The 72089-nt window shown below is 39.0% G+C and overlaps 3 protein-coding genes and 1 long non-coding RNA gene across 4 annotated transcripts in view; 2 read left to right on the top strand and 2 right to left on the bottom strand.

Annotated features, from left to right (window-relative positions):
* Positions 1-21358: 21358 nt before the first annotated feature.
* LOC148877589 (RING-H2 finger protein ATL40-like) lies at positions 21359-22635 on the top strand. The gene has a single exon (XM_088947937.1). It carries the CDS (start codon positions 21597-21599, stop codon positions 22392-22394), a length of 798 nt encoding a protein of 265 aa, XP_088804063.1. The 5' UTR covers positions 21359-21596; the 3' UTR covers positions 22395-22635.
* A 55-nt stretch (positions 22636-22690) lies between these two features.
* On the bottom strand, positions 22691-23968 carry LOC148877590 (uncharacterized). The gene is made up of 2 exons (XR_016100165.1): positions 23782-23968; positions 22691-23691 (listed from the first exon to the last, which is right to left on the bottom strand). It is a non-coding gene; the product is annotated as an uncharacterized LOC148877590 (long non-coding RNA).
* Positions 23969-29034: 5066 nt separating this feature from the next.
* On the top strand, positions 29035-31522 carry LOC148877591 (uncharacterized). Its single transcript, XM_088942192.1, has 5 exons — positions 29035-30248; positions 30328-30444; positions 30556-30722; positions 30812-31025; positions 31100-31522. Exons 1-5 carry the CDS (start codon positions 29625-29627, stop codon positions 31226-31228), a joined length of 1251 nt encoding a protein of 416 aa, XP_088798318.1. The 5' UTR covers positions 29035-29624; the 3' UTR covers positions 31229-31522.
* A 26894-nt stretch (positions 31523-58416) lies between these two features.
* LOC148877592 (sodium/calcium exchanger NCL-like) overlaps positions 58417-72089 on the bottom strand; it is a 20211-nt gene continuing 6538 nt past the window's right edge. The window contains exons 3-7 of the mRNA XM_088942193.1: positions 71339-71520; positions 60297-60442; positions 59905-60181; positions 59505-59807; positions 58417-58898 (exon numbers count right to left, since the gene is read on the bottom strand). Coding sequence (XP_088798319.1) covers positions 58650-58898; positions 59505-59807; positions 59905-60181; positions 60297-60442; positions 71339-71520 — 1157 coding nt within the window. The 3' untranslated portion in view covers positions 58417-58649. The remainder of the gene's footprint in view (positions 58899-59504; positions 59808-59904; positions 60182-60296; positions 60443-71338; positions 71521-72089) is intronic.

Here is a 72089-nt window from a genome sequence, read left to right on the forward strand (position 1 = left end):
CCAAACCACTAACCCACTATCCAAAAAGGAAAATAGTTTGACTTTTAGGTCAACATTAAGTTTTGTATTACATTTCCATCATTAATAAAATTATTTTTATGTATAATACTTATTTTTTGTTCAATATAATGAATGTATAATATTAGAGATGTACACAATATTTTATTTTTTATAAATATATAATATTAGATATGTGCCCAAAATTTTTCTATTTTTCTATTTTTTTATTCTTTGTATTTTTTATTTTTAAAAATTATATTAGTTGACTATGGCATTGTTTCATTTCTAGTTTGATTTTAAATTTAGAATTCCATGATCATCACTAATAAAAGTATTTCTTACATTTAATGTTTATTTTTGTTTAGTATAATAGGTATACAATATTTTAGATAACCCAATTATTTTTTTTGTATTATATATTTTATTTATTTTAATTTTTATTATTTAATTATGACACTATTTATTAACCCATTTGACCATAAATGGTTGAATTATTTTCCTAACACCAAGAGGGAAGAAAATGGTTTTGTTTTCAAATTAATTGTCAAAATATTTATTTTATACTACTAAAATTAATTTTATAGATTTAATTAGTAGAATTTAATGATGAGAAAAAAATATATTTTAAATATAGAATTTAATGAGAGAATATACCTTAGATATGAGATTTAATGAGAAAGTACAAGAAAATAGTTTTATTTCCAATTGATTTTAAATTTTGCATTCCATTTGCATCATTAATAAAACCATTTCTTATTTATCATACCTTAAATATTTTTTATTTTATTTATTTTTAAATTTTAGTATTTAATTGTGACAACATGACTTTTTATTTTAACAATTAATTTTATTTAATATGATGAATATAGAACATTAGAAATGTTCGCAAATGTTTTTAACAAAATTCTCTACTTTTTATTTTTGTGTTCTATCTTTTTTAAATATCTATTATTCAATTATGACATCATGATTTTCTTTGAAAAGTTGAACCATTGACAAACCCACTGTCTAAATAAGAAAATAATTTTGTTTTCAGATCAGTTCTAAATTATATATTTCATCTACACTACATAAATAATTTTTACTTATACCACTTAAGTTTTGTTTGACATAATTGATATATTCTTTTCATTATTTGTACTTTTTATTTTTTAAAGATTCATTATTTAACTATCATGTTATCGATTAATACATTTGACCCAAACCACAAACCTACCACCCAAAAAGAAAAATAGTTTGCTTTTTAGGTTGACATTAAATTTTGTGTTACATACCCGTCATTAATAAAATTATTTGTTATGTATAATACTTACTTTTGTTCAATATAATGAATGTATAATATTAGAGATGTACCCAATATTTTATTTATTTTTTTATAAATATATTACATTATATATGTGTCCAAAATTTTCTTTATTTTTTTATTTTTGTGATTATTTGCATCTTTAATTTTTAAAAATTTTATTATTTGACTATGATATCATTTCATTTTGAGGTTGACTTTAAAATTGGAATTTCGTTTTTATTATTAATAAAAATACATCTTACATTTCATACTTATTTTTATTTAGTATAATGAGTATACAATATTAGAAATATGCTCAATGTCTTTTTTCTTGTATTATATATTTTATTTATTGTAATTTCTTATTATTTAATTATGTCATTATTTATTAACCCATTTGACCCCAAATGGTTGAATTTCTTACCCTCTACTGGGAGGGAGGAAAATGGTTTTGTTTTCAAATTACTTTTCAAAATATTTATTTTTATACTATTAAAATTAATGTTGTGCCTTTAATTAGTAGAATTTAATGATGAAAAAATATATCTTAAATATAGGGTTTAATAAGAGAGTATATCCAATTAGTTTTAAACTTTACATTAAATTTCTATCATTAATAAAAATATTTCTTATTTATCATACTTATTATTGTTTAAGTCGAATATATGATGCTAAAATGTTCCCTATTATTTTTAATTTTTATACTTTTGAATTTTATCTAGTTTTGAATTTATTTATTTAATTTTGGAAACTTGGATTGGCCCATTTGACCCAAAATGGTTTAATTACTTACCACCACCTAAATGAAAATACTATTTTATCTAGGTAGATTTTAAAAGTATAAGTTTTTATGTTATTGGAATTATTAATTTATTTTGTATGGATTTAATTAATAGAACTTAATGATGATAAGAAACAAAAATATTTTAAATATATGATTTAATGAAGGTGAATGTAAGTTATTTCCTTAAATGTTGGATTTAGTGAGAGGTAATTGAATGCATTGAATATCTTAAAATTGACTCATTTCAACTCATTTAATATCAATAATTGGTTACCCTATTTGCTCTCATTTTTATCAATAAATTTAAATATAGAGGGGTAACTTTTCTCCTTAAAATTTCTAGAAATATTCTTCAGGCTATTCATGCTTTTAAAGTAGTACTAGTAATTAAGAACATGCGTTACACATGAGAAATTTTTTTTCATATTAATGACTTGAATTTTAAATATATCATAGTTAAGATAGAAATTGAAAATTAAAAAAGTAACAAAATAATTAAAAATAAACTTAAATATTTATTATTCAATTATGACATCATAAGTTTCTTTGAAAAGTTGGATCACCGACCCACCATCTAAATAAGAAAATAGCTTTGTTTTTGGATTAATTTTAAATTAGGGAAAATTATAGACATAACCGGTTGTACATTTAAAGTTAGGCTACAATTGATCCATAAACCAACAAAACTCTGACAACCAACTCTACATTTCAAATTATAAAAACCCTTGCCATGTCATTGGAGGCTTTTGTGGTTGTTGCCAACATGGGACTCTTAATCCATGTTGGACACAACAAAAATCTTATACTAAAATTGCCCATTAATGTTGGGTGATTGGAAAATAAAAGGATTTTTAGTCTCTCTCTCTCTCTCACACACACATCTTTATCTACTCAACGACTATGTGATTTGAAAATAAATAAAAATGGTTTTTGGTTTCTATATTTATATTCTCTATATTGATTTCTCTCTATCTATCATTCTCCCTCAATCTCTCTCACTCTCTCGGTTAATCTCTCATTCTCCCTCAGTTTTTCTCCCACTCTCTCTCTCTTGGTATGGTTCAAAAATTATTACACCAATTTGATAAAAATTCATGAGAAGCTCTTGGCTATGAAATTTACATCAATTGGAGAACGATAGACATTGAGGAAGAATGAGATATTGGCCGAGAGGGAGAGTGAGGGAGAAGAATGAGAAAGATTGAAGGAGAACAATACAGAGAGAGAGGTTTTGATTTGACTATAGAATCTGAGAGAGTGGAAGAGGCATAAGGAGAGGGAGATCAAGAGATGATTGTAAGAGTGAAAGATAAGGGAGGGAGATTGAGAGATAGAGAAAGTGGGGGAAAAACTGAAAACCTATTTTTGGCATAGATTTTTGTTGTGTCCAACATGGACTAAGAGTCTCATGTTGGAAACAACCACATAAGCCTCTAATGACATGGTAGGGGTTTTTATAATTTAAAATGTAGAGTCGGTTGTCAGAGTATTGTTGGTTTCTAGACCAACTTGAAACCTAATTTTAATTGTACAGCCGACTTTGATTATAATTTTTCATTTAAATTATATATTTCATTTACATTATATAAAATATTTTTTACTTATCACACTTAATTTTTGTTTGTCTATGGTATCATTTGACTCAAACCACTAGCCCACCATCTAAAAATAAAAATTGTTTGGCTTCTAGATTGACATAAAATTTTGTATTACATTTCCATCATTGATAAAATTATTTCTTATGTATAAAACTTATTTTGTTCAATATAATGAATGCACAATATTAGAGATGTACCCAATATTTTATTTTTTATAAATATATATTAGATATGTGCTCCAAATTTTCTCTATCTTTTTTTTTTATTTTATTTTTGTGATTCCTTGCATTTTCTATTATTAAAAATTTTATTATTTGACAATGACATCATTTCATTTCTAGTTAGGTTTGAATTTGGCATTTCATTTTCATCATTAATAGAAATACTTCTTACAATTTATAGTTATTTATTTTAAATTTTTATTATTTAATTATGACATTATTTATTAATCCATTTGACCCCAAATGGTCGAATTGCTTACACACCACTGGGAGGGAAGAAAGTGGTTTTGTTTTCAAATTACTTTTAAAAATATTTATTTTTATACTATTAAAATTGATATTGTGGATTTAATTATAAGAATTTAATGATGAGAATATATCTTAAATAGATGATTTAATGAGAGAGAATAGGAAAATATTTTTATTTCCATTTGGTTTTAAATTTTACATTCCATTTTCATCATTAATAAAAACATTTCATATTTGTCATACTTATTATTGTTTAATATGCATGTTAAAAATGTTCCCATTTTTTTTTTAATTTTTAGTTTTTTAATTTTATCTATTTTTTAATTTTATAATTTCTTGTGGCAATATGGATTAACCCATTTGACCCAAAATGACTTAAATTTTTACCACCACCTAGATGACAACAATATTTTTGCTTGGTAGATTTTAAAAGTATAAGCTTTTATGTTATTGGAATTATTGATTTATTAAGTATGAATTTAATTAATAAAACTTATTGATGAAAAGAAACAAAATTTACATAAATATACTACTCAATGAACATGAATGCAAGTTAATAACTTAAGTGTTGGATTTAATGAGAGAGAATTGAATGCATTGAATCTATTTAAATTACCTCTTTTCAACTCATTTAATATCAAGAACCGATTACCCTATTTGCTCTCATTTTTTATCAATAAATATAAATATAGAGGGATAAATTTTGTCCTTAGAAAATTTTAGAAATATACTTGAAGTCATTCGTGCTTTTTAAAGTAGTATAGATAGATATGGCATAACATAGTTTGATAAAGATTTATTGCTAAAATTAAGATGTCATTTGACCTAATTTTTGAAATTACAATACTATTTTTGGATGAAAAAAGAGAGTAGAGCAATGAAGTTGCAAACTCTAACTCAACTCACTCTAATACCAACTGGTGTAGTTCTAATACAAATTGATGTAGTTCTGGCACCGATTGAAGAAGCTTTGATATCAATTGGTGCAACTTAATTAGGAAAAAAAAAGAAAATCGTATAAATACAAAAAAGAAGGAAAATTGGATAAAATTTTATTAGTATAAGGTGAATTACAAAAAAGAGGCCAACAAAATTGGGGATTCACTCACTCAAAAAAATGAATACTCACCCACTTAGGAGAGCATTCTCTTAACTCTTAAAGAAAACTTTAAGTTTTATAAACCAAAGGAAAGAATTTGATTAGCCATGGTCAGGATTACATAACTTATATAAATAACAAAACTTGTTATTGGAGCATTTAATATAAAACTAACTATTGGGGCATTTAATAAAACTAGCTAGATGCCCAACAACAAACTAGTTATTATGAATTTACTAACCAAAATGGTTGTCCGATGCTTATTAGTAAGTTTAAATTAAGGTCTAGTTGTCTTATTCTAATGATTTGATATTTCTTAGGGTATAATTATAAAGCCTATCACATCACATGGCATGACAGATTTATTAAAAAACAGCCACGGTGAAATGCCTCACCACCCTAATATCACCTTAACCATTATTTTGTGCATAGGCAAGCTCAACCCCAAAGCACAACTGCTATACACAAACTAAAGCATTAAAGAACAATATGAGTGCTTTTCTTGTCATTTTTCAACTTCAAAATAAATAAATAAATAAATAATTTGAACTATCTTTTTGTTTTGAGAAGCAAAAACAATAAGATTTTGCTTTAAAAAAAAAAAATCTGCGTTTCTTCCAACCATCAAAATAATGATTTCTAAAACAAAAATAAAATTTGGAGTATGGATATTATATAATCTACAAAACATGATATCAATCACCATATGGAAACATGTATAAATCAAAATTTAGTTTTGGTAAATCTTTAAACCAGAAATTCAACAACGCATTTTTATTTCAATCTTGGAAATAAAGAAATCACATACAGCCAAGAACATGCTTTCTGTGTTTTATTTTAAGATCCCAATTTATTTTCAAATAGTATAGTTTTGCTTTGTTTTCAAATCAACTGGTAGTTTGGTACTCTTAATAGTGTCTTTATAATGGATCAAACCTGAATGTGAATTGACTCCTCAGCTAATTGTTTTGAAAAGTCTATTTGATTAGTGTATATACCTGAACCTAAAATTGGGTTTCTCTTTCTCCATGTGTAAAGCAACATACGAACACAAACAATAAAGTTTACCTGAAGTCCAACCCTAAGAACTGGTCCCTCAACTAGAGGCTCAGCTCAACTTGATGTGAAAATTGGACTACTTCCTAATAAAACTTGGGCATGGGTTGAAGGCAGGTTGGTTGGATTTTGAGGATTTCTTTTTGTTGCCACTTTTTGCTTACTGGTGTAAATGGATCAAGTTTGAATTGGATCAGACAATATCTGAATTCAAATCTAATTAGAAAATTTGATATTTGAATTTGATTCGATATCCAATGGATATTAAAAATTAATATTTGAATTCGAATTCAATTAAACATTCAAATATTTGATTTGATTAATTAATTATTTTAGGTAATTAATAAATATATAAAATAAATAATTTATTTATATAAAGTATATAAATTATTTATTATATAAAACGTTAAATATTTTCTATATTATATACAAGCATTAAATAATTAGTCAAATTTGGATATTTATCGAATAGAATCAAGTCATATCCAAATTCAACCAATTAGATATCTGAATTATCTGAATTCAATTCGATTATTGTCAAATCTCAAATTTGAAATCGGATTTTCAAATACCATTGACACCCCTACTTTGCCACTCTTTCCTTGTGCATCTGCACTCTGATCCATATTATTATATACATGGGCTTGGGCCTGCCCCAGTTGCGTTCCTAGTAGTGTCTTGGTTCCGAACCTGACCTGAATATAAACTTGATTAAGGCATCCAAGTTTGCTGAGTCCGTTTATTCACAAGTCTTGCGTAAATAGTGGAACAGAAATTTCTATATCAGCAACAATAACTTTCTTGTGGCGAGATTCAAGTTCAATGGCCTTGTCAAAGGTGCAAAAGGCTTTGCAGTTTCCACCCAATCTTAGCTGATATTCTAATTTGAGTAATTGTGTTTGGTTAAGGCTTAGTTTGTTTGCAGTGCAAATGGACATGCATGCAAGGAACGCAAATAGGTTGATTGTAAATTCTTATTTACTTTTGCTTTAGATTTGATCTTGTTTAATTTGTTTGTAAGAAGCAAAATGAAATAGTCTCCATTTTATATGAAAGAGACTGGAGGTAGGAAGAGGATTATTTGTTTAGGACTCAGGTAAGAAGAAAGATGATGTGGTTCAATGGTTCTCATTTCATATGAGAGAGAATTGAAATAGGAGGAAGGTGGTATGAATTTAACATCAGTTTTTGGGATGTAATATTTACACTTCCATCGAGTGTAAATGAGACAATGAGGCACAAATTTTGTATCAGATAGGAGTATAACTCATAGTTACAAATAAACAAATGTAAAAATTGAACTGGCTGCAAAATTTATATCCAATTCATATTTGCAGTGCAAACAAATAAAATCCTTAGGATTCGTTATTATGTTGATCTGACATTCTACGCTCAATTTTTTGGCTTGTAAGTGAAGGCCAAGTCTCAGCCTATCCTTGGTACCAAGCTTGGACGGGCTTGGGTTCAGTTCAATTTTAAGTTTGCAGAAAAATCTATGGTTGTGGGCCTCTCAGTTTATAAGAATGCAAGTAAGGCAGCCTGGGGCCGGGAGTAAGTTCAACCAAGCCCAAACCTAATAATTGGATCTAAGGCCCAAGTCTTGACTGAGCCTTGGGTATGATCTGATTCCATATTGAAATTCAACCAATCTATATTGATTTTTTTTTGGCAGTTCATATTGAAATTGATGTATATGTGTTTTATGTATGCATGTATTCAAATATGTATACATATATGTAGGTATATATTTGTATAATTGAGCGAAGTTTAGGTTATGTGGTCTTAGACTCTTAGCCCCAAAAATTAAAAAGTTAAATAAATAAAAGCTGAAGTTTTGGTCTCAGGTCTAACCCAAAGATAAAAAATCCAATACTATCCAATACTAGCCTCTATAAAATTGCAGGCTGAATCAATAAATCTATGGAATTTTTTTTTTTGACTGTGCTCAGCTCCTGTTGCTCCTTCTTTATCCTGATGAACCTGAGGCGAGTTTAGGGGTCATCCAGTAAGAGCTGATACGTGAACTGAATGGCTTATTTCTTCCCCTTTTAGGCTATGTTTGGTTTGAAAGAAAAAGTATGAAAAGGAAGAGAAAGGTAGGAAAACCTTCACAAGCCTTATATAGATTTTCCTGTCTTTCCCTTTTTTTTCCTACTTTTTCCTTCAAACCAAACAACGTGTAAAATGTCATTCCATAAAAGGACCTCATAACTTATATAATGTCTTATCCACCAATTTTTTAAAATGTTTACTTTTTAGACCATGTTTGCTTTGCTTGAAAATATGAGAGAAATTAGAAGTTATGAAAAATTTCTTAACAAAATTTGTGAAATTCTTTTAACTACTTTTCCCTAACTTTCTATTTTTCTCTTATTTCCTATCAAACTAAATACAACCTTAAACTACGGCTTGTCATTTGCTCACATAATTTCCCACTATTTCAGAGTTTATATAACTCTTCCGCATTCTTCTTTATTAAAAAAAAAAAATCCTTTCAATGTGCTCGGGTCACGGGTGTATTTACCAACACAGTTATTTCAATTTCCACCATTTCAAGAATCCAAATCAACCAAATTCTTCAAAAAAAAAAAAAATCTGATCACCAAACCTCTGGTTCCAAAACTGTTATAGGACTCAACATTTATCTGATTCAGGAATTGAAATTTTGAAACTTCTTAAATGTGAAAAATCTTTGTCCGACCTCCTATGTATTTGCTTAGCGGATGTAAATTGTAATGTGTGGAACTTGAAAACGGAGAGAATTGGTTCATTTAATTTCAATTTCACAAACAACCAAATTTTGGAATCAAGTGCGGGCCCCAGATTTCATGAAATGGCACCCCACAAAACCTTTCAAGGTGGAGACTACACTACAGAAGATGCTTGCTACTCCCAATAACATTTTATTAGAACTATTCAATCACTAAATTAGAAAAAGTGTTAAGGAAATAGAAACTTATTCAGAGATTCTACCTAATAGCTTAAGTTTTTGGATTGAACAATTCTTTAATATTGTATGAGTGGACCTGTGCTTGTTCACACTTCATTTAAATCCAATGGACCCTTGCATGAGAGGGTATATTAGAGAACAAAAATCTATTCAGTTAAGTTGAACGGTTACTTGAGAAGAAGGCATGAAAGGTTCATTAGTTGTGCTGCTACTATGTCTCCTAAGGGAAAGAAGAAAAAGGAAAAAAGTTGGATCCCACTAAGATGGATAAGTTAGATGCTATTAAAATAAATTTTGATGCCTTGTGTGTAAATGGTCACTGTTCTATCCTCTATAGGCTGTGTTGCAAGGGACCATTTGAAAAATATTCTTGACCTAAAAGCCTATAAAATCAGATTTACCACCGTTAACTTAGTTGAAGCTTGGACTGCTTGGAAGGCCCACAATGTAGCAAACAATTTTAGAAACGAGTACATTGTTGTTGGAGGTGATTCAAAACTCGTCATCAACTGCCTCAACGACAAAACCAAACCGCCGTGGAGGTTAAAGCCTATCATTGAAGACTGCTGGGAATGGGATATAGCTTAGAAGGAAAAATTCAACACCAACATCATATTTTCAGAGAAGAAAATATAACTGCTAAGTGGTTAGCAAACAAAGCTCATGAAGTTTCTGTTTTGATTGCAAGACCTTTAACATTAATTTCTTACTTAAATTTTTTGGGACATGCTACCCCTCTATTATTTTCCTGTTTTACCAAAAAAAAAGAAAAGGAATTTTATTTAGTTAGCCTTGTTAAAACTCAAAATGGCGTCCAATTAATACCTGCCACCAAGACGTAACATTGATGGTCTGAAATCTATATAATTCATCTCTCAAAACTCAAAATTAGGGCCAATTAATACCTTACACGGTATACCAATGTTTTGAACCTGGCCAGTAGGTTGAACCACTTTTCTCTTTTGGTTAATAGGTCAACAATTCAACACGTTTGGATTAACGAGCCAAACCTGTGGTATCATCATTGTAAAAACATTTCAAAAATTAAAATAATACAAAAATCTAGTGGCGGGTTGAACAGGGTAGATGGTTCTATCAATTCAATTCACCCATGTTACACCTTATAATTCCAAAAACATTTATGCATGTTTGTTTGCGAGAAGTAAAATAAACGAAAAATGATGTGATTCACTGATTTTCACTCTACATCATAGAGATTGGAAAGCAAGGATGATTATTTGCTTGGGAGGAGTAATTGAGTAAGATAAGAAGTAAAATGATGCATCAATGAGGCTTAACTTGGTGGTGTGCTAACTGGTTTATTTCCGTGTTGATGATGAATCAAATCTCGCAAGCAGTACTTCGGGAAAAGGGGTCAGGGGAAATTATTAATGGTGCGTAAGCACCAAATATAAAAAAAAAAAGAAAGTAAAATGATGTGATCCCCTTTTCACATAAGGTTTTTTTAAAAAGAAAATTAAGATAGGAGGAAGGTGATGCAAATTTTATATCAATTTTTTAGATGCAAAATTGTATCTGTAAATAAGTGTGAATGAGACAAAAAGTGCAAATTTATATGAAATTAGAGTGTAAAATCATGACTATAAACAAATGGACAAAAAACTAGGTGCACATTTGCAGTTTTGCACGCAAACAAGCAGAGCTAGGAAAAGAAAGATAAGCAAAAGCTCGGGGTTTGAGGATATAGGACCCCAGGCATCTGACTTTAGAGTAGGATGATCATGGCCTATCATTCATATCCCATATTGAAGATAAACCAGGCCCAAATTCATCTTATGTCATTATTTTTTCAACAGAGTTTCTTTTACTTTTTCGAATTCAAAATCAAACAACAATATCCATAAAAAAAAAAAAAGTCAGTCATCTTACTATTTTTTAGTCTTTTTTTATAACTACCCTTGGAAATGGGCCCAAGAAGAATAATTATTTAATTTGTAAGAAAATCATATCCAACCAATGCTTTCAAAGGGGATGTTCGGTACTGGGGTAGATCATTCGGTTCGGTAAAATGCTTAGAATCTGACCTGGAGGCCAAATTGTATATGTATGTATAAAAATACATATTTTATGAATAAATATATATAATTATTTTTTAGATGTAATATATGTATATAAATATTGTTTTATATTTAACTTATTTTTAAATTAAATTAAATTTTTTATTTGTAAAAATGCTAATAATTATGATATGAGGCCAAAGAAAGTTTTTTTTTTTTTGCGAAAATAGCGAGACAGGGCACCTATGACTCCTTGGGATACCTAAGTCTCAAAAAGTTACTCAAAATAAAAAAAGACCACTCTAATTGAACATTTAAACGCAATGTTATAGCCTTCGAAAGTTTATACAAAGTGTACAAGTTGTGACCCGGTGACCAGGTTAAATGGATCAATGGTTCGATCACCTGAGTTGGATGATTTTTGACCAATTAATAGGTTTCATGTAAATCGGACCTGGAATCTTGACCGGGTGACAGTTCAAACAGTTAAACTGACTGGGTCAGTGATGGATTTGTGATTGGTTCTATAAAGCAAAATCTTGTGTTTCTAAACATGCCACACCTTGGGATGTTTAATAAACATTGGTATAGTATATGTTGATAATAGTATTTATATTTGCAATTTTAATGCTTTAAAAATTGAAACATACACTACCACAATATATTGGGGCCTGAGGGCTTTACCGTAATTTCATTGCCTAAATTACTTTGAAGAAGCTACCAAAACTAGCTTCACCTAAAAATTGATTTCTCAGCTCAATGTAAGCATTGTTTGGCTTTTCGGGTTTTTCACCAAATATAGCTTCACGGCTTTCTATGAGGCACTACCTTACAATGCGATAAGCCACTATGTAAAAACCAACTCAAACAGGTACTTAGGGTCTGTTTGATCCATAGTCAGAATTGGAATCAAAATCCTTTAGAATCAGAATCAAAATGATCTATTCCCATAATCTGTTTGGTTCACATGAAAAGTAGAATGAGAATTCATTCCCCCAAATGGATGAATGTCATTCCACAAGGAATAAGAATGAAACCGCCCAACCAAACAATTAGAATTAGAAAGGCTCATTCCAATTCCAATTTCAAACCTCTATTTCTATGAACTAAACATGACCTTAATGAATTTCAAAACCTACCATTTGAAGCACACCATGGTAGAGTCCTCTTACCTGAAAAACAAAACATCTTTTGAGGGGCAGTATGAACACACTCTAAAATTGTATAAAAACCATATTTTGGTAATTCAATTGTACGCTGTAATATCTTTCAAATAGTAACAGTCAGTTGAGAATTTTTATCATACTCTGTAATATCTTTCAAACATATTAATTGAACCACAATAACTCCTCTTACAATTAATATTTTATATGCAGATTAGTCTTATAATCTATTAAAACGTGGAGGAACCAACTTTTTTTATTTAGTTTATAACTAATATTCTCTCATATCCATTAACAAATACATTTTTTATGACTTTTAATTAGATTGTATTTTTATGAGTATTGTTCGGGTCATGGCTGAGTTGGTCTTGAGAGACATGTGGCCGATCAATCATTGCTCGGCCACGTCGGTATAGCTCGGCCGAGCTATGCTATTATTGTGGCCCCCCATCTTATCCTTGTAGCCACATCAGCTACACGTCATACGGATGAGCACAACTACGGATAAAGAGGAGTAAGGAAGATGACTCCGCTGGGGAATGAGACTCTATCCTGAATACTTCGGTGGCTAACATCATCCCGACAACCCGGAAGCCCAATCTAACTAGGACATGGATCTTCGACTATACTCGATGCTCAAGGTAAGGGACCCCCCAACTTCTGACACCCATACAACTACTTAGCTCGGACCAGCTCTCTCATTGTAGCTCAGCTCCGCTCTGTTGGCAAGGACTATCTGGTTGCTCTCCTTAGTTCGTGCACCACCTCGGATTGAGTAATATCAGATTGGCGCCGTCTGTGGGAAACACACAAAAAGCCTTTCCCGAAAATCTTTCATTCCTCACCGCACAATCAAGAAAGCGGTCAAGATGCCCAAGAACTAGTCCGAATGATCAACGGGTCGATTCCCATCTTGAGAATCTCGGCATCGCAGCCCTCAGCATCAAGAAATTCCACAGCCTCCACCCGCGATTGATCCTGTACAGTTTCGAGCAATGCAAGAGAGTCGATAAGATATTCGAGATGATGCAGGCACTAGGATGCATGGCATCGCCCAGCTAGGCCGTCCCCCTACATGCCCCAACGCGTACAAAGGACGATCTTCATACCGAGGACCCCAAAATGCGTCAACTGGAAAGGAGGGGAGCACGGTCCAAGCATGAGAAGCAAGAAACAACAAGGTGGTCTGCCTCCACGGCCCACTCCTGCAAGCCTGACAACCACACACACAACTACACTACATAGTTGTGCTACACCGTCACGCTAGACCGTCGCGCTACATCGCCACGCTAGACCACCATGCTACATAGCTACACTACACTGTCGCGCTACACCGCTGCGCTACACTGCCACGCTACATAGCTACACTACACTGCCGCGCTACACCGCTGCGCTACACTGCCACGCTACACAGCCATGCTACACAGCCGACTGATCGACGCATGCACGACACATTGCACATACATCATGTAGGTCGCATAAAAAATGTTGCGCAACGTGGACAGCGCAACACTGAATTAGTTGACCTACCAGCAAGCACAACATGAAGCTCGTCAGTGTATCACCAACTAAGAAAACTGACTCAACCAACCTATAACGGATTGAGCCCTTAACACATAACTAGTAGCTAGCTTAGCAACATATAGCCGAACATCTAATTCGGCTGATCAACGGCTAGAGCCCAAATTGGAGAAGAACGCTCCCCCCTCCAAGGACAAAGGACTATCATCATACTCCGTACTTTAGTGACAAAACATCGTAAAGTCAGCTGAACAACGGCTGACCCACGAAGGGCCCCAAAGGCTCCCAAGACTAGAAACTGAGAGTCCCAAAGATGAGAGCTTGGAATATACTCTGGCACCACTAGCCGGAGACTAAAAATCATGGTCAACCCTAGACCTCGGCCAAGGTAAGGCCGAGGAACAAACTCATATATATGCACACAAGTTTAGAACAAAACAGTTTCATTAAGTTAAGCCATCAGTATAGCAAGTTAAAGCTCAGCATACTGAGCTTTCAAAGAAGAAAAAGACAAAAGAAGACAAAATTCTAAGAGCAACCCGCAGTTGTTCAATCCTCGATAGGGCAATCGACAACAATGCCGACAAAGGGAAGCCGCACTACACTTCGGCCGAGCACTCCACCCTTCGACTTCGGAACTGGGGGAGTGGTGTTCGGATTCCGAAAATTAAGCTACAAATTCCTTAGTCGAAGAATAGAGAGCCCATCCTTGGTGCAGCATCGCTGAGCATCAGGGGAGCTCGGCTCAACGGCTCAACACCTTCCTTAGCACTATGCTACCGAGTATCGAAAAGACCCAGACTTTGAAGCTCGGAACCTTCCTCGGCGCAGCACTATCGAGTCTCAAAGAGACCCAAACTTTGAAGCTCAAAACCTTCCTTGGCATTGCGCTACCGAGCCTCAGAGAGATCCAGACTTCCGAGCTTGGCTCCTTCCTTAGTGTAGTGCTACCGAGCCTCGGAGAGGCGCAGACTCCGAAGCTCTGCACCTTCCTCGGTGTAGCGCTACCCAGCCTCGGAGAGGCGTAGACTCCGAAGCTCTACACCTTCCTCGACACTGTGCTACCGAGCATTGGAGAGACCTAAACTTCGAAGCTCGGCACCTTCCTTAGCACAGCGCTAGTGAGCCTCAGAGAGACCCAAACTTTGAAGCTCAGAACCTTCCTCGGTGCAACGCTAACTGGCTTTGGAGAGGCGTAGACTCTGAAGCTTGGCACCTTCCTCGACACTGCACTACCGAGCCTCGGAGAGACCCAGACTTCGAAGTTCGGAACCTTCCTCGGTGCGACACTACCTGGCTTCAGAGAAGCGTAGACTCCAAAGCTTGGCACCTTCCTCGGTGCAATGCTATCGAGCCTCGGAGAGTCCCTGATTCCGAAGCTCGGCACCTTCCTCGACACTGTGCTACCGAGCATCGGAGAGACCTAGACTTTGAAGCTCGGCACCTTCCTCGGTGTAGCACTACCGAGCCTCGGAGAAACCCAAACTTTGAAGCCCAGAACCTTCCTTGGCGGGGCATTGGAGAGGTGCAAACTTTGAAGCTCGGCACCTTCCTCGGCACTGCTACCAAGCCTCGAAGAGACCTAGACTTTGAAGCTTGGTACCTTCCTCAGTGCAGCACTACCGAGCCTCAGAGAGGCACAGACTATGAAACTTGGTACCTTTTTCAGCACTATGCTACCGGGCATTAGAGAGACACAAACTTCGAAGCTTAGCACCTTCCTCAGCTCAGCTCGACTGAGCCTTGAAGAGACCCAGACTTCAAAGCTCGGAACCTTCCTCGATGCGAAGCTAGCTAGCTTTGGAGAGGCATAGACTTTGAAGCTCAGCACCTTCCTCAGCACTATGCTGTAGAGCCTTGGAGAGACCCAAACTTTGAAGCTCGAAACTTTCCTTGGCAAGGCATCGGAGAGGTGTAGACTCCAAAGCTCGACACCTTCCTCGGCATTGCACTACCGAGCCTCAGAGAGGCCTACACTTCGAAGCTCAGAACCTTCCTCGGCGCAACGCTACCGAACCTCGGAGAGACCTAACTTCGAAGCTCAAAACCTTCCTCGGTGCGACGCTACCGAGCATCGGAGAGGCGTTGACTCCAAAGCTCAGTACCTTCCTTGGCACTACACTACCAAGCCTCAAAGAGACCCATACTTCAAAGGTTGGAACCTTCCTTGGCTCGAAGACTTGGCACCTTCCCCGATGTAGCATCACCGAGCATCATGGAGACCTGAACTTCAACACCTTGACAATCTTCCATGGCACACCGTCGTCGAGCACTGAAGTGGCTAGCCTACCAAGCCCGGCCCAACACCTTGGCATCCTAGTCAGGATGACCAACCACGCTACACTCTGACCGAGCATTCTTCCTCCTCGACTACGGAATTGGGGGAGTGGTGTTTGGATTCCAAAATTAAAAACCTTAAAGTTCCGCAGTTGACGATTGATGACTCCCCGACCACCATCTACATTGCGTGGTTGTACAAATCGTCTCACAATCAAATGCCAAGAAATACGAATACTTTGACTCAAAGTTCCTCGCTTTGGTGCCTCAACACCGAAGCTCGACCTCCCATCAGCATCAAAAAGCCCTTCCTCGACACCCAACCAAGCTAAGCTCCCAACTTCAGAGCTCGGCACACCATGGCCGAGCATCACAGTGGCCTCAACACCGAAGATCGGCCTCCACCAGGAATCGGAAAGCCCCTCCTCGATAGCTGACCGAGCTAAGCAACCATGCAACATTTCAATCGAGGAATGAAGAGCCCTTCCTCGGCTCCACCAAGGAGATGAACCCCGAAGCTCAGCTTGACACCTCAGTGCCCTGCTGAGCTACACATCCGTGCAACACTTCAACCGAGCATCCCCCTCCTCGGCTCCAGAACTGGGGGAGTGGTGTTCGGATTCTGGAGTTAGAATACTCTGAGTTCTGCAGCCGACGATTGAAGAACTTCCCAGCCATAGCCCACATTGTACGAACCTCACATTTTGGCAAACACAGAGGAACATCAAGGGACCAGACGTCAACTTGGAAGTTCCTCAGAGTAACGAAGTGGGAACACTTCATTCCTCGACTTCAGAACTGTGGGAGTGGTATTCGGATCATGGCTGACTTGGTCTTGAAAGACACGTGGCCGCCCAGTCATCGCTTGACCACGTTGGCATAGCTCGGTTGAGCCACGCTATTATTGTGCCCCCCCATCTTATCCTTTCAGCCACGTCAGCTATACATTACATGGGTGAGCACAACTATGGATAAAGAGGAGTAAGGAAGATGACTCCATTGGGGAATGAGACTCTATCCCGAATACCTCGGTGGCTAACCTCATCCTGACAATCCCAGAAGCCCAATCCGATCAGGACACGGATCTTCGGCTATAAAAAGGTACTCCATGCTCAAGGTAAGGGACCCCCCAACTTTTGACACCCATACTACTTCTTAGCTTGGACCAACTCTTTCATTGCTCGGCCTGACCATCTACCACCTCTTATGACTTGAGCATCGGAGTATCTACCCGAGGATAGCTCATCGGGCCTCTGACTTTTCCTTTATAGATCGCAGATCTTATAGCACAGCCTCATCCTTGTAGCTCAGCTCCGCCCTATTAGAAAGGACTATCTGGTTGCTCTCCTCAGTTCGTGCATTACCTCGGATTGAGCATCATCAAGTATAAATTTAGTGTATATACAAAAGTTTGTGTTTAATATAACATTATATGCTCAATATTGGGAATTAGGATTACCATTTTATTTTAAGAAAAGATAATGAAAGACCATTCTAGTTGATTTTATTTAAACGCACATTACAAGCCATCTTTCTTCTTTTCATTTCCCAAATTCCCATCCAATTTATCAGCATCTCATTTCAACATTTTCTTAATTGGTTTCTGCTGCCATCAGGACGCTATTCTTATATATATATATATATATATATATATATATATATATATATATATATATATATATATATATATTGCGTTTTTATTAGTTTGGATTCAATATTAGTGTCTTGGCAGATCAAAAAAAATATTATTTTTTCTTTCAACAATATATATAGGTTATATAATAGAAATAATTAAAACTTTTTTTTAATATTAGCATTATACATAAAAGCCATTACTCAATGTTGGTCCCAGCCATCTAGGGCAGTCTTGATCCTAACCTTTGACATTTGTTATACAAAATGTTCATTCTCAGACTTAAACCTGATTTCTCGAGTTGAGAGTTATTATTATTATTATTTTTATTTGTAGAAATTGAGAGTATTATGTCTGTACAAAAAAAAATCTGTGACATAATTTTTCTATCAATTATTTATAAGTAATAATTTCTAATAATTAGAAATCCATTATTAGAAATTATTACTTATAAATAATTTCTAATAATTACGGGCATAGTTACTTGAGGTACAATCAGTGCTGGGATCCCACCCGCGGAGAGCGGTATGGTGAATTGACTTATGCAGACAGATAGGAACTGAGGTTGCCCCCCGGAGACGTTCACTTCGTTGTTTCGTTCAACGTTGCTGGAGGAAGCCATGGATTTGATTATGAGCTTTGAGATTTTTGAAATTGAGACAAAGGCTTTTAGTAGCGATTTCCCATAGACGACACCAAAATGATGTAGTGCAATCTGGCTGCTCCCTGTAGGCGATGATCTGGCTACCAGCAACGACGGAAACTGAGGAACCTGTAAGAGAGGAATCAGAGAACCCGGGGTGGCTTACTCGGCGAGGTCACTTTGATGGTTAAGTTAACACTTAATAGTGAGCTTGAAGATGATAGTAGATTGTGAGAGAGCTAGAGAGCAGAGATTACACATACCTTCGCCCTTGGGGGGTGAGGTGTTTATATTTGGAGTCCTCGTGGGTTTGGTAGAGCAATTCTTGGATCCCCGCTGCGATGTAATCCATTTTCGTATTAGGTGGGGATAACGCCACCAACCGGTAAGGTTGCCCATTTCCATCTGAATCGGGGAGTGGGTGAGCTAATATAGCCGTTACAAGGTAAGATCCTATAAGACACGGAGTACGGTGACGAGATCTCTGGAGTTTCCATGCGATGGTTGGTCAGCATTGCCTGAGCTCGTGCTCTTTAGATCTGACCTGATATGAATGCCGAAGTGCCTTGGGACCAAGGTGGTCCTGATGTAACCTTGCACCGAGGTAGACTTGTCCTGAGGTGGTCTGGTTATCCAAGCTCGATCAGTTGCGAACTTGACGTGTCAGACTGAGTTGTCAGCCTGCTAGTTTAGGTCGTATCCACATGTCCCCCTATTACTAGGTTGGGCCAAATTACCCTTCATCAAGCATTATACATAAAAGCCATTACTCAATGTTGGTCCCAGCCATCTAGGGCAGTCTTGATCCTAACCTTTGCCCTTTGTTATACAAAGTGTTCATTCTCAGACTTAAACCTGATTTCTCCAATTGAGAGTTATTATTATTATTATTTTTATTTGTAGAAATTGGGAGTATTATGTCTGAAAAAAAATCTGTGACATAATTTTCCTATGAATTATTTATAAGTAATAATTTCTAATAATTAGTAAAATGTCCTTTCACATATTTATCAGTTATTAGATGGTTCGATAATTTTTCTTTCGGCCCCACAACAATAACAACAACAACAATAATAATAACAACAACAACAAAAGGAACTTCAAAGAAGGCAGAAACCAACCTTGTGCTATATTTGCTTTATAATTAATATCATTTAATATTAATTAATTAACATTTGTTTCTGGTGACATATATATGTATGAGCTAATTTGTGTTGGCAAGAATCCTAATCCTCAAAATATCGAGGAAACCAATTTTAGACTTAAAGTCTAGGCCTTAGTTCACATGCCTGAATGTTATACAACAATAAAAATAGAAAAAAATATTTCCTGGAATGCATTTTAGTTTTTTATTTGTCTATCCTTACTCTCCAGTTTTTGTTAAAATGGGCCTCGATTTTTGCAAAAACTAAATGGGATTTTTTTTTATTTAACAAGGTTTTAAGTTTCAAAAAAAAAAAAAAAACATTTTCTTATGTATGTAAAACCAACCCTTAAAATGTATAGGAACAATCTATTTAGGGGGCTGTGTGGAACCAATCATAATATTCCACGTTGGTAATAAATTCAAGCGCCATGGGTCCCATATATATTTTATTACTTGCGTGAAACATTAAATTAGTGTATAATAGCAGGTTAACTACCAACCACATCAAACCAAATTTAAATTGATTTAGTGTTGCTAAACCCAGACCTAATATGTCCACCCTACTTATAACATTACGAATATTTACCTTATCATCATTATTCAAAATTTAATTATAAAAACAACATAAAAGTTTAGTATAACAACTACAACTACTATAAACTAGACCCCTGTTTAGTATGATTCTCTTTATATTGTTTCTTTATGTAAATCTGTTATTACAAGCATATAGACCAAACCAAACCTTTGCTTTTGAATTATTTGACAATATTTAACTCCCCTGAGAGAGACTGTTACCCAAACTACACCTTTAAAATAATAAAATACTAAGCCCACTTGCTGACATAGAAACTGAGACTCTCACCCTCTGCTCCTATACACCCCCACTCTCAATCTCACATCAGTATAGATTGTACATCAGATTGGAATCCACATAACAGAGATACACTAGGTATTAGTGTATTACACTAATCCCATTGCCACCAAATCAATGGTTAGTGAGGAGGATTCATATGGAATCTGGTTCTTAAGTAAAAGGAAAACAAGTCCAAGTCCAAGTTCCAAGTTCCAAACCCCAGTAGTCTCTAACCGTCCATGGTTTCAAACCAATGTTTCCGCAATCAATCAAGTGGTGGTGTATTATTGTCTTCATGATTCATCCATCCTGTAATAGAAATTACAAGTATTTTCTTCAACTAATGTTGATGACTAATGAGGTATGGTTCTGTCATTGTTACTTTCAGACTTGCAACAAAGTCTCCATTTTTGACTTTGTTGATCAAGAAAGAGAGGATCCTCTACACCCACAATCTTCCAACTCATTTCACCATTTCCCGTTTCTGGGTTTCGATCAGACTTTTTCAACAAACCAACCCATAAATTAATACAATTCCAGGATTTCTAATTCTCTGTCCTCTCTCTCTCTCTCTCTCTCGTCTCAAAGTCTCAAGTCTCATGTGCCTTACGTGACGGTAGGAATACGCGGGTGGTAGGTTTGCACCTTTCCTGCTGGACCCCGCTCCTTACCATACCATGTGAAATGAAATGACTACAATGCCCATGCCGGTAAACTTTTTATAAATTATTTTGGTATTTTTTAGATGGTATTATGGTCTTTGCAACCCCAATGTTTCTAGTCAACGGAGATCAATAGCTTGAGCAACGAAAACACAAGGTGGAAAAGAAAAAAAAGAAACTTAAAGCCCAAACAAAGCCTAAGTGGAAAACCACGCCGCATCTAGTCAACCTCTTGGAAAAGAGATGGAGGTTCCAGACTGTAATTAATATCTTCCCGTCTTTGAAAGTGAAGACTTCAGAATTCAGAACCACGCCCAGCATTTGTCATGAACATACGCAATTTTCTTCCACTAATATCAACAACCCAAATGAACTGAGACTGAGGAACCAAAGAAGAGATCCTCTACCTTCTCTGTCTTTCTCCATTGGTAGCCACCATGGCTTCTTCCCCCAGTGTTCCCAGCGATCCTGGGTTCCGCCCTTTTCTCAATTTCAGCTATCCTGATACGTATTTCCCCCCAAGTTTTGATCCCAACAAATATCCGTCTTATAACAACGGACTGGGTGTGAATGGAAAGATTTTGCTCACGGCCATCATCTCCTTGTTTGTTGTTGTCATTCTTGTTGTCCTTCTCCACATCTATGCCAGGTGCGTGCTTCGACGCCAAGCAGCACGCCAGGCCACACTCCGTCGTCTTCGCATGGGAGCCGTAGCTTGGCAGGTGCAGAATGAGCAACCCAAGAGGGGGCTCGACGCTTCAGTCTTTGCCTCCTTGCCCATATTCGTCTACAAGCAGCAAACAGAGCAGGACCAGCTAGGTGGCGCTACCACGACAGAGTGCGCAGTGTGTTTGAGTAGCTTAGAAGAAGAAGAGAGAGTCAGGCTTCTACCCAACTGTAAGCACTTGTTCCATGTTCAATGCATTGATATGTGGCTAGACTCTCACACTACGTGCCCAGTTTGCCGAACAGAGGCCGAACCTCAACCAAAGCCTGAGCCCGGTGAATCAAGTACCATGATGGTTCAGTCTTCGGCCCCGATAGTCGACTCATTGCATCCCGCAACGACATGTTCAGAGGGTACTTCAGATGGGGCTGCTCAGTCTTCTTCCAAAGTGGGTGGATCGAGCTCCCGGATGAGCTCATTCCGGAGGATGCTCAGTAGGGAGAGATCAGGGAGGAGAATTCAACCTTGTGAGCAAGCAGATGCTATGGAAGATGTAGAGAGGCAGTGATTTTGATTTTTGGGTACAATTCTTTCTTTTCTCTTTTGGGTTTTGATATAGTTCTAAAGTCTGATATATACAGAGATGTCACACGCGTGACAGACACTTGTCATTGATAGCTTTCTTAGATTGTATAGATAGTTGAACAGTTCTTTCACGGGAACAAAAGAATTTGAGATTTTGCTCACAGTTTTTGTTCCATGTGCTCTGGTTTTCGAGGCAATACAAAGAGTTAAGTCTGAGTTGAGGATATGTACTAAAATTAAGTTGGCACTCAGAATCAAAACACCACCAAAGACCAGAAGTTGAAACCGATTCAGAAACCCAGTTGGTAAGTTTGCCTATATTTCTCACCTTTGGAGTTTGGACATTCATATTTGGTAGAAAAAACATTCATCAAAAAGAAGAAAACTCAAAACACCCAGAAACAAGCCGGAACAGAGGCAAAACAGAGCAGAACTATTAGCTTCTGCATCCGATTCTTGATTGGTGAAGTCATTTCTTCAATTGTAAAAGGTTCGCTAGCTAACTAGCTTCTTCTTGTCTGGAAGCAGCAGACTGTATTGTCGTGTAGTTCATTTACTTGGGAAGTCGGTCGGGAACTCGGGATCGATCTCAGGTGACGTTTATCGGTCGATTGCAAACGTATACATTCTCGTTTCAGGTTTCCACGCTGTTACATATGTCAGCATCACATGGGCCAGCTAGTTTTAAAGTTGAGAAAAAGAAAAAATCAACTTGAGACTGAATCAAAATAATGTTTCTTGAATAAGAAGATGAATTAAGGGCATTTTGTCCTATGAAGTATGAAGCGCCATGAATGGCACCTACCTGTTTAAAACAATAATAACTTGATAAGAATACTATATTCTTTTACTATGGATTAATCAAACGAAATATTGCTTGTATTGGGTGTGTTATGTGCAAAAACGTCTCCAGTTTTTCTAATGAAGGATCGGAGCTGCAAATGAGTAGCCAATTCAATGGATCAATCTTCACAGTTTGGACTTTGCTGCACGCAAGTCAGCCGTGGAGAGCTTGTTGTGTACAACAGATATAAAGCCGAATCTGGACAGTGCTGAAAACAAGATTGCATGTCAGTTGCTGGTACATCAAATCACAAATGAATACGTCAGTTGCAGTACATCGATCTGTGGTCTGTGTTCGTCCAGATATCTGACCCTGTTTATTTGTTTGTGATGTCGTATACCAGCATGTCTTACGCTTCTTGTTTCAGAACTAGAGTGAAGGTGGGATTGGCCACTTGTCTGCCTTCCGTGAGACCTCACAGAGTGAATGCACTGCTCTGAAAGCAAAGTAATGGTTCGGTTTCACACTGATGAACAGGGAAAAGAAAACAAACCAGAAAACAAGCTAAGGCCTAAGAGAGGCTTACACTGTTAGCTACAAGCTACAACTCTACAATCTACAGAGTCCAACACAAATTTCAGTGTTCCGATCCTGGAGATCAGCAGCCAAAAACGGGGAAATGAATGTATATTGTTTGGTGGTCAATGCAATGGGTGTAAAGTGTAAACACATATCTCAAGGCTGGGCTCAACCCATTTTATATGGAATTGAGCCACATAACCTTTCACAAAAAAAAAAAAAAGAGCCACATAACCCGATCCACCCCACCTTGTATACCTCAGCACCCATGAGGTGAGATGCTGAAGTTTTCGCTTCCCATGTGAAAGCTTACTTTTTCACACACACATACACACAATATATATATATATATATATATATATATATATATATATATATATTAGTATGACCCAATTTGTATTGACATCTTTGAGTGTAATGTTTGCTTTCATTTTTTTTTCATTTCATAAATATATGATATGAAAAAAAAAACTTAATAAGCAATCGACTGGTATCATAAATGTCGTAACCAATTAGGTGGTATTCATTGAAATTCAAGGAGACTAGGGGGATTTGATTGGTATCATACCTTTCTGCCATCATAGATTTACCCAAAAATTTTTTTCTCCTTTTAAGTGCAAAAATGGTTGAAAAAACAAGTTTATTTTTATTTTCACCACAAAAATGTATTCTTACCAAACACCTGCAAAATTGGTTGGAGTGCAAATTTGCTTAGATTCTGCAACAAATGAAGCCTGGAGTTAAAATGCAATGCACAAATCAAGTTCACTATTTAAAATTTTGTATGGATATTTTAGAAGATGGCAAGAGTGCAATTGAAGTGAAAAAAAAATAGTGATAATTGCACATGAGAAAATAATGGGAAGGAAATGTATGTTGTTATCAGTTTTGTTGTTGTTTTTCACTATTATATGCTAGAATTTCAAAATTAGCTTCATCTATAGAGATGATCATGAGCCGGGCCAGGCCGGGCTTACTTAGCACCTATGTTAAGGGTTGCCGGGCCTTAAATATAATATATAAACCCTGATCCAGGTATGTACAGGATTGGGCCAGGGTGGGTTTTGGGCCCAAAACCCAAATAAGAAAAATTGCATAGGCCTAAGTTCGGCTGGGCTTGGCTTAGCTTTAGGCCTTTGACACACACTCACACACAAAAGAAAAGGATTTGGGCTTCAATGCATGGTTAATGAATGTAATCCCAAGTCTCACATTGTCTATGGAGTTAAATGGAAACCTTCGTCTTCGTGAAAGAATGCAAACGCATGATTGAATAGCTTGTATAAAATAAATATAAACGAGTAGGAGTGCAAATCTTTGGTAAACATAAATGTATGCCTTCATCTATTTAGGAGTACAGATTTGCTTTGATTTTGCATTTGTCCTTTTTCTAAATACAATATTTTTGCATACATTTGGTAATTACCTCCCCCCACATATGGACACATGGAAAAACAATGGTGAGAGTACGTCTCCATTTCTACATCATTTCCTTGACTGAACTCTCTTGCTTCAATTGATGTTGGTTAACTACTAAGATTGAAAGACAAACAAGGTTGGACGGTCTACATAGATTTTTTTTAGTAACCAAGGCAACAAACCAACTTCTTTTACTGTGTAGGATCTTTGAATTTAAGGTCAGTTCTCACTCTTCTCAATAGGCGTAGTTAGGGCAACTTTGTTTCTGTCATGACGACTGTAAGATATAAAGTCGTGAACCACATGTAGGACATCTGAAGGACCAAACCAGAGGGGATGGCAGTAATTTTGCCAGGGTCATGGAAGGGATTTCCCCCTCATACTTGGGTTGGTCACATGCTATCAATCTCTTTTGGGCTCCTAATAAAAATAGCTTTTGCTGTATAAATTGGTGTCTGCCACTGAATAGCCATGTCACATCTAGATCAAGCCACCAGCCTTCCCACCAAAAATGGCAATGGGGCAATGGAGACCAACCTTGCATCCCTAAATAGAAATAACTGTGCCCACAGCATGGTTATTCAGTGCCCTACAGCCCCTGCCAAGTTGAGAAAGTTCTCTTTAGAACTTCCCTTCAAAAGGGTACCTTTTAATGGAACCATATCTATTTGCATAGGGCAATCTCATTCCACAAATGGGTTTCTAGGGTGGCAACAAAGAGGGAGAGATGATAAAACTATGATAAATCTAATTGATGTGGCTTGGCATTCATCACAATCTTTCCAACCTCCCCTCCTCCACAAACTGCAGGGGGCTCTTGCAGGATTTGTGTATCAATTCACCATTTTAAGAAGGTTTAACATGTAGACTACCTCCAATGCAATAATAGAAGAGATGCGTATTCATCTCTATCCAAGTATCCCAAACATACCTAATTGGGAAGAGACTACCTTTTCAATTGAGGATTCCTTAATTTCTTGGCTCCTAAGACTCATTTTCTCTTGCCAAAGAATATCCCCATCAATGAGATATGACATTGTTCTAGAGAGAACATTTAATGCTAACCAGGGTTTAGCTACAATCACAGTTCAGTTAGTGCCTTTGTGGTGCCAAAAAGATTAGGGTTTAAGTGTACAACAAAAGTTGGGTCCGATTAATCCAGCCCGGATTCACTAAGGGCTTGAACCTTGAGAGTCGTCTCTACCCTAAGAAAAAGATGGGCAGTTTGTGTTAAATAAAGGAGATAGCTGGTTAACCAGGTCAAATAAAACCCTGGTCCAGGTTCAAAGCGGGTCAGAATTTGCAGTCGCTTCCTACCCTTGTTTCCTTGTGGGACCAAAATCAATCTGTGCACAGGACATCCAACCGACAGGATCGCACGGCTGAAATTGGACACAGCCAAGAAGACTCAAATACTTGTCCAGTACTGATCAAAAGATGGTAAGTTTCCTTCCTTCTTTGGATACCCATGTCCCAAGTATATATATATATAAGAGAGAGAGAGAGAGAGACGATACAAGGGAAGGATTCAAACAACCCAGAGGATCTTATGAGCTAGAACAGGGAGAGGCCGAGAGGGGGCTTATATCTTGTAGATCTACTCATCTACCAAACTTTGGCATCTGATGTCTGAGTCATGAGGGATGACAAAAGGGGTTTCACGTGGAAGCTCTACCATCCTTCTCATGGCTGCCGTGGCATGATATAGTAAAGAAAATGGCTGGGTCTTCTGAGTCCTGAAGACAAAATTTGCTTTCTTTCTCACGCTGTTAGACATAGTTTGTTGGGTCTTCGGTGGGCCTGACCCAAAAGGCAAATCGATTTGGATCACATAAGAAAGATTGTCTTTCTTGCACCCCTAAGGATATGCTTGCTGCGTACGCCTATGGAATCCCTTGGAACTTACTAAACTCTCACAAAACTCCTTCTTGGGCCCCACTTTGGGGAGAATACAAATTTGTCACCAAAGCTCAAAAGCAAATTGTTCTTTACTTAGGACTAGTGCCCCATGGGCCATGGCTGTATTCCTTTTAAGAATTTTTAGAAAAATCAAATGACATTGGAATTTGGACCTAAGTTGATGACCTTATTGATATCATCACTGGTAAGGGTGCAACTTGGGCTTTCTTCTACGTATCAAGATAGTTGGGTTGAGTCTTTAGGAAATCTACACTAAGCTTGACCAGCTGAGGTTGGAGCAGGTGAATTGGCTAACCTGCCCCACCCAGTCATTTTGGCAATAGATCACATACTTGTCATCAAATGCACATTCTTTATTGCGGTGAAAAAAAATCAAATATTCTTTTGCTATTTTCAGGTAAACCATGACCTATTATCTGAAGAAAGGTGACAAGAAAAGCTGGATTACAGGTTACAGAAATAACCTTTCCCCCTTTTTTTTAGGTTACATTGAGATCTATGATACATGATTCAGGGCATAGCCCTTCCCCAGAAGTCTGCTAATGCAAAGTTTAGGAGAATCAATTATAATACTATTAAATGGGATTTTATTCAGATGACAAATTGCAACATTAAATTTTAGGAGGAGAATCAATTACAACACTCTTTGTGAGATGGGCAAAATTTTCCTACATACTTCATTGAATTAAATTTCTATTTTCTATTATGCCTGAATTCAATAATACCACCATTATTTCAGCATCTTTATGAGAAAAATGTGGTTAAGTTTTTTCAAAATGACCTTTTTAAGCTTAAAAACATGGGGGGGGGGTGTTTTCAGTTGAAAATTCTAGTTCAGATTTTGAAATTTATTTTTCCTGTCTTAAACAATTCATTTTTATTAACATTTCACAAGATTTACTTACCGTAAAAACTTTAACAATGTTCAGATATTAATTGTGACGTATCATTTTATCATTGGTTCACATTCCTTGCTACACGGTTCAGTTGATGCAATGCATGATGGATTTTGCCATAAAATAAAAAATAAAATTGTGATATATATAATATATATAACATGGCAACTGATTTTCTTGCCAACTTGGGTCATAGTTTAGGCAATTGGCACTGGGAGAGGCTCCCTTGTGGACCTGCAAATTGAATTGGTCCTACCCTGAAAGATGCCAAAAATGGAGGATAGTTTCTCTTAGAAAACAACTAGCCAAACAGTGCCCCAATAGTATGGTGGGTCATGGGACAGGTGGCAAGTTATACGGTCTACTATTATAGTATCACTTTCATGCCATTGCCATATGCTTCCAACATAATTCCATGAATTTATATTACTTCATAAACATGATTAGTATTAGAAAGTAGAAACATTGCCCACAAGATAGTCTGTTATTAACTAAAACTAAATCCATGACTTTTTAGAGGGTTTTTGTCATTGTGGTCATTATCTGTCACTATGTTGAAAAAATTATCCACGTCAGCATCTTAGCATAAATGGCAGAAATAATATTTGTTGACATCAACCTTTCCATAAATTCTGAAACTTGGTGAAATGGCACCTGACATGACAGGTTGAAAAATGAAAAAGCAAACCACATTTCATAGACTTTGATTGCAATAGAATGTTTAATTAAGTTGCTGATTAATGCTCAAACACCAATGACAGTTATAACACCAAGGTGGTGTTTGGTAATAGAAATTGATTTGCCGAATCTGATTTTTCATCTTATCATCACAATCGGCTGATTTGGCAAGAAAATTGAGGTGGGCTGTTCTCGTAATACTGGGACAATCATGATATGCCACGGTAGTTCATGGGCCCACTGCCACTCTGACGTGGCAATCATATTCATCCGGTTCCCGTAGAGTCGGTTGAGAGTGGGTGTGGGAGAGAGGTGTTTAAACTTTAAACTTTAAACTTGAGGCCATGGAAACGTTACCAGCAAAGCAAGATTTTTGAAATGAAATCTAGGCAAAGGAAAAAAATTCCAAATTTCCAGCATTAAGAGCCGGTCCAGGAGAGGAAGGGAGAGCGGAGCGAGGAGGTGGGCGACAAAAGAGGAGGAAAAGATTTTATAAAGTGCTTGGATTTGCGTGGTTTGAAGGGGCAATTTTTCGGGCTGATTTCTCTCTCAGACAAGCAAATCAGGAGATTAAGATCCGGAGCTCTCCATACTCTCTCTCTCTTTCTCTCTGAAACTTCTTGGATGGGTTTCTTTCCTAAAACTAGCCGATTTTGACTCCAGAAGCTGCAGGATTTTCGGTCTCAAGATGGGTTTTTCTGTTTCTCGATATCTCTGTTTTCACATTTGGGTTCTCTTCCGCCTTCCTTGCTGAAAGTTTTTTTGCTTCTCAAATTTACGTCTTCAAATTAGAATTTTGGGTTCCGTCTGAATTTTCATTTGGTTGGTTGTTTCATCTTCTCTTCTGTACTCTGTTTTTGGGTCTCTTTCGTTGTCCTTTCTGTTTTTCAAATTTCTTTCTGGGTTTCGTTTCTGCGTTAGATGGAAGGTAACAAGAATGGTACAGGAGGAGCAGTTTCAGAGCAATAGCAACAGTGCTGCTGCTGGAAGTCGATCTTCAAAGAAGCTGAAACAGAAAAAGATCCCACAGAGGGGGCTTGGTGTTGCCCAGCTGGAGAAGATCCGATTGGAAGAGCAGCAGAAGAAGGACGCCGCAGCAGTGGCAGTCGTGCCATCCTCGCCGTGCGTCGTCGTCCCTCTCCCTCCAGGCCCTCCTCTCAATCCCTATCAGTCACAATCCTCCATTCCCTTCCAGTCATCTCCAGCCGATCTCTCTTCATCCAGTTCTCTGTTTAGGCAAACTCCTCCAATTCCAATCTCGTCCCTCGATCTCTTTGTTCCACCTCCACCCCTTCCAACGACGACACCACTTTATGGTCTCCCCGGTAACCATCCAGGCTGTGCTGACCGGGGAGTTGCCGCTACAATGGATGACTCGGCCGCCACGGTTGCAGATGGTTATTTTCCGACGATGTGGAATTCCCATGAATTCACTGAAGGTTCCAAATTGGACCCGGGTTTCACATTTCGCAGCCATTTACAGAACGAAACTAATAACATTTGGCCTCACCCGATTATCGTGCAGAGGAAACAACCACAACAACAGCATTCTTCGTCAATGGTGAGCAAGTAGTCTATAATATGGTTGTTTCCTTGTTTTCTATCTTCAGACAGGGATTCTCAGTCTGTGGTATTTGCAGGTGAATGTCGCCTCGGTGACTTCATCATCCTCTGAACTAAATCTTCAGATGGAGCCCCCTTCAAACCAAAGCTATTATAACAACTATACACTACCTCTTCTGCCCGAGGAAGAGAAGGTATGTGGCGATTACCTTTTATAAATCATAAACAAAAGAAAAAGATCTTTTTGTTTTTTTGTTTTTCCATTTTTTTTCTCTGATAGTGAGTTTGGTTAGAATGTAGTATAGATGGTTGGCATGAAGCGGCCATGGCCATTCTCTCTCGACAACCCACCTGTTCCTGCGTTCCAGTGCAAATATCCTCCGATCAACCTTCCAATTTGCAGGCCAGATGATTCTTCTTCATGTCGGAATGGTGGCATGTTCAACTATGAACCTGGAAGTGCAATAATCAGGTTGGTCTAGTTTTGTTATTTTGTCTCTTATGTTTTGTCTCGTCACATTTCAATAGTTTGTTTGAGATTGTTTTGGCTCCATTTGACAGAGAAGGTCCTTCAGGCTCGATGGCACCTCATCTTGACTGGAGGAGAGGCCTATCGGAGCTGAATCAGAAGAAGGGTGTTAAGGAGAATGGTGCTCTTGATGGTGATTTTCTCACCTTGGGCCCTCCTGCAACTGGTTCATCATCTAAATCCAAGCAACCATTGGCGTTTCCCGTCTCCCAACAGTTCCCTGAATTCGATTTCCCCCCAATTCAAGTAAGGCTAATCAACAGGGAGTAAGTCGTTAATCCACTCTGCATTAATGATCTAATGGTTGCTTTTGTTAATAGGGAAGCATAGACCACCAGCCATTCTACAGCTTCTTGCCTCCAAAGGGGCAGATTGGCCAAGGGGCGGCCATTACAAACGACCGGAGAGGCGAAGCAGGGGACGCTGTCGATCTCAACCTAAAGCTCTAAGTAGGAAAGTGGCTATGGATGAGAAACTGTATTGTCTCTCTTTCTGCTGCTTGGCTCTGCAGATAGCAATTTTGAAACACAGACCATGGAGGAGGATCCTTTGGCCAATCCGGTCTGTGAAACACAATAGAGGGTTGCTTGTTCTATAGGTTTTTCCATACAACCCATGTCAGCATGATGAGAGAAATATACACAGTAAGAGAGAAAGAGAGACAGAGAGAGATGTTGGTTGTGTGTTTGTGGGAGAAAGAGATGTGGATCTGTTTGTTGAATTGAATTTTGTTTGTTGTGCAATTTCTTTAGTGGTTTGTTTGATCTAGTTGAATGATGGAGCAAAGTAGATTGGTAACAAACCCCTGCATGGGAAAGATTGATCTGGGTTTGCCTTTCTCTTGTTACGTTGGGCGGCCAAGGGCCCATCTCTGACTCTCTGTAATGGTTACTGACAAGAGCAAGAACCCACAAGGGCGGTGCCCCTGTCACAACCCACAATTGGCAACCGTGACAGAGATGTAGCAAACCCATTTTATCTAGATTTAGGCTATGTGGGGGCTTTGAAATTGATTTTTTTTTAAATCTGGTTCATCTAGAGTTTTGATAGACCTGCTGATCAGTCTGACTAATGGCTTTTGCCTCTTTGAGGGGGTGGAGTTTAGGTGGGATAGATAGGAGGAATCAATAACAATTGGGTTTGAGCCTTGAGGGGGTCGGAAGCTCTTCTCTTCCCTTCTAAAGCTCATGGAGATAGATTCAAAATCTTTAGAAGCATGGGACTGTTTGTTCCTAACCATTTGTAATTTGTTGGATGAAATCTTTGAGGATCAATTAATAACCCAAATAGTGGAACAACAGTCAGGGAAGTTTGTTTTGATGGTTAGGATTTCAGGCGCGAGATTTACTCATTTGAGGTAGGAAAAACAGAAGAGTAAGCCAAGCCTAGCATCACGCAGATAATCCGGCCACCCACCTCACCATGCATTCCGCATTTAGGTTTATGAGTGTTGGATTCGTCGAGAGAACTGTGGTATGGTTAAGAACCAATAATCGAGTTTATTATTCAAATTTAGAGGAAATTTTTGGAGGCATTAGTAGCAACAAGTCACACGTAGCTTGAATCAAAGAGCAATTGATAATATATTATGCACAACCATGTCCATTCTCATCATTGGATCTTAATTAGTTCAGATTTCAAAACTAAGAACAGGTAAAATCAATACTGACCCTAAAATAAATTTATAACTGGGACTCGAAATGGAGACCCAAAAGGTCAAAACTGATATATCAAAAGTTGTAATTTTACAGAGGCTTTATGAACTATTTTGAGATACAGAACAAGAATCGGTTGGGTCAGATACTGAGATCTGATTCGAATCTGAATTTGATCCGGTAAGAGCCGCATTCGGATACACCCCAACTCAATCTGATCCGTTAGTTATGAAATATTTTATATATATATATATATATTATATTCTATATTCTATATTATAATATATTATTTATGTTATATCATCATGTTTTTTACTACAATTCTAATAAAATCAGATATCCGATAAGATATTTGAATTTGAATCACTCTTGAAAATCCAGCAGATTCTTATTGGATTCGGATTGGTTGGATTTCTTATCGGATCGGATAAAATATACCCTTTATTGAATCTGATCCGATCTGTTTGCAAACAGAAAACCTACCTTATCAAATAAATAAATAAATAAAATACAAAGAAAAAAGTGACAAACAGAAAACCCACTTCCAAGTTGCATAATATGCAGATTGACCTGAATCATGGGGAGAGTTAAGGTAAATTGTTGAAACCTCTCCTGTAGATTGGTAATTACAATTGCCTCCCTGAACTTTATGATACAATTGTAAGTAGACCCCCTATGTTAGAATCCTCTAACAAAAGGCCTAAAAATGTCCAAAATACCCATGTGGTTACTATTGAGGTTGGTTTCTACAGAACAAAAAAAAAAAAAAAAAAAACAAAACAAAATAAGCTTCATATATAAACAACAACAACAACAAAAAAAGAGAGTTTAAAGTTGCAACATTTCCTTTGAGTGATTGATATGAAAGAAAAATTTGGAAAATAAATCAATTTCAGAAGAGCTAGAAGGGTTTGGACTAGTGATTCATATGAAGAGAAATTGGAAGAAAAAACATTTTGGTCAAAAGTAACAGTATGGGTATTTTGGACTTTTTGATGCCTTTGTTTAGAAGATTCTAACAAAGGGGTTCTACTTGCAATAATATCAAAAAATTCAAGGGATGTGATTGAAATTACCAAGCTTCAGAGGAGATTTCAGCATCAGCAAGAAATTTTAGGGAGGTTTAAGCAATTTACCCGGAGATTTATTGTCAAGTTACAAAGCTAAAAGGTCTGTCAATTATAAAGACCTAATAAGCCTGATTCATAAAAAGGACGTGGACTTCTGTTTTTTGAAGTCCAAACAGAAACAATTCATTTATCTCGGTTCCAAAATATTAGAGAAGTTACAACGGGAATGATCGCTTCTGGACACAAAGACCAAGTACACGGTCTATTACAAAATAAAGCCATTTTCGCTAATCGGTAGTTGTGTTGTGTCCACCAACAGAAGTTGAACTACGTTTGAAGCATTACCTTCAATTATTACTTGGTGAAGATTCAGATAAACAACAAACTCTAGGCCATGTAAAAAAGCCTGTGCCTCTGCTAGTGTTGTTCACATGTAGGGTAGGGGTATTGCCCCTTGAAAACAAATGGGCTCCCAAAGCACAATTCCAACCCCAACAGAGTTCGGCCCATTAGCGCTATCTACATTAATTTACTTTGATATAGCTGTGAAGAGGTGAAGCCCATCTGTTTAAAGCATCACCAGAAATCTCGTATACAACTGATGCAACATGCATCCTCTTTATTGATTGATCCATAACATTGATATAAGCTTGTACCCTCATTAGAACTGAACCAGGATCGAATGGTTGCTGTTCAAACACCTTTTTGTTTCGATACCACCATGTAACCCACATCATAACAACACGGTTGAAGAAATAAGAGAGAACTAGACTGATGTGAATGGTTCAACAATAACTTGATCGAACCTTGATCTATTTATAGATGACTAGATAAAGATTGAGTACAATACAATTGTTAGAGTTTGTGTACAATACTCAAGATTAAGAGATTAGTTTAAGTTACACCAAAACTCTATCAAATAGAGTCTATCAGGATAAGGAATGATTAGATCATGATAAAGTTCATCGCATGTAGGGGTCATGCGATGGACTTTATCATGAAATTAAGAGATTAGTTTAAGTTACATCAAAACTCTATCAAATAGAGTCTATCAGGATAAGGAATGATTAGATCATGATAAAGTTCATCGCATGTAGGGGTCATGTGATGGACTTTATCATGAAGTCTATCGTAGGTCTCTGATAACCAGTAATGGAACTCTGTCACGCCCTCTCAAGTGAAATGTCTAGCATGGACATGAAGCTTGGATCTGAGTTGATGGAGCTGAGTGCCACTGACAGGTTTGGTGAAGATATCTATCGCCTGATCCTGTGAAGAGATAAAACGCAACTCTAGAGACTTATTTAGTACCATGTCTCGAAGAAAGTGATAGTCAACTTCAACATGTCGTGTTAGAGCACGGAAAACTGGATTGGATGCAAGATGTGTTGCTCCAATATTATTACACCAATTAATTGGATAGTGAAGGAGTGGAACACGGAGATCTCTTAGCAGAGATTGTAATCATAGAACTTCAATGGCAGTGTTCGCACAAGATCTGAGTTCAGACTATGTACTGGAACGGGAGACCATGTTATGTTTCTTGGAACTCCATGCCACCAAATTGTTTTCCAAATAGATAGCAAAACCTCTGGTGGAGCGTCTATCATTCGGACATCCCACCCAGTCGGTGTTAGAGAAGGCTTGAAGGGACAAGGGAGCGAAGCAGGAGTAGAAGAACCCATGATCAATCATACCCTTGAGGTACCGTAGTATTCATTTTTCAACTGCCCAATGATCTGAGGTTGGAGAGTGGAGAAATTGGCAGACCTTGTTTACGCTATAAGCAATATTTGATCTTGTGATTGTCAAGTACTATAAGGCTCCAACGATACTGCGGTACTCAATGGGATCGGACAAAGAAGATCCGTCGAACTTGGTCAATTTGCAAGATCCGACCATAGGTGTGGATAGTGGTTTAGCTAGATCCATATGACTCTACTTGAGAAGATTTGTAGTGTACTGTCGTTGAGAGAGAACTAGGCCAAAGGAATGTGGAGTGAACTCCATGCCTAAGAAGTACCGTGCTAGACTCAGATCCTTGAGAGAGAATGCGATAGGTAGAGAAGAGATAGCCCATGAGACGGCAGCAGAAGTGGACCCAGTTAGGAGAATGTCATCAACATAAATCAGCATATAGATGGAAGTAATGCCTTTATGAAAGACAACAAGTGATGAATCCGACTTAGAAATATGAAAACTCATACTCAAAAGGTGAGAGGTCAGCCGAGAATACCAAGCCCTATGAGCATGTCAAAGACTATATAGAGCCTTTTGCAGCTTACACACACGTGTAGGAAATCCTGGGTCTTTGAACCCTTTGGGTTCCATTGAGAAAGGCATTGTCAAAGTCGAGCTTATGGATTGGCCATTTACAGGACACGACAATGGCAATAACAGTTTGGATGGTTGTTGGTTTAACAACCGGGATGAATCTATCAATAAAATCTACTCCTGGAATTTGAGAAAAACTCTGAGTAATAAGTCAAGCCTTGAACTGTTATATAGACCCGTCAGCACGCGCCTTCACTTTGTAAACCCACTTTGTGCTGATGAAATTCATACCATCTTTATAAGGAATGAAAGACCAGGTGTGGTTCTGTGGGAAAGCATTGAATTCCTTAGTCATCGCTTCTTGCCATCGAACATTAGTAGAAGCCTTGGAGTAAGAAGTAGGAGTGGCATCATGTAGCTAGGATAGTAGTGCAGTAGGTAAGGGATATTTAGCTGTAGTATGAGCTCGAGGTGGAAGAGTACCATTCATTGATCTAGGAGTCATATGATGTCAAAGAGGGCTAGATGACGGTGGCATGGGTTGAGTTGTGTTCAACAAATATGTAATAAGTCAAGTGCCACGAGGAGGTAATGAGGTAGCAGACTGGGCAGTGTCTGAGTTGTCATTAATAGAAATAGCTTGATTAGAAGGAGTGTGATGATCCGGCGGCGGGGGAGATGTCTCACTAGTGGTGGGAGCCACTATATGATGATCGGATCTAACTATATGTCAGTAGGGAGGGAGATGAGTCAACAGATAGCCTGGGAAAGAGGCTCTCATAAAAAATGACATGACAACATATGTATTGTTGTCCAGATTCAGGATGCAAGCAACGATAACCTTTGTGGATGGAACTGTATCCTATGAAAATACATCAAAGAGATCTAAAGTTGAACTTATGCTTATTATAAGGGTGCAAAAAAGGATAGCATGTGCATCCAAAAGTCTTCAACATGTTGTAATATGGCGCAGTATTGAAGAGCTTCTCAAACGGGTTGGCATGACCAAGAGATGGACTTGGTATATGATTCAACAGGTAGATGGGTGTCTCAGCCACATCATACCAATAAGTGAAGGGGAGAGATGAGGTTCCTAGTAGAGACAAGGTAGATTTGATGGTGTTGCGATGTTTTCTTTCAACTATGTAATTTTTCTCATGAGTGTGAGGGCAAGGTCGATGATGGGTAGTGCCATGACTGTCCAAAAAGACAGAAAGTTTCCTATATTCTCCACCCCAATAAGATTGGAAACATTTTATTTTGGCATCAAACAACAATTCAAACGGCGCTTAAAAGTAAGAAAAATATCAAATGCATCAGACTTATTTTTCATAGGAAAAATCCAAGTAAAACGACTGAAGTCATCAAGAAAGATGACATGGTATTTAAATCCTTTATTTGAAGTAATTGGGGCTAGTCCCCAAACATCTAAGTACACCAACTCCAAGGGACGCTTACTGATCAAAGAACTAGAAGAGAAATGCAATCTATGACTCTTACCCATTTGATATGTAGAACAAACTCTACTAGGCGACTGATTAGAGTATGGTAAACCATATGTAGACAAAACTTGCCTCACAACTCGCAAAGTAGGATATCCAAGCCGCTTATGCCATTCCTGAATGGAAGCTCGAACTCCAACCATTGCTTAAGGAGACTTATTGTTGTTATGAACACTACTTGGAAAAAGATATAATTCGTCTCTACTGGGTCCTAACATAATTGTTCTCCCCATATAGTCTTTTAAGAGAAAGCAATCTTGGTGAAACTAAAAAAATAATTCATTGTCCTTCGTGAATTTTCTATCTGACAAAAATTTTTGCATAAGTGAGGAACATGAAACCAAGGTTCAAAGTATCGATATTGGCCGATATGCCGGTAGGGCGTATTGGCTAGTATCGACCCTTTTTTTAAAGTTCTAATTTTTTTTCAATTTTTGGTTCAGAGGGGCCGGTTTAAGTCCCGGCTACCCTCTGAACTAGGCCTTGACTCGATACAACCCCTATAGAGCGTATAGAGAAGGGCCCGATGCGATACATATTGGTCGATACGGGTCGATACTTAACGATTTTTTAATCCTTGCATGAAACAAGTCATTTAGCTTGAAGTACCAGTGTTTTAGGCAGCCAGATCGTACTCGTCATTGTGAAAATTGAGATGATAGTGTCTCCTTCATTTTTGTACTCCCTGAACGAGTTTATTGCACAATTGACACACAATGCTGAAACCACCACGTCCTTAACTGTCATTGTTGTGTCCACAACCCCTTCCTCATCCCCGGGTGTTGGACTGAGAGGGGTACTGTCGGTGTCCTTAGGAAGGAGCTGAATTCTTCCCTTTGAAATTAGCAATATTAGCAGTTGAAGAGGGGTCATTGGAGGGAGGGGGGTGTTCCTCTAGCCATGCCTCATGACTTAGAAGAATTCCAAGAACATCATCAATATCAAGTTCATAAATATCGGGACTGTTGGTGATCATTGTCACCACAAATTCAAATTCCAAACCAAGACCGGTAAAAACACAAATAGTTATATCCATATTTGAAATTGGGTCAGCTACAACAACAAGATTATTAGCAATTGTCTGAGCTTTATGAACATAATCAGATATACTAAGATTTCCCTTCTTCAAACTTTGCAATTGTTTCCGTAATTAGAAAAACCGGGATTTAGCATGAGTAGATATGACTTATGTAAGTCATTCTATACCTAGGAGGAGGATTATAACCCTACAATTCGAGCCATTTCCCCTTTAGTTAATGAAGAAATTAGCTAGCTGAGGACGAGCCAGTCAAGTTGGATCCATGATTCATACGCCGGATTGTAGACAAGTTAACCATTGAGGGGATCCAAAATTTCTTTGGGTGGAGCCGTTCGTGAGTCATCTACAAGTCCCATGAGTTTATGGGTATGCAGAATAGGCAGGAGCTGTGCTTTCCATAGCAGAAAGTTTTCGCTATTCAGCTTCACTGGCAGAAAGTGAGTGGTGTTGGGAAGATGGCTGACTGAACTAGAATCCACAGTAGTGGTGGATTGTTGAACCGAATTCTGAGTTTGGGCGTTGGAGTTGGAGAGGAATGCCATACCAAGTTGAAGAAATAAGAGAGAACTAGACTGATGTGAATGGTTCGACAATAACTTGATTGAACCTTGATCTATTTGTAGATGACCAGATAAAGATTGAGTACAATACAATTGCTAGAGTTTGAGTTTGTGTGCAATACTCAAGATTAAGAGATTAGTTTAAGTTACACCAAAACTCTATCGAATAGAGTAAAGTTCATCGCATATAGGGGTCATGCGGTGGACTTTATCATTAAGTCTATCGCAGGTCTCTGATAACCGGTAATAGAACTCTATCGAACATCAATTAATAGAGCTTGTCCCTCTTCGTGATCTTGATCAAAATGCCACCACTCATTCAACCACTATGCAATGGATTTATTTGATGCTGAATTCAGTCGCAAACATAGGTTGGATCCAAACCATACTGGCCTGATCACAGGGCAATAGAGCAGGATATGTTCAATGAATTCTTCGTCACTACCACCGAGAGGACAATATTTTTCTTCCAACACTTGATGCTTTTCTAAGCTAACCTTAGTGGGGAGAGCGTCATTTACAGCTCTCCAAATGAATATCTTCACACAAGGGGGAATGAGTTTATACCTCAACCAATGTTTCCAGTGGATTTCACCCTTTATGACACCCACTCAAGATGATCCCAGATTTCCAGCTTCAATCACCTTGAGACAAGAAGTAGTAAAATTCCCACTAGGGGTAGGCAGTTGTCCAAACAAAAGTATCTGAAGAATGAGTGCTTGGTTTGGGAAGTCAAATTTCAAGAATTTGCTTAATTGTTTCTTCATCAAACATTGCTGCTCTTAGCTCTTCTCTTCTCCATGTCATCGAAGGATGATGAATAAAATTTTCCACTTGACCAAGGTCAGTTCTCAGCTCCTCACTTAACCACTCACCATTACTTGAAGGGACCCATGGATCACACCCCGCATCCAAATCCCACCCATCACCTATTATCCATTTGCAAGCCTTCCGTAGGATATCACAACAATCAAGCATGCTTATCTAGGTTGAAGATTTAAGTCCTTTCCATGTAGCACTCTAGAAAGTCCCAATTTGTAGATATTTTGCTTTCTCTCTCTCTCTCATTTTCCTCACAAAAATCATGGCAAAGAGAGTTAATATCATTAGCTATCGGCTTTGGCACCAAATAAGTCTGTAAGTGGTATGTTGACACCGCTTCAAGTGTAGATTTAACAAGCACTGTAAGACCAGCTTGCGATAGTGTGAGATTTCCACCCTTTCAACTTGTTTATAATCTTATCCACCAAATATTTCTAGTTAGCTATCAAGGATTTTGAACAGAAAATTAGGCCTCCCAAATAAAATCTATGTTTCCCTAGCGTAGAAACTCACAACATAGTTTGAATTTGTTCATGAATTCTTTTGTGAGTGTTGGGACTGAAATAAATAGTTGATTTTTGAAAATTAATTTCTTTTCTTGACCACTTGCAGAAGGTATGTAATTGATCTTTTAAGCACTAAACTTCAAGCATGGTGCATTTTCCAAACATCAACACATCATCAGCAAAGAGCAAGTGATTAATTCTCATCCCAGTCCTACCAAATTTGATACCATGAATTTCCTTATTTCTAGTTTGGACACTAGTAAACGAGATAGAATTTCTACACGCAAGAAAAACAGTATGGTGACAGAAGGCAGCCTCGTTTGTGTCCCCTAGTAGGTTTAAAGAAATTTCTAATACAACCCTTAAACATTACAGCAATACTGGTGGTGGAAATGCAATTATAGATCAAATTGAAAAACTGATATGAGAAACCAAATGCATGCAAAACTTTGAGGACAAACTCCCACTCCAGCCTGTCATTGGCTTTACTGAGATCTAATTTAACAAGAAATAGCTGGTTTTCCTTTTCTCCTTCTTCGTGGTATGGATTACCTCTTTGCATATAACTATATTGTTTGTTATTTGTCAGGTGAAAGCCGTTCAAAAAGGTGATATAAGTTGAGGTAGCAAATCTTTCATTCTTCAGGTTATGATATTAGCAATGATTTTGTAAGAAACATTGCTAAGACCAATGGACCTAAAATCTTTTGCCTCCTCAACTTTATCAGTCTTTGGAATTAAGCAAAGAATAGTTGGGTTATCTATTTAATATTTCTTGGGTGCCTAAAGCAATTTTGAATCATTGCCACCACATTCCCACATATAGTCAACCAACATTTCTGGTACGCAGGCGTGAATTCCATAAGGCCCAGGGGCCTTATGTGCTCCAATAGCAAAGACAATTTCATCTGGCATACGGCAAAGTGCTTCATCTTGTACATCAGTTATTTGTGGGCTAAAATCAAGAAAATTGCTGATATCAGGATTGGTGGAGAGGAACTGATTTTGAAAGTAATTAGTAAGTGTGCTCATAATGCAATTCGGGAAGAAGACCACCTACCATTTGCATCTTTCAGCCAGTGGATTGTGTACTTTCTACAACGATTAGAGGCAACCGCATGAAAGTATCTAGTGTTCCAGTCTCCATTTGCAATCCAATCAACCTTTGCTCTTTGCTTCTAGTAACATTCCTCTCTTTCCATCCACACTTCCAGTTGTTTTCACAACTCTTACTCTTTATCAAAGTTTCTGTCCTCACTATCATGCAATTTATATTTGGGTTAACTCTTTTTCAAGACGTTGGATATTTGAGGCTATTTACCCACAACACTCATTACCCCAAGATTGCATTTTCTTCTTCACCTTATCCCACCTATGTGAAAGGGAGCCTTCACAATGATTCCACTAATTGGTAAATTCCTCAGTAAAGCCTTTTTCTCTTATTTAACATTCTTCAAACTTCCCTTGCTTACAGCCTCTGAAAGGTTTCAATAGTTTTAGAAGGAGAGGCGCATGATCACTTGCAGTCATGGGGAGATGGATCACCATTACAAGAGGGAAAATCCCATTTCAGTCAGCTGTAATAAGCACATAGTCTAACCATTGAAGTACCATATTTCCATAAGATCTTTGGTTCGACCAAGTAAATGCAAGCCCCGACCATCCCAAGTCAATATGACCGACTTTGTCCAAAACTGCATGGAAGTCAGCTAGTTGGCGATCATTTGGCTTTCAACCACCAGATTTCTCGAGTGGGTCCATGATAGTGTTAAGGTTGCCAAGAAGACACCATGGGCGGTTGGTGAATTCAGCAAAAGTGTATAGGTCCTAAGCAAAAGTGTACAACAATTTGATGAGGATTATCAAACAGAACATCTAGTTGGACCCGTTTGACCCAACCAAACCAAAGACCACCCGAAATCCCATTAGACTCAACAATATGGACATTGTAATCAACACTACAAAAATGAAGTGACTTTCTACTTTTCGCTACAGCCCATTTTGTTTCAGAAATAAAGAAAAAAAGTAGATTATGCTTAGAAAGAGCTTCCTAAAATGACGAACTATCGGGGGCTCCCTCCCTCTTGACATTTACAAATTAGATGACTCATGACACCTATGGTGGGGTTTGAAGGCCCACCACCTTAGCCTTAGAGCAATTAGTCACTAGCAGTCTAGCACTTCAATATTTGTCTGCCCACTGGACTCTCCTCGAGCAAGTTTTGGCTCATTGATTTTGTCTCACTCACACAATGCCTCTCAACCAACTTCTTCTTTCGTGGAGGCCTACATTCATCACTAATCCTTCTTTTCCGAGCATTCAACTCTCTACTAGATGCACATGTGATTGGAATTTCAGTCACCTTCCATGTTTTCTCCCATATCACCACTTACTACTTTTAAAACATCATGTTCCTCAAGTTTTGGAGTAACAACCGGAACAGATTGCTCAAGGGTATTAGAAAGACCATTTTGCCCCTCCTCTTGCACCAAATTTGCATTGTTACTAATCTGTAATGCATCACTCTCACCAGCAACCTCTTCTTTATCATCAGACTGATAGTCCTACCTTTGTGATATGGATCCCCGATAGTGTGACCCAAAATTCAGATCCGCATCACCACGTGTCTGCTACTGGCAGCACCTGGCGGTTACGCCCAATCGATGGCTATGTTTAAGCCATTTAGTGGCCAATCATTATTAATGATTGCCTTTTTGCCTTTCCACCTTTTTTCAATTATGCTATAATGGTCTCCTGACCGACTCTTATATACTAGGTAGTTGCCTTTAATGAAGCATGAACTATTACCCTTTTTTTAGTAAATCACCTTTGTAGAGTTCTTCTCGAAGGACCCTAGCCCCCTATGAGTGGTATCCACCATAGCTCGGGGGAATCCTAGTCTTCCCCTCCGGTAATGGGAGGAGGTACGCACCATCTTGGTATCAAAGTAGGTCAATTTGGTAGCGCCTAGGATGTCTGATATGGAGGAATGAATGAATAACATGGAGTGACGCCATGAAGAGGTGTCAAGGCAGCTCATAGTGATATTGGAGCATCTAGATCAGCTGGGCAGCCCACCCCGTGCGGTAGGCAAAACAAGGCATCCAGAATCCCCGGCTATAGTCGGACAGATCTCTCGAGCAAGTGAAGGATCAGCAGCGACTGCTTCAGCTCCTACACATTTTCTCAAGGCAGCTAAGCTCGACCCACCACACTTTAGTGGAGGTAACTTGGACGGCTGGCTAGTCCTCATTTGTCAATATTTCGAGCTCCATAGTGTCCCTAATGACCAGTGGGTTTCCGTCGCCAGCCTGTCCTTTGAAGGGAAGGTGGTCGACTGGTATTGTTGGTATAAATATTATCAACCCCACTCTACCTGGCCCTAACTGGTTTCCGCCATGGATGCTAGGTTCAATGCTCACAAGGCTTGAAAGTAGCAGGAAGGCTCTCTAAGCTCACTCAAACCACCTCCGTGCAAGAATATATGGAGTTTCAATAGCTATCAAGTCTAGGGACTCACTAAAGAGTACCTCATTGGGTTTTTCGTGGCTGGATTGAAGTTAGAAGTAAGAGTAGGAGTAGAGAAGTTCGAGCCCACTACTATGCCTCAGGCCTTTCGCCAAGCCTAGCTCATGGGCAAATGGGAGATGAACAGGCCCCGACCACCCCCTCCTCTATCGACTACCGGTATTCCCACTGGAAGCCAAGAGGCTAACACCAGCCGTTGCTCGTGAAAGGAGAGAGAAGGGATTGTGCTATTACTATGATGAGAAATATACACCGCAACACCGATGCAAGAATCCAAAGTTATTCTGGATGGACGGTTCGGTTGAGGAAGATGACGTCGATCCCGACCAGGAAGGAGAAGAGCAGCTTGAAGAGACCCACCCAGAGCAGCCGACCGAGATATCCCTACATGCTATTATCAGCTCTGATTCTCCTTAGATCATGAGAATATAAGCTACCCTACAACAACACCCTCTGGTCATACTGATCGATAGTGGATCTACCCACAACATTGATCCAATGATGTTACAGAAGGTGGGAATATCCACTACATCAAAGATTCGATTTGAAGTCATGGTGGCGAATGGGGATCGACTCAAATAGGTAAATACTAGAGCTTCCAGTTGAGAGTACAAGGTACTATTCTCACTACAAATTTCTATTTGTTACCCTTGCAAGGGTATGATGTTGTGTTAGGAGCTTAATGGCTCCGCACAATAGGGCCTATGACTTGGGATTTCTCCCGAATGACCCTGCAATTCTCAGATGAAATTGTGTCACATTTACTCTGGGCCATGAGAACAGAGGACTGGAAGCCCATTAGGCCACAAAGAGCATCACAAGTCCTCAGGAAAGGGGGACATATTTACATTCTGTGTATGTTATCCTTGTTAGAAGAAACTCATCCTGCAGTTACAGAACCCTCAATGAGAGCCAGGGCGTCACAACCTTAGTCCGTTCCACTCTGGGGTACCCACCCGGGCACCTTGCGCTCCACTCCTCGGAAAAACACTTTCAGTCTGGTTTTCGTGTCCCTAAGTTACAGGAAAGATAAAAATACAATTCTTTCTCACAAATTTTATAATCAACCTTCCTATAGGGAGGGCAGCAAAGAACAAACATTATTAACTGATTACTACTGGCCGCTCATCATCCTGGCATAGATGGTTCCCACTACATGAGTGCCATCTAGGACGGCATCGTAAATTGATGACTGAAAATGTGCGTGCAACTCCTTGTTTGGTCCTCCCTTTGGGCTTCCACCTCCATGACCCTATAATCACTCTATTCCCTTAACTGCCGTCTCCTAACTCATAAGTCTAAGGTCGTACAGATACCCCTTCTACCAAAAAAATGAGATAGAAGGAATAGTTAGAGAAATGTTGCAACAAGGGCTAATTAGACCCAGCACCAGCCTCTTTCTCTTCCCCTGTGTTGGTGGTAAAGAAAAAGGATGGGGGATGGTGGATGTGTATTGATTATCGGGGTCTAAATTAGGCCACCATCAAAAAACAAATGCCACATTCTGATTATTGATGAATTATTAGATGAGCTGGCAGGATCCATAGTCTTCTCCAAGATGGACCTCCATTCTGGCTACCACAAAATTAGAGTAAGGGAGGAAGACATAGCTAAGGCAACCTTTCAAAGTCATGATGGCATCTATGGATTTGTGGTGACGCCATTTGGGCTCACTAACGCCCCATCCACCTTCTAACCCCTAATGAATGAGCTCTTCACGCCTCACTTACTAAAGTTTGCGTCAGTCTTCTTTGATGATATACTCATCTTCAACAGAAACTTGGAAGAGCATCATAACCATCCTACAGGTCATCTGAGACAACCAGCTACATGTCAAGCTCAGTAAGTGTTTTCTTTTTGTTGTCATGGAAATTAGCTATATAGGGCATATAGTGTCCTCTAAGGGAGTTAGAGTCGATCCTTCTAAAATCAAGGGAGTGCTTCAATGGCCAAGACCCAAGACAGTTAAGGCATTAAGGAGCTTCCATGGATTGACTAGTTACTATAGGAAGTTCATTAAAGATTATGGTCGGATTGCTGGTACTCTAACCTCCTTACTCAAAAAGGAGGCATGGGGATAGAGTTCAAGAGGCAGAAGAGGCATTCCTTAGACTCAAGGAAGCATTGGTGAATAACCCTATTCTCACCCTACCAGATTTTGAGAAGACCTTTACTATAGAATGTGATGCTTGTGACTCTGGGATAGGGGTTGTGCTTTCACAGGGCTATCAGCCCATTGCATTCCTCATCAAAGCCATAAAGGGGCAGAACCAAGCCCTCTCCACGTATGAAAAGGAATTGTTAACTTTGGTCCTAGCTGTTAGAAAATGGAAACTGTACTTGCTTGGTCGAAGATTCAAGGTCTAAACCGACCATCAAAGTTTGAGATACCTCCTGCAGCAGAAGATTTCAACTCCAACACAATAGAGGATGATGAAAGAAGGGTAGGATCCATCTAATGGACGCCAAGAAAGGTGCGGAATGGGTGGGCGAATTTCAAAAATTTTCCTACCATCTCCCAACTGGGAATCATATTCCCTAAATTTAGAATACAATATTCAAGGATTCTACTTGAACCATAATCAAACCAGATCTGAACCAAAAGAAAACATGAAAGATTATACCTGATCCGGAGAAACAATATCTCCCAAAGTTGGTGTTCACGCCCAAAGAAGTTGCCAAGATCTGCTCCTGCTGAAGATGACACAGTTATTGATGGAACGGAACCAGCAGGGTGCGTCCTACACACTGGATCTTTCACAAGAACCCACTGGAAACTCTGAACACTGAATCCTTTTTAGTCTTTTCTACAAGACTGATGTCAAGAACTGATTTCTTGACTTCTTTCTCCTACAAAGATCGAATCTTGCAAGAGGGGTTGGCGGCGGCTAGAGGAGAACTCCTGGGGCGAAGATGGCTGAACAAATTTTCTTCTCTCTAGAGTTCTTGAGATCAAATCTCTGTAGCAGAAGACTTTCTTCCTTTTGGATGGGTCACCCTAGTTTGAAATCTGGTATATTCGAACCTTATTTTCTCCTCCTTTCTTCTTGATTAAGAAATCCTCCTAATTAGGAGTTATCCCAATCCAAATCAATATTTGGATAGGGGATAATCTTAATCCTATATGCATATTATGTTAGTTTACTCCTGATCTTATCAGGAGGTTACCAGATTCAAATCTGATTTGAATTTGGTCTCCCAGAGTGGATAAGGTCAAAGGCCCAATCCTTTCACTAACATTAATCTCAGATTCGCCCCACAGATGGGTGATCATATCAGCCTAGCTCGTAATGGGATTTTGGCCCATTAAGTTTTCAGTGTTTAATTAGTTTCTAATTTGCTGCCCTATTGGGTTTCTTTGTATGGCATGGGACCCAAGCATTGATCTACACACCAGCCACATGGGCTCGGCCCAGCCTTTATTACAAGGCCCAGCCGAATTCATTGAAAAATTCAGTGACCCCCTTGAGCCCATCACATGGACCCTAAATGGTCTTACACTTAACCTCTCAGCTCATAATGATCAAGCACTGCCCGATAAGAGAAGACATCTCCCTCGGCTGTAAGGAACAGTGCCACACTCTCTACTCATATGGATCCCGAGAATTAAAACCTTTTGCAAATCTTTTGAGACCGTACATATACATTTATATATTTTAATTTTGCAAAATAAAATTCCAACGATTGAAATCAACTACCGGCAGTTTGGTTTCCATCAGAGAGAGTGCATTCCTGATCATTACCATTGTCCAACAAAGGGGCTGATCCTGTCACTATGATCACTCACTCAGATGAATTCTCAGACTGCCCCAACATGTCCAAGTTTACCCCCACTAAGGATCTCACTCATTAACATATCAAGGACAGTCCGATCCGACACCTAGTGAAGTGTCATAATTGAGTCCAGGGGTCAGGTGTAACTTTTCAGTTTTGCCCATCTGTCTCCAAGGTCTAGGGCAATACTGGAAATCTGGTCCAATTCAAGGATTCAAGCAATCCCATACTGCATGTGCCTTGGGTCTTACCCTGATGGCCGAGACAAGCCATCCCAACACTTGGTGGTACATCAGTATCAGCCTTGGCAGGATAAATCTCCCCAGACTTATCCAATGGCTGTGAACATTTAAAACTAACACGAGTCTCTATAAGTGTCTAGTTTTAGGGTCTTACACAGAAATATACCAAACAAATGAATCAAACATGTACTTTGTTTATTTACACTAAATGTCAAAAGTACATCAAATTGGATTGAAGCTAAGAGCATACAAAACTGTCTAACAGCTCCCACTTGCACTTAGGTCCAATCCGGTACAAGCCGGAGTCCCATACTTTCCACGGGTTCCTCAAACACTTTCTGTGTCAGTGGCTTAGTCAATGGGTCTGCCACATTGTCCGCTGATGTTACTTTCTGAATTAGGGTGTCCCCTCTACCAACGATCTCCCGCAGTACACGGTACTTCCTCTCGATGTGCTTTGACTTCGAGTGAGCCCGAGGCTCTTTAGCTTGGGCGATCGCTCCATTGTTGTCACACAACAACGGGATGGGTGATGTGCTAGATGGAATCACTCCCAATTCGTGTATGAATTTCTTCATCCACACGGCTTCCTTGACAGCTTCACTTGCGGCAATGTACTCGGCCTCAGTTGTGGAGTCTGCAGTGGATCCCTGTTTGCTACTTTTCCAGCAAACAACACACGATCCTATCGTGAAAACATACCCAGATGTAGACTTTCTATCATTTGGATCCGAATGGAAATCAGCATAGGTATACCCTAGAACTTGTAGTGAACTACCATCGAATACCAAACAAAACTCTTTTGTCCTTCGAAGGTATTTAAGTATGTTCTTCACAGCAGTCCAATGCTCCTGCCCTGGGTTGGCCTGGAATCTACTTACCACACTCACTGCCTGAGCTATGTCCGGGCAAGTGCACAGCATGGCATACATGATTCTCCTTACGGCTGAGGCATAGGGAACGTCTCTCATGCCCTCAATCTCCTTAGAAGTCTTGGGAGACAGTTTCTTGGAGAGAATGACTCCATGCCTGAAAGGAACATTTCCTTTCTTGGAGTTCTCCATGCTATATCTTTTGACAATTTTGTCAATGTAAGTAGCCTGGGATAATCTAATTATCTGCTTCGATCTATCTCTATAGAGTCGAAGACCCAGTATATATGAAGCTTCTCCAAAATCTTTCATGGAGAACTGTTGTGATAGCCATACCTTGACCGAAGTCAACATTCCTACATCATTCCTAATGAGTAGGATATCGTCCACGTACAACACCAAAAGGGTGATCTTATCCCCACTGGATTTCCTGTAAACACAGGGCTCATCTGGATTCTGCACAAAGTCAAATGTTTTGACAGTAGAGTCGAAATGGATGTTCCAACTCCTAAAAGCCTGCTTAAGTCCATATATGGATCTATTAAGTTTACATACCATGTGTTCCTGACCAGCAGCAATGAAGTCTTGCGGCTGCTGCATGTAGATATCTTCATTAAGATCTCCATTCAGGAACGCGGTTTTGACATCCATCTGCCAAGTCTCGTAGTCATGGTATGTTGCTACAGCTCGCAGGATCCTAATGGATTTGAGCATGGCCATGGGTGAAAAGGTTTCCTCATAATCGATACCTTCTTTCTGAGTGTACCATTTCGCTACCAAACGAGCTTTGTAGGTCTCAATCCTGCCATCGGGGCCCTTCTTCCTCTTGTAGATCCATTTGCAACCAATTGCTTTTACCCCGGAGGGCAGATCTACTAGAGTCCAGACTCCATTGGTCTCCATCGAGTCCATCTCAGCTCTCATGGCCTCCACCCACTTTTGAGAATCTATGTCTAATATAGCTTCCGCGTAAGTTACGGGATCCTCTTCACTAGTCAAGGCTTCCACCAGATAACTATCCTGGTCATAACCATATCGGACTGGTGGCCTAGATACCCGAGTGGACCTTCTAGGTTGGTCACTACCTGGAGCTTGTGGGACATCTCCCACTGCACCTGAGCTCTCCTCATCAAGAACTATTTTTGACGATTTGTGTCAAGGATGTAATCGGTTTCTAAGAATTGGGCGTTTTGACTGCAGAACACTTTCTGCTCACTTGGGTCATAGAATAGATAACCCACTGAATCTTTTGGGTAGCCTATAAATAGGCAACAACTGGTTTTGGATTCCAACTTGTCCGCACTTGTTCTTTTAACATGTGCAGGACAACCCCAAACCTTCAAGTGTCTTACACATGGCTTCCTTCTAATCCATAGTTCATATGGAGTCTTCGGAACTGATTTGGTTGGAACCCGATTCAGTACGTAGATAGCAGTCTCTAATGCATATCCCCAAAAGAATGTGGGTAATTTTGAGTGAACGAGAAGTGACCGGACCATGTCCAACAAGGTCCTATTCCTCCTCTTTGAAACACCATTGAGTTGATGTGTGGCAGGAGGAGCTAATTGTGACACTATCCCGTTGACCTTTAAGCAGTCCCTGAATTTGTCAGAGAGATACTCGCCACCTCGATCTGATCGAATGGCTTTGATTACTCTCACTAACTGTTTCTCGACTTCTTGTCTGAATTCTTTGAACTTTTCAAATGACTCAGACTTGTCTCATTAGGTACACGTAACCATATCGTGAAAAATCATCTGTAAAGTTGATTTCGTGTCCTAATACTCAGGGGACCACATACATTAGTATGTATTAGGTCAAGTGTGCCTACAGATCTTTCAGGCTTACCGTCAAATGGCTGCTTAGTCATCTTGCCTTGAAGGCAAGGCTCACAAGTGGGAAGATTTTCTATAATTAGAAAATTCAAAGGACCATCCTTTACCAGCCTTGTGATTCGGTCAACACCGATGTGGCCAATCGGTAATGCTAGAGGCACATGGGATTTACTGTATCCCGATTTCTTTTCTTGGGATTTTCGACCAACGTAGTTTCGGTTAAGTTAGTTTCTAGAGAATGATGTAGAACATAGAGACCGTTCTCCAGTTCTCCGCATGCGATGAATTTGTTATTCCATTTAACAGTAATCATATTACTAAAATAAACAGTATATCCATCAGCAAACAGTTTAGAAACAGAAATCAAATTTCTTCTCAAGTTCTGTACATAAAGACAATTTTTAAGTACAAGCACTCCTTCTCTAAAAACTAATTCTACGATTCCTATTGCCGTAGCTGCAACACTTGCAGTTGTTCCCAAAAACAGTGTCGCTTCGCCTTCACTCAATCTTCTACTAACTTTGAACTCCTGCAGTGATTTACACGCATGAGTTGAAGCCTCAGAGTCAACACACCAAGACACAAAAGTAACTAACATATTAGTTTCTATGACACAAGTTTCGACGTTTCCTTTCTTAGATTCCAGGTAGGTAGGACAGTTCCTCTTCCAGTGGCCGGTCTGCTTGCAGAAGTGACAGACATCAGATGCCTTGTTCTTCTTCTACTTCTTGGGTTTGGCAGCTTTCTTCTGTGGCTTCTTTGCCTTTCTTTTTTCTTGCCCGATTTGTTAGCTTCAGCAAGCATAAGCACAGGCTCATCCTTCTTTAGTAGATCCTCGGCCCTCTGCAACATATTGTTGAGTTCTTGGATGCTGACATTTAGCTTATTCATGTTATAGTTCATTGTGAACGCATTGAAGGAAGAGGGCAAAGAATTCAAGATGGCATCCACTTGTATGCCAAGATCTAACCTGGATCCAAAGGCTTCGAGTTCGTTAATGTAGCCCATCATCCAAAGACAATGGTCATGAACTTTCTGCCCTTTGGACATCTACACGGTCATGAACAGTTTCAGGACCTTCTGTCGATTAGAATGGTTATGCTCTTTATACATTGTCTTTAGACTGTCTAATATGTCCTTGACTAGTTCGATCTGATCGAACTGCCTCTGTATTGAGTTGTCTAGTGAGGCAATGACAAAGTAGCGAGCTATCGAGTTCTTATCCTCCCAATCTTGGTAGTCCCTCCTACGGGCCTCAGAAGCCCTATCACCCGGATGCTCCGGGGTAGGATTTTATTTTTACCACCTTATCTAACTTTTCTGAAGTTAGGACCAGCATAAGATTTCTGTACCAGTTGGCATAATTTGGGCCCTTAAGCTTGTTACCATCTAGAAGCTTTGCGAATTGACTGTTTGCCATTTCTGATAAAACAACAAATCATTAGTCCACAACTTTAGTTTGATTCAAGTCACCTACATAGATATGGTTTTTAATCTATGTTCCATTCTCATTTATTCATCTATGAGATTTCCCTCCTATCTCAGTGACGGAGACGACGAAAGGTCTGGAAATGTGGGAAATCACATAGGGTGCGTGAATCCAACTGTTTCAGCTGCAAAACTCAACCACCTTTCTGTGACGGATCATATCCACTCATCAGATGAGTTTCCCTTTGGCCTCTATCAGACAAGGTTCAGAGCCGTTTTTAGGTAAACATTTCTGTCCAGTGAGTGCACACCCATCATATTCAGGTTATGCCAAGGTACCGTGAGAGAGTTCCCATTTTCTGGTGAAGCCCCTCCCACATCAGTCTATGACGCCCCTATCATCTTATGAAACACTCTAACAGATCCAACGCCCTAGTTCTAATTTAGGTCAAACCAAAGTGGCTCCCACTGACTTTCATAAAGTCAGATTTCTGGTGGGCCTTAATCGGCTAGGGGTTCCGTACACATCCCTTTTCAGGGTTGTGGGGCCCACCAAGAATGGAAGGGTCATCCAATGAACTTAAGGGACACCATGGCAATGATGTGCATTCAGCCATGGTGTGTGCAAGAGCCACTAACGAATCATCATGGGCCAAGTGCTTATGGCCCATAGTCGCAGCACATCAAACATCCAATCATCACATGAAAAAGGAGGAATTGATCCAATCAATCAACTGTTGTAAAGCCCATTGAACGGCCCATATGAAATCCATAACATTAACAATTAATGTCTGCTAGGCGTATGGGCTGAATCGCAGTTAGCAATTCAGCCCATACAACTTTTCTCACAAGTGTGGGCTTTTGCATTTTTAACCCTTTAAAACTGGGCTTTACAGGTGGGCCGAATTAATCCATGTAATTGAACATCAGATTTGGAACGAAAGTGTGAGAAAAGTGGACTGAAAAACAGTCCCTTTCGAACCTCCAGATTCGGCCCAAACAGTTTTGGTCCAATCTGGTCCAAAAATGGTCCGAAACTAATTTTCAATTCAAGAATTAATTCATGAAAGATCTGAAATTAATAATTTTGATTTTAGACAAGCAAAAATCAACTATGGACTGTTCGCACCACCTGCAAAATAGAGGTTAATCACTAGGGTTGCAGTTTCACAAACTGCAAATCGCAGAGAACGATTTCTCCATCTGCAAATCTCCAGCGCCGCCTTCTTCTTCCTTATTCTTTAATCAAGAAAATGAAATAAAAAACAGAAATCCTATTTCTATTAATTAATTACATTCTTGATCAAATCCTATACATTCAGTCTAGAAAAAAAATTATTTATAGACCGAATTGAATAGAAAAGGAAAAAGGGTGCGCAGATCATCTGCGCCAAAACTGCACTGCGATCTCCAGGTTCGAACAGTCCATTAAATCAAAATAAATAAAGAACAATTCTAAATAAATTTTGAATTTAACAGAAATTAATTTCAGATCAATCGCCCTTAGCAAGAAACAATTTCTTGAAATAAAGAAAACAATCTGCGCAAATCTTGGCAGAACATCTTCTGTCCATCTACGCAGGTTCAGATCTGATTTTCTTTTGGTTCAAGATTCGAACATGTGGCTCTGATACCACTGAAAGAATGGTAAGATCCATCTAATGGACGCCAAGAAAGGTGCAGAATGGGTGGGCGAATTTCAAAAATTTTCCTACCTTCTCCCAACTGGGAATCATATTCCCTAAATTTAGAATACAATATTCAATGATTCTACTTAAACCATAATCAAACCAGATCTGAACCAAAAGGAAACATGAAGGATTATACCTGATCTGGAGAAACAATATCTCCCAAAGTTGGTGTTCACACCCAAAAAAGTTGCCAAGATCCACTCCTGCTGAAGATGACACAGCTGTTGATGGAACGGAACCAGCAGGGTGCGTCGTACACACTGGATCATTCGCAATAACCCACTGGAAACTTTGAACACTGAGTCCTTTTCAGTCTTTTCTACAAGACTGATGTCAAGAACTGATTTCTTGACTTTTTTCTCTTACAAAGATCGAATCTTGCAAGAGGGGTTGGCGGCGGCTGGAGGAGAACTCCTGGGACGAAGATGGCTGAACAGCTTTTCTTCTCTCAGGAGTTCTTGAGATCAAATCTCTGTTGCTTAAGACTTTCTTCCTTTTGGATGGGTCACCCTAGTTCGAAATCTGGTATATTCGAACCTTATTTTCTCCTCCTTTCTTCTTGATTAAGAAATCCTCCTAATTAGGAGTTATCCCAATCCAAAACAATATTTGGATAGGGGATAATCTTAATCCTATCTGCAGATTATGTTAGTTTACTCCTGATCTTATCAGGAGGTTAATAGATTTAAATCTGATTTGAATTTGGTATCCCAGAGTGGATAAGGTCAAAGGCCCAATCCTTTCACTAACATTAATCTCAGATTCGCCCCACAGATGGGTGATTATATCAGCCCAGCTCGTAATGGGCTTTTGGCCCATTAAGTTTTCAGTGTTTAATTAGTTTCTAATTTGCTGCCCTGTTGGGTTTCTTTGTATGGCGTGAGACCCAAGCATTGATCTACACACCAGCCACATGGGTTCGGCCCAGCCTTTATTACAAGGCCCAGTCGAATTCATTGAAAAACTCAGTGACCCCCTTGAGCCCATCACATGGACCCTATGGCTCAATACTTACATTAAGTGGTCCTTGGGCCAAGCCATCTTATAAAAACCCAGGGACTGTGGGCAGGTGCAAGATTAGTCCATCAGGTATTATCCTAAATGGTCTTACACTTAACCTCTCAGCCCATAATGATCAAGCACTGCTCGACAAAAGAAGATCTCTCCCTCGACTGCAAGGAACAGTGTCGCACTCTCTACTCACATGGATCCCGGGAATTAAAATCTTTTGCAAATCTTTTGAAACCGTACAGATACATTTATATATATTAATTTTGCAAAACAAAATTCCAACGATTGAAATCAACTGTCGGTAGTTTGGTTTCTATTAGAGAGAGTGCATTCCCGATCATTACCATTGTCCGACAAAGGGGCTGATCCTGTCACTATGATCACTCACTCAAATGAATTCTCAGACTGCCCCAACATGTCCAAGTTTTGACCCCCACTAAGGATCTCACTCATTAACATATCAAAGACAATCCGATCCGACACCTAGTGAAGTATCATAATCGAGTCCAGGGGTCAGGTGTAACTTTCCAGTTTTGCCCATCTATCTCCAAGGTCTAGGGCAATATTAAAAATCTAGTCTGGTTCAAGGATTCAAGCAATCCCATACTGCATGTGCATTGGGTCTTAACCTGATGGCCGAGACAAGCCATCCCAACACTTGGTGGTACATCAGTATCAGCCTTGGTAGGATAAATCTCCCCAGACTTATCCAATGGCTGTGAACATTTAAAACTAATACGAGTCTCTATAAGTGTCTTACACAAAAATATACCAAACAATATGAATCAAACATGTATTTTGTTTATTTACACTAAATGTCAAAAGTACATCAAATTGGATTGGAGATAAGGGCAAATTGATGGGTTACGACTATGAGATATCCTACCGTAAGGGACGAGAAAACATGGTAGCAGATGCTCTCTCTCAACTGGAGGAAGAGGAGTTCGTGGTCATGTTAGCACCTGCATCTTCCTGGACATAAGGCAAATGTTTGCTTTTAAGGATGGATTGCGTTAGAGGAAGGGGAGAATTGTTTTGGGGAAGGTTTTTTTGAAGAATTACTTCAGCCCAACAACTGGGCATTCTGGATATCACAACACCCTTTGTCACCTCCAAACGGCCTACTACTGGAGAGGGTATTGCGAGGAGATCCAAAATCGGTACGAGAATGCGACATATATCAGTAGAACAAATATGAAAATGTGTGGCTTCCCGACCTCCTACAACCGCTACCCATACCTAATACTTGTGGTGGTCGATCGTCTCTAAGAATATGGGCACTTCCTAGCCCTGTCACACCCCTTCACCGAAGTAGCCTAAGTTTTTATTGATAATATATTTAATCTCTACGGGCTTGCTTCCAACATCGTCAGCAATAGAGACGTCGTATTCACCAGTCAATTCTAGAAAGATCTCTTCAAAATTCAAGGGACCTCACTAGATATGTTCTCTTCCTACCACCCACAAATTGACGGTCAGACTGAAGTCAAGGCTACCTCCGTTGTTTCGTTAGCACCAGCCCACACTCTTGGTCCCGATGGCTTCCCGTTGCCGAGTGGTGGTACAATATATCCTACCAGTCGGCCATCAAGATGGCCCTATTCTAGGCCATCTATAGAATTCCATCGCCAACCTTGCTTCACTATGTACCTAGGACCGCCAGAGCCAAGGCTGTAGTGGCTGACCTCGAAGAAAGAGACCATGCTTTATTCCTCCTCAAACAACATCTGGCGGAGGCTCAGAACAGGATGAAACGTCAAGCAGGCCATCACGATTTGAGCGGTCCTTTGAGATAGGGGACCTTGTGTATCTACGGAAGGAGGTATGCACCACTTTACTTTTCACCATGCCGAGAATAACGACGCTCCTTTGTTGTTGGGTTTTGAGCAGTTACCCCTCCCCTTAGTTCCTCACTATAATTCACTTTCAACAGTTCCTAAAGTTTTTCTCTTAAAATGTGGTAACTTTCTCTCATCAATCTTTTCCAGAATATCAAAGCGAACTTTGCATCCCTCAAATTCATGTCCAAGTAAGCTACGTAAAGAACAGATTCGGTGAAGTCTTTCTAGTCACTTCTACCATCAGATATTCAATAGGTAGATTGGAAAGTTGCACCCATATTCCCACTGTATCCATAAAGATAATACGATGGAGCTTTATTGGCTTCACATTCGCCATTAAAATGAAATCCCAATTTAAACTCCAGAGGCTTGCATCAAAAACTCTATCTGGATCAAACTTTGAATAGAACTTCACCATAAAGGAGTTACCTCCATGGTCAACTATATCAGATCCACTTCTTAACTGCCAGGCTTTGCATAGGTAGTCTTTCAGTCCTATTAAGCGAAACAATTTATCGCATCTTGATTATAATTAGACCTGTTCATGGGCCGGTAACTTGACAGGCCAGCTTGGCCCGGCCTGATATCTTTTGGGCTTGGACAAAATTTCAAGCCCATGGGCTCGGGCTCGGGCTCGGGCTTTAATTACCAGTCCGACTAGTTTTTGAGCCGGGCTCGAGCTTTCTCAAATAAGTCCAGCCTGATACTATTACATATAATAGAAATATACATTATTTATATATAATAACTATATATAATATGTTTTATTTATAAAGTTATTATCAATATTAATTTACTATTCAGGAAATATGAATTAATTTATTAAATTATTAATAAACTAATATAATATTAGTTTATTAAATTACACAAAAAATAGGACATTTTATGTGCAGATTGGACTTCGAACCTTATACAAGAGCTGGGCTCAGGCTCAAGGTATAGGCCCGAAGGTCGGGCTGGGCTCAATCTTGGGCTTAGACATTTTCTGTTGATAAAGAGGCAAAGCTCATCTCGGCCCATGAAGAGGTCTAATTATCATTCACTTGTCATACTCCTCCCCACTCCTTACATCCTCTTTTTTGGCCACTAGTTTCATTGAAGATTTGTTATGGAGCATAGTCACAAAGCTTTGGTAGATCATCCTCTGGTTGCACTATCCAATCCATTTGGAAATGAAGGAATAGCACCGATTGGGATCGGTGGGATAGAAAAACTTCAGTAGGGTAGCACAAAAGAGAGAACTCCCGAAGGAGAGAAATGTTTAGGCCACTTCTTCAAATGGCTTTTTGAGAAAGCTTTTTATTTTATTTTATTTTATGTTTGGCTGGTCGTAAGCTTATTTGTTAAAAATAGCTTCTCGCGGACATGAAAAGCTAAGTTGAATTTTTTTCCCGCTTTCTCAAACAAGCTTGTTTGAGGCAAAAAAAAAAAAAAAACATCTTGAACCTTTTTACCAAATGATTTTTGATTTATTGAGCTCCCCCAAAGAGAAGCACTCCCAAATGTGGCTTAGGGTTGGGTTTGCAAGACTCTGCAGGGTCTGGGGAGGGCTAGCCCAGCCCAACCAACCTGGAAGAACCAGAGTAGGCTGCCCTGCTTTTTTTATTATTATTATTATTTATTTATTTATTTATTTATTTATTTTTTTTTTGGGGGGGGGTGGATTGAGGCACAAAAGCACTGGTGTCTTGTGTGATGAATGCAGGGGTTGATTCCAGGTCTATATGAACAATTACCTATCACTTATCAAAGGATGAGCTACCTAAGACCTTACCATCTCTTGTTAGCCGACACCTTTAGTCAAGACCTGGTCTATTGATTGAGATTTAAAAAACACACCCTTAAGCCTGGTTTCCCTACTTCTGCCTTCCTTTCCCTACCTTCTCTTTCAAACCAAACACGGCCTAATATTTTCCCTAAACCCACGTACTGGTTCAGATCACCAACTTGTTCCATTAGATGTAAATAGATTGCAGGAAGCAAACATGCAACAGAATATTTAAGGATTTATATAAAATGTCAATCTTGGTAAACATTTCCACAAGGTGCGAAAGACTTGCTAAAAGAAATACACACTAGGCCATGAACCAAAAGAAAATACACACTAGGAATCTGCAGAAAAAGTGGAGGGGGTGGGGGTGGGGGTGGGGGTAGAAGCCTAGAAGGACGATTTGATTAGGAATCTCTACCGTCAGTTTGCCTCTTGTTATTTGACAAGTCTATGACCACCCAAATACATAGTCAAGAACATAAACCAGAACCAAGGAAAATGGGTAGAGCACAAACGCCACCGAACAGGTCCATAATGGGAAGGTCGTGCGGAAGCTAGCAAAGAGACCCATTACTATACAAACTATAAGAATGACGAGCACTTCAGCAGAGAAGTCCCATGTCAAGTGCCTCACATAAACAAGTGCTAGGAAGACCGACAGACAAAGGATGTTGTTCATGGTTGCTGCCCCATAGATCTGCAGAAAATAACACACAGATTATAATCTTTTACATAATAGTGGGTCTTTCAGTTTTGCAGTTCCTAAAATCATTATTACATATACAGGATGTTGACAATAAACAGTTCTTGTCGTTTCATATGTTCAATTAAAAGTCGGGATTATTTTTGTTTTGCACAGTTCTGTGAAATAGGAGAAATTTATTCCATTGAGAATGTATGAATATCATAAATTATGTCTGCAAAAACATTCTAAGCTGCTGCTGCTGCTCATGATGCTGATGATAATGATAGAAGACTGGTGTAGATATCCATTTCATTTATATAACCAGTCCTAGTAGTACTAGATCTGGAATCCAATGCTATTCCCACATGTCCTGGAACAAGCTCCAGATTGTGAAGAAAAGCAGAAGCATTTTTCAAGAATCCAGCCAAAAGAGAGGGGCTAATGTGTATGCACTGAATGCATCCAACTGACCATAATATAATTTTTTTTTTTTGATAAGAAGTATCAATTCATTCAATATAAAAGTACAACCAGAGGCTGTACAAAGGAGATGGTTGTTTCACATTTCATATATACATGCTATATTTGTTCAAAGCTATTTTAAAGGAGGAAACATACCTCAGAAAATGTTAAAGAAGCAGTTTTCTTCTTCTTTCGGCTGGCAAAAATAAGTGCCGACACTGCCTCACTAGAGTTGGTAGCCAAAGGCAATGCAATAAATGAGATGAAGAAGGAAGGAATACTTGTAGCACTGGAGAAATTTTGAACAGCATCTACAAGGGGATCTGCAAATGCAGCTGCTATAGCAGTTCCCAGAAGCAACATCAACACTGCTTTAATAGAAGTCCACTTGGGATTTTCAACACCCTCTATGACATCATCACTGGCATCTCCAAGCCGAATATGTTCTTGCCTGGCTTGCTGTATGCATTTCAGAAATGTTAGAACACTTAAGCTAAGATTAGAGAAACACCTACAATAATATTTAAAAAGAAAATAAATAGGAAAGAAAAATTACCTTATGAAAACCATCTATATAACGTAAAGTATGAGAACCAGAAAAAGGAACATAATCTGTTGAACGCTTGGCTTCATACAACCATTTTTTTATTCCTTCGACGAACTCTTCCTCGTTAAGCAAATTATCATTAGATTGATCAAAATCTTTCATTAATTTTTCAGCAGCATCATCCCGATTTAAATCTATCTCTTCAAGTTCAATTCCAATAATCAGTGCTCTTAACTCAGGAATTGAAAGGTATCCATCCTTATCTGCATCAATTTGCTTAAATAACCTGTGATTGTATTGACAAGACAGTGATCAAGTAGGCACTAGAGGATATAACAATCCCTACTTATTGAGTGCATAAAAAAAGGGAATATGAATTTTGAGAGGTTTAACAAACTAACCTTTTTATAATATCTTCATTAGGTTCACCATCATCTTTGAGGAGCTTCCCTAATGAATGCTTTTTCAGATATTTCAAAATTCCAGAGATTACATGCTTATGCTTTGCATATTCAAGTCTTCTCTGCTGAATCCAAGGTTGAAAGACCTAAGCAAGATTATATGAAAGATAACTCAGTTAAAATAGGAAAGAGTTATAGTTAATATCATAATTCCAACCTGCAAGATGATAAGAGGATTGGAGTCCATCTAATAAACACTAAAGATACTTCAATGGCAGGGACATAAAATAATTATTCAATAAATTTTAAAAAGTACAAGTAAAGCAACTTCACTAAATTATGAAATAAAGGACAAATCAGTGTTAGTAGGCACTATTGATTTTCATGTCAGCAGTTACCATATCAGAATCATAGTAAATAAATGCATTATCATTATTATACAACATGCATATTTTGGTAATTATGGATTTATTTACAGAAACCTTGTGCCACGACAGCATTGATGAGTAAGAAGAAATTAGCTGTCATATTATCAAATATATTGCCTAGTAAATTTAAAAGCCTCCAGGTGAGAAGATGATTCCTGTAACTTGGTATGCCATGCTATTATCAAACAAAATTTATTAAAACTAATGTGGAAACCATTTGATACTGGTGCATTGTCGCTATTTATCTCTTTTATTGCTTTCAAAACTTCAATAAATTCATGCTTCAATTCTTCTACCTGCCAGTCTGCAAAATGTATGCTGTTAGTGTCTAGTATGTAGGAGTAACTCTGTCTTTGTGCTTGTGGTTGGTTGCTGCAGTTTCTAAGCCCTCCCCCTCACTTCTGATGTCAAAATTCAGCAACAACAAAGAGAACAACTTGATGTGACTTGGTTTTTAGTGGGGCTGAAATCTGAATATGAACCAGTGCGGGCTCAGATACTAGGAGGGTCAGCTCTCCCTTCTTTAAAAGAGGTGTTTGCTCGACTCAGGAGGATTTCCATTGGATCTACCGAGAACCCTAATATTTCCGATAGATCAGCTGTAGCAGTATCCAGAGGCTGTGGTGTTAGAGGAGGAGCTCAGGGAGCTCAGTGTGGCCGTAGTGGTAGTGGTGGACCGGCATATGGTCGGAGTGGTGGTAGTGGACCTACATATAACCGTGGTGGTGGTCGTACCGAAGGTCGAGATTCATGGGGAGCCCGTGGCAGAGGACGTAGTTCGGGTCCAAGGAGGTGTACACATTGTGTTATGGATAGACATACCATCAATTATTGCTATGACTTGCATGGTCCACCTTCAACTTGGACCAATCATGCCGTGACCAATGACAGTAGCTTCAAACAGGAGAGCCATCAAGTACCTCCTACATCCACAGATGTTGCTGGGAAGGAGATGATGAGTATTACCCGTGATGAGTATGAGAGGTTAGTACAGGCCACATCTCAACAGAACACGACCACTCTCGCACACTCAGGTATGGCTTGTCTAGCATCCACACCCCATCCCTGGATTATTGATTATGGAGTCTCCGATCACATGACTGGAACTACAGGTGTGTTTTCTTCCCTCTCTCATTGCCCAACATCACAATCTACTACCCTTGCTAATGGTTCCACATCCTTCATTTGTGGTGTTGGTAATGTTGACCTGGACCCTGTATCCCTATCCTCAGTTTTGTATGTCCCTAAATTTCCTTTTAATCTTATGTCTATTAGTAAGTTGACCAAGTCTCTTAATTGCTCCATTACCTTTTACCCCTCTTCGTGTGTTTTTCAAGATCTCAAGGCGGGGATGAAAATTATTGGAGGGCATGAAGCTGGTGGATTGTATTATCTTGATGGTGGTGGAAGTACATCAACAGCTCTCCAGTCGTCCCTCTTTCCTCTCTAGTGGCACTGTCGATTTGGTCATCCTTCACTGAAAGTTTTGAAATCTTTGGTTCCTTCATTGAGTCATCTTTCTGTTTTGGATTGTGAGTCGTGTCAGTTGGGGAAACATCATCGTGTTCCCTTTAGTCCTAGAGTTGATAATCGTGTATTGAGTCATTTTTCTTTGGTTCATTTAGATGTTTGGGGTCCTTATAAAGTGATGTCATACAATGGATATAAATATTGTCATTTTTGTTGATGATTATTCAAGGATGATGTGGCTCTATTTAATGAAAGAAAGAAGTGAATTGTTTACCATTTTCCAAAAGTTTTATGCTGAGATTCGCAACCAATTTGGTGTTCACATTAAAATTTTTTGTTCCGATAATGGTCGTCAATATCTCTCTTCATCATTTCAAGACTACCTTGACCAACATGGCACTATCCATCAGACTTCATGTACCTACACCCCATAACAAAACGGGGTGGCTGAGAGAAAGAATCGTCACCTCTTGGAAACAGCTTGGTCCCTCATGCATCACATGAATGTTCCCAAATCCTTTTGGAGTGATGCAGTGCTTACTTCCTGCTTCTTGGTTAATTGGATGCCCACGTCTATCCTTGATTGTCATTCCCCATTCACCACATTGTTTCCTACCTTGTCTCTGTTTCCTCTCTCTCCTCGAGTTTTTTGATGTGTTTGTTTTGTTCATAATCTGGGGCCAGGAATGGACAAGTTAGATGCACGGTCTATTAAGTGCATCTTCCTTGGCTATTCCCGGACTTAGAAAGGTTATAAGTGTTATCACTCTAGCTCTCGACGTTCCTTTGTATGTGTTGATGTTACTTTCATTGAGTCTACTCCATTCTTCTTGGGGTCCGGTGATGTTTCTTCCTCCTCATCACCTCCTCCCCTTCCTCTTCCAGTTTTAGACTCTATTCCCCTTGTTCCTGTAGTGACCAAGTCTTTACCTCCGGTGCCACTACCTGTTGAGCGACCACCGATCCATCACGTGTATACACATGTATACACATCGCCCACATGTACCAGCACCTCCTCCAGCTTCATCATTGTTGATAGATCCAGCAGCTGTTACCACACTAGCCCCGACCCCAGTATCTGATCTTGATCTTCCCATTGCCTTGTGGAAAGGTAAGCACAGTTGTACCCTTCATCCTATTTCTAATTATGTTTCATTGACTCACCTTTCCACTTCCCATCGCCAGTTTATCTCTTTGTTATCATCTGTTGTTATACCTAAGGATGTCTAGGAAGCCCTTGCCTCTCCAAGATGGTGTTGTGCGATGGAAGAAGAACTTTCAGCTCTGGCTCACAATCATACATGGGAACTCACCACTCTTCCTCCCGGTAAGCAAGTTGTTGGCTATAAGTGGCTTTATACGGTTAAGTACTTACCTGATGGTAGTGTAGAGCGGTTGAAAGCTAGATTGGTTGCGAAAGGGTATTCCCAAACCTATGGTATTGATTACGTAGAGACTTTCTCCCCGATTGCTAAGATTGGTTCAGCCCGTGTTGTGATTTCTCTTGCTGCAATGTATGATTGGCCCCTCTATCAGCTTGATATCAAGATTGCCTTCTTGCATGGTGATCTGCTCGAGGAGGTCTATATGGAACAACCACCAAGGTTTCTTGCTCAGGGGGAGGATGGTAAGGTGTTGGCTACTGAAGGCTATTTATGGACTTAAACAGTCTCCTCGAGCATGGTTTGGCAGATTTAGTGAGGTAGTAAAGAAGTTTTGTATGAAACAGCGCCAAGTTGACCATTCCGTCTTCAGTCATGACTCTCTGGTAGGGAAGATCCTATTAGTGGTGTATGTAGATGATATTGTTATCTACAGGAACATTTTCAGACAAAGGACCTTGGTAAATTGAAGTATATTTTGGGGAGAGAAGTAGCAAGGTCCAAGCATGGTATTAACTTGTGCCAGAGGAAATATGCTCTTGATTTGCTTGAAGAAACAAGTTTGTTAGGTGCTAAACCAGCTGAAACTCCTATGGAAACAAACACTAAGTTGAGTAGTGATATGGGTGAAGTGGTTGAAGACCTTGGTAGATACCGGCAGCTGGTAAGTAAACTGAACTACCTAACCATCACTCAGCCAGACATTTCATTCGTAGTTAGTGTGGTAAGTCAGTTCATGTAGAAACCTCTGGTTCCACATTGGGATGCGGTTATAAGGATTGTGAGGTATTTAAAGGGGGCTCCTAGTCGCAATTTGATATATAGAAGTGGTGGAAAACTTGAGATAGAAGGATATACTAATGCTAATTGGGCCAATTTTGTATCTGATAGGAGATCTACCACAGACTATTGCACTTTTCTTGGGGGTAATCTGGTGACATGGAAAAGCAAGAAGTAGACAGTTGTGGCAAGAAGCAGTGCAGGGGCAGAATATAGAGCTACGGCACATACTACTTGTGAATTAGTGTGGCTAAGGAACCTTCTACAGGAGATGGGATACACTGTTGATACTCCAATGAAGATCTACTGTGACAATCAAGCTGCAGTTCACATTTCCTCTGATCCGATGTTTCACGAGAGAACCAAACACATAGAGGTTGACTTTCACTTTGTTAGAGAGAAGGTGATGAGTGGAGTGATAGACACTACATATGTCAACACAGGGAACCAGTGGGCAGATTTGTTTACTAAAGGGTTAAGTCGGGGGAGAGTGGACTACATATGTAACAAGCTGGGATTATATGATATATACTCTCCAGCTTGAGGGGGAGTGTTAGTGTCGAGTATGTAGGGGTAATTCTATCTTTGTGCTTTTGTTTAGGTGTTGATGTGTAAGTTTATGTTAGATTTAATGTCCCTAACTTAAGTAGGGGTATATGTGACTTTTCCACATTATTTTAGTAATATAAAATACATTTGGCCGCATGGGAGAGTGAACCTTTTCTCTCATTCGAAACAGAATCTTTTCTCCTTTTTTTTTCTCTTCTGCTCTTCTCCTCTCTCCTCTCTCCCTTCCTGAACTGTTATCAGTCTAACAGGCAGACCGAACAATAACATACACCATTCAGTTTTCGTATGTTGACCTATTTTTCCCTGAAAAGAGCTAATATAGCATTCATGATTCCTTTATCTTACACCAACTCTCCATTTATCCTCAACCATTTAATTGTGTGGAGACCATTTGATACTGGTGCATTGTCACCATTTATCTCCTTTATTGCTTTCAAAACTTCAATAAATGGTTGCTTCAATTCTTCTACCTGCCGGTCAGAAAAATGTAAGCCACTCAGTTTTTGTATGTTGACCTATTGTTCCCTGAAAAGAGCTAATATAGCATTCATGATTCCTTCATCTTACACCAACTTTCCATTTACCCTCAGCCATTTAATTGTGTTTTCCAAATTTCTTACATTGGCAATTTTATGGAATTACTTTATGTTGTTATCTTCTTTGAGCCAGTAACATTGCCCTTTGCCTCCACTTGATCTCTTCTAGATATGTCATCCTCTCACCCTATTGTAACTTGGCTTTGATGAAACACTTGTATTCCTGTTCATCATTATTAGAGGCCCAGACATTTCAATCAAGCCTATCAATGAAACACTTGTATCCCTGTGTTTGTCAACAGCTCTTGGGATGCCCCTACTCCACTGATTTTAATTTTCTATAGCCTATTCATGACTGAACATTACAACATTCATATTAGAATTCCATTGTTCTTTAATGTAGCATAAGAATCATTTCTTCTCAAGCCAAAAGCTTCTAAATTGGAAAGGGGAGGGGCCTTGATCAGGACCCTCTTCATGCAATGCTTGTGCCTTTTTGTGTGACGAGACCAAATTTGGAGTAAATAGCTCATGAATGTATGAAGGAGGTGCCTGAGATGTTCCAAGAAAGAAGACAGTGGTTTCATGCCTGAGTTGTAAACCAGCAAGTCAACAAAAGGTGGTTAATGCTTTTTTCCACTCTTGAAACAGAGGACTCACACATGAAGGATAAGCACCAGGATTTATGTCCCCTTTGGAGCCTCTCACCTGTGCTGATAATAGTTTCTTCTATTTTCTCCTTACTTTTAGTGATATTATGATTCATGTCAATTGCTCATACCAACATTTTGGAAACTGGACTGGACTGGGGTTTGTCAATTTGGACCATAGACTCTTTCTTTTTCGTATTTAAAACTTAACCGGCCACTGGAAAAAAGTCTAATGGTCGAAGCATCCAAAAGTCCAACTTCTCAAACTGCTTGGCAGTTCCTAAATCTGGACCCATCTATTACTCCTTTTTCTAAATATTTTCAGTAAGAACTAAAACATTTATTTAAAATCTGAAAAAGTAGGTAAAGGGTGCAAGAAAAATACAAGAATTGTACAGAAGGGCCAAAAGATTTTTATTAAAAATAGGAAAATTTCTTAAACTACCCCTACTGTTTAGCTAATTGACAAACTGTACCTTACTGTTTAACTATTGTCTTGCACCACCCCTACTGTTTCTGACAATTGTCATGGCCGTTAAATTCTAACAGAAAGGATGAAAAGTCAGTTTTATCCTTCCATTAAATTCCATCCATCTTTGCTCAAGCGTCGGCACCTCTTTCCTGGTTCCAAACCTGTCATCATCCCTGTGAACTCTTGCTTTTCTTACCCGGGTTCCTTGCAGATTTGGTGCTGGGATTCCTGTGAATTCTTGCTTTCTGAAAAGCAAGATTAAAGACTTTTTTTATCAATAACAGTGAATTTTACTAAGGATTGAGAAATTATGTAACAAAGGAGGAGCTAAAAAATCTTAACTCCCTAATAAACCAATGTACACCCAAACCGTAAAGCAATTACAAAACAGCCCAAAAAATAAAGTTTCTGTTCACCCCTTGACTAGCTAAACCATCTGCCAATGAAATTGCACTTCTCTTTACCCATGTACAACGAACTTCAATGTCCTTAGTCAGCCACTTAAATTTCCTCTTTTCATTGCTGTAATTCCAGAGCTTAGAATTGTCCTCTTTCAGCCAGTTCACCATAATTTCAGAATCACCTTCTATGGTCAATTTATTAATATGCATGCCCTTAACCCTTTTTACCCTTTCAAGAGCTCCTAGTATCTCAGCCCTCAAGGAATCTCCCACCCTAATTGGACCAGAATACATAGCTAACAGATTCCCTTTTTTATCTCTTATCACTCCCCCTATTCCAGAGGGCCCTGGATTGCCCATATTGCTGCCATCAAAGTTCAGTTTGGTAAAGCCGTGAGGTGGAGGGGTCCAGCAAGATCTTAGCAAGATTGAAGACTTAACTAACAACAAATCTCGACAGATCCGAGTTTCAACCCCAAAACATCAACTCAAATATAGAAACTAATCCAATTACAAAAATTTACCTTCCGTGAAGAATCCAGCACTTGAAAAACAGCACCTTCATAGATTTCCTGTTAATGTCGGTAACCTTCCGGCATCCATTCGTTGTCCCTTTGACGGGAATATTCGACAAAGAATAGAGTGATGAGAGTGGCATAGAGGAGCAGCAGTAATAACCGATTTTTTCAATTGGGCCCTCTCCGCCATGGGGGACTCACCTCTTTCTATCGGGGGTGATGGAAGCAGTGTTAGCTCTTCAAACAGACTGCATTTCGATCTCAATTTGCCTCCTCCTAAGTCTGAGTTGGCCCCTCTGTTGGACCCACAGGCAGTAGAGGAGGAGAATCTTCGTCTAGGCTGGGATAACACCAAGCTCACTAACATGTGAAATGCGGAGCTAAGGCAGCTTCAAAGAGGTGGGGTAGAGGCTCCAAGAAGCGGAGCAGAGGCTCCATCCTTATAGATTTCTCAGAGTTAATCACACCTGATCTGATCTCAGAGTTAATCAATATATGGTGTTTAGTGTTCTTGAAGGATCACATCAGAATCCTTGAGTTCATGATAATGGAAATTAGAGGTTATGGATTGCAATTGCAAAACCCAAACAGTTGAGATTAAAGATGAGTTGAATTGAGTTGATTCACATGCAACTACAAACAATTAATTGATCAATATGAAATGTCAGAGCTCATTGTAAGTACCGGTAGCCAGAGATTAACTCTGAGCTCAAGGCTCCATCCATTTGGGTTTCTCGATGTTCTTATAGATCAACCCAAGTACGTCTTTCAACAGGTGAAATGTTAGGCCAACTTCGTGCAAGTGACCGTCGATGGCTCCATGAGAATTGACAAGAATGGTCTAGGCCGCTGACACAAGATGGAACAAAGGACGTTCGATGGATTTTTCAGGGTAAGCTCCGACGATCATGGTTGCTGCTCCACTGAAAAGAGCCTGACCCACAAGAGAATCCAAGTGGGTGTCAGAGGGTCCCTGGAAAGTGATAGTGGTGATATAAGAGAAAATGACAAGGACACACGTGTCGGCGTTGTTCTCAGCGAGGTGAAGCACAATGCCACCGGTGAAGTAGCCCTATTGGTACATCATGAATCGTTTGATGAAGGGGCGGAGGCTGAGGAGTTTGGTGAGTTGGTAGCCAGCACCAGGCATGTCTACACTGGAGGTGGTACAGAAGATGGATCCTTCTAGCAATGCCACGGTCTTGTGAAGATGGATGAATTCAAGCTCTTTCAATCCAACACCAGAATCCAGTAGACCTGATATCAACAACCTGCCCAGCAACCAGTCCCTCTGACCCAATCACTCTTGCTAGTTCCCTGACCACACGAATGATCTTTGAAGGCAGAACCCCAATGGTTGCCGTGGTGATGTGCTCGAATATGAAGGCTAGAAGAAGAGGATGAAGAAGATGATAAGAAATGGCCTGAGGGGAAAAGACGAACAGGGTAATATTGGGTTTTAAAAGAATTATGTGTCACATAGTGTCACATGTGTACAGGTTTTGACGGAATATCAATGGACCATAATGACAGGGGTAGAGCTAGTCAATTGTCAGAAACAGTAGGGTGGTGCAAGACAATAGTTAATCAGTAAGGATACAGTTTGTCAATTAGCTAAGCAGTAGGGGTAGTTCAAGAAATTTGCCTTATAAATAAAGAAAAATGAGATCCTCCCACTTCTTCCTCTTCCTCTTCCCCTTCCTCCTCTTAAGGAGGATTATGCCTCCTTATGTTCAGAAGGCTTATGCTCTTACATTCAGGACTACGCCTCACACCTCTAGGTAGTGTCACGCCTCCGTGTTTTAAAACATTAACTTGAGCCTCTGAAGAGTCATTTTCTGAGAACTCAAAGGTCCATTCAGTGTACTAAAAGAAATTCCAACCCAGTCTTGACTAAAGAGTAACCCAACAACAGCTCTCCAATAAATCCAACCAATCACCCCCAATCTGGATACAGTATCAGCCAAAGCATAAATTAAATTCTTTAAGCAAGTATATATGAGATGTTCACCCTAGACGCAAGAACTTTAGCTTCTCTAAAGAAATGCCTCATCTTCCAAGGTCCCTTAGTCCATGTGAAATAAGGTTTCCCAGATGCTTAATAATTTCATCAGATACTATTTAAGGTGCATATGACATAATTATGATAACTATCTCTTCTTCCAAGTCTCCCTATAGTATTAAGTACTAACATATATGGTTTAATCCCTTAAATCTTTATCTTCTATTTGATATTCTCATTTGATTGCCTAGCCTAAACCTCCTACTTTGGAGATATGTGACTTGTAATCTCCCTCTGTGATCCTTTCACCATTTATTTAAACCTAGAGCAGTGTTTTAAGACAATCAAATGCATACTACTTTTCTTTACACAGGTTCAATCACATACTGAGATTAGATCAAATCTGAATCTTCTTGCACAAGGCTTTTTTGTTTCTAGGGGCCTTCATTTGCTTCTCGGACTCTCTTGCTCTTCTCTCCCATTTGATATATTCCAAATTTCCAATACATTTCCACTGTATTTTTCCCTTACTTTCTCATATGAGTCCTTTTATTCATAATGCACAAGATATGTACTTGTGACAACCTCCAAAAGAAGCTTCAAGGCAGGGTATACATCTATCCAAATGTTTGCATCATGTGCTATAGTGAAGGTGAATCAATAGAACATCTCCTAGTCATTTGTAAAGTGGCAAAAAGTCTGTGGCAATACTTCCTTTTGCAAGGGGCAGACTTAGCTGGACTCCCCAAAATTTTGTAGAAGAGTTCATTTACTCTTGGCAAAGGCTGAAGATCAAAATGGGCAAGAGAGGAAGATGTTTTTGGAAAGTGGTTATCCATGCTGTCATTTGGAATATTAAGGAAGAAAGAAATAGGACAATTTTTGAAGAGAAATATTCTTCCTTGGAGATTCTAAGAGGTCAAGTCCTAGCTAATCTTAATAGCTGGATGGTGAATGGTAAAGTCTTTGCTGGTTTCAATCTGGGTGACTTGCAAAGAAATTGGTGATTTAATTTTGACTTCCCTGTTTCATCCTCAACCTCCTATTACAATCATCCCAAGACAAGAAAGTGAGTATATCATGAACTTTGGTGGAAGTTTCAGGAAGACTTATGGAGGGTTCACCTGAAACTGCAATTGGAGGCCTTTTGTGCAGATATTATGGTAACTTGGCTTGGGTTCTTAGTGGTCCTTACATGGAAGATAGCACAACGGAAGCAGAGACTCGAGTCCTCCTTGAAGGCCTCAGATTTGCCAAGTTGCAGTAGTTTAGATCCATTGCAGAGGAAGGGGACTCAAGGAATGTCATAAATTGGGCATCTGGACATATTCCCGATCCTTGGAAGCTCTCTCACCTTCTGTTAGAAATTCATGAGATTTCCTCAAGTTTGCAGTGCAGTTTCAGATGGATTCCTAGAGAGTTAAACCATTTGGCAGATAACCTACCAAAATCTGGGTTGGGAAGGGACTTTTTGTATAGCTCAGATACTTCACCAAATATTTAGTGGCCTTTGTTTTTGTTTTCTTTGTTGAGAAGGCCATGTACATCCCTCCATTTCTTTTAATGAAATCAGTTATCTTTTCTCAAAAAACAATAAATACAAATATAATTCACTTTTGCACATCCAAATTATTACAAAAACCATATTTGCATCAGAAGGAACCATATTTTTTTCATGCTGATTAATCCAAAATGTAAACCAATTCTCAGAATCATTATCTGTATGTCCCTCCAGTATACTTGACAATTAAAAATAAACTTCTTATCTGATAAATCGAAAAAATATAAGAAATGGATACTTGATTTTTTTCTAATTGAGAAAAAAATGAATACCTGATAAAGGCAGTAAGAGATTAATAATGCAACGGAAACAATGAATGCAATCAGGACTGCTAAGTGTCTTCCAGAAGATGAATGCAAGATTTGTGGTAGTTGTACAATGATAAATGGGATAACAGATATAACCATGATTCTTGCAGCATAGCTAGTCCATATATCAGTACTAATACCAGATCCTGCAAAGATGGATAAATTATAAATTGTGGGTTATGTTGTTTCTAGATAAAAAGGCAGGATTTAGCAGTTGCTGCTATAGATGTTGATTGTAAACACCAATTTCACTCTATGAAGGTTCTCATAAAAAAAAGGACAGTTCAATAGAAATGTTTTAAGAAACAATTCAGATAATCAATACAAGGACAATTACAAATTATAGTACAATAGTTATGAGGTTTCATATAACTTGGCTTTGGGAAAAAGAAATCTTTAAAGTGAAAGTCAAATGCAAAGTTGCAAACAAGGGGTTAATAGGGTTCAATTGTTTTGGGCCTTTTTGTAATTTATTGTTTATGCTCTGTAAGAGGATGCACCTCCCACCTCTCCATGGGTGTCTTGTAATGTTTGCTGATTATAGCTATTTTAATAAGATTTGAAGTTTAATTATCAAAAAATAAAGTTAAATCAAGATCAGAAAGAAATGTGCTTTGTGTTGCATTTTTATAAGCAACAGTAATGAAACAATGATTCATTGCTTGTAAGAAAAAAAATTACATCCTGTCCAGAGTTTTTGATAGGTAGATACAAG

This window comes from Nelumbo lutea, chromosome 1, assembly GCF_056320005.1.
Source record: "Nelumbo lutea isolate HS-2025 chromosome 1, American lotus-T2T, whole genome shotgun sequence".
Lineage (NCBI taxonomy): Eukaryota > Viridiplantae > Streptophyta > Magnoliopsida > Proteales > Nelumbonaceae > Nelumbo > Nelumbo lutea.

Bases quoted from the DNA above. Each gene is read 5' to 3' on its own strand.
- LOC148877589 (XM_088947937.1), top strand. From the start codon at position 21,597: ATGGCTTCTTCCCCCAGTGTTCCCAGCGATCCTGGGTTCCGCCCTTTT.
- LOC148877591 (XM_088942192.1), top strand. From the start codon at position 29,625: ATGGTACAGGAGGAGCAGTTTCAGAGCAATAGCAACAGTGCTGCTGCT. The intron at 30,249-30,327 runs GTGAGCAAGTAG...TGGTATTTGCAG, and splicing joins AACAGCATTCTTCGTCAATG to GTGAATGTCGCCTCGGTGAC. The intron at 30,445-30,555 runs GTATGTGGCGAT...AATGTAGTATAG, and splicing joins TTCTGCCCGAGGAAGAGAAG to ATGGTTGGCATGAAGCGGCC.